The 63,235-nt window shown below is 45.6% G+C and overlaps 2 protein-coding genes across 2 annotated transcripts; one reads left to right on the top strand and one right to left on the bottom strand.

Annotated features, from left to right (window-relative positions):
• The first annotated feature begins 10,273 nt into the window (after nt 1-10,273).
• Nucleotides 10,274-33,319, top strand: LOC128406436 (diacylglycerol O-acyltransferase 2-like). Its single transcript, XM_053373843.1, has 8 exons — nt 10,274-10,350; nt 21,508-21,636; nt 23,017-23,124; nt 25,389-25,459; nt 26,204-26,408; nt 27,750-27,924; nt 29,823-30,025; nt 31,406-33,319. Exons 1-8 carry the CDS (start codon nt 10,311-10,313, stop codon nt 31,558-31,560), a joined length of 1,086 nt encoding a protein of 361 aa, XP_053229818.1. The 5' UTR covers nt 10,274-10,310; the 3' UTR covers nt 31,561-33,319.
• Nucleotides 33,320-37,880: 4,561 nt separating this feature from the next.
• On the bottom strand, nt 37,881-41,582 carry P2RY4 (pyrimidinergic receptor P2Y4). The gene is made up of 2 exons (XM_053373616.1): nt 41,527-41,582; nt 37,881-39,558 (listed from the first exon to the last, which is right to left on the bottom strand). Exon 2 carries the CDS (start codon nt 39,553-39,555, stop codon nt 38,500-38,502), a length of 1,056 nt encoding a protein of 351 aa, XP_053229591.1. The 5' UTR covers nt 39,556-39,558; nt 41,527-41,582; the 3' UTR covers nt 37,881-38,499.
• Nucleotides 41,583-63,235: the final 21,653 nt, after the last annotated feature.

Genomic DNA, 63,235 nt, shown 5'->3' with positions numbered 1-63,235 from the left:
AAAGTGAAATACCTGGGGATTAATTTGACATCTAAGAATGTGAACTTATTTAAAGACAATTATGAGAAATGTCGGACAGAAGTTAAGAAAGATTTAGAAATATGGTCAAATTTGAGACTTTCCTTGTTAGGCCGAATTGCTGTTATTAAGATGAATGTTTTGCCGAGAATGTTGTTTTTGTTTCAAACATTGTAGATTGTGGATAAAATGGACTGTTTCAAGAGGTGGCAGAAAGACATATCTAGATTTGTCTGGCAGGGCAAAAAGCCCAGAATAAAATTTAAGATATTAACTGATGCAAAAGAAAGAGGGGGGTTTGCCCTGCCAGACTTAAAACTGTATTACGAATCAGCGGCTTTTTGCTGGCTGAAAAATTGGCTACTTCTTGAGAACACAGACATTTTAGATCTGGAAGGGTTTAACAACAGGTTTGGTTGGCATGCATATATATGGTATGACAAGGTAAAAACTCACAAAGGTTTCAAAAACCATATTGTTAGGAAAGCACTATACAATGTTTGGATTCGGTATAAAGACCTGTTGGAAAATAAAACCCCTAGGTGGTTGTCACCAATGGAAGCTAAGGAAGTGAAAAAACTTAATATGGAATCTAAATGGCCAAAATACTGGGAAATTATAGAACAAGAGGGTGGAAAAGTGAAATTACAGAGCTATGAGAGATTGAAGTCTAAAGTAAGAGATTGGCTTCATTATCATCAGATAAATGAGGTGTTCAAACAAGACAGGAAAATTGGCTTTCAGGTGGAGAGATCAAAATTAGAAACAGAATTGTTAGAACCCAATACTAAGAACTTGTCAAGAATGTACAACTTGCTGTTGAAGTGGAATACACAAGATGAAACGGTTAAATCAGCTATGATTAAATGGGCACAAGACATTGGTCATGACATTATGTTTGCTGACTGGGAACAGTTATGGACCACCGGTATAAAGTTTACGGCATGTAATGCCTTAAGAGAGAATATTATGAAAATGATTTATAGGTGGTACATGACCCCAGTCAAGCTTGCAAAAATCTATCATTTGCCCAATAATAAATGCTGGAAATGTAATGAAACTGAAGGTACTTTCTACCACCTTTGGTGGACGTGCCCAAGGATTAAGGTCTTCTGGGAAATGATCTATAATGAAATTAAGAAGGTTCTTAAGTGCACCTTTCATAAGAAACCAGAAGCTTTTCTCCTGGGCATGGTAGGCCAATTGGTGTCAAGGAAAGATAGGATGTTCTTTATGTATGCTACAACAGCAGCAAGAGTTCTTTTAGCAAAGTATTGGAAGACACAAGAACTACCCACGCTGGAAGAATGGCAGACGAAGGTGATAGACTACATGGGACTGGATGAGATGACTGGCAGAATCCGTGACCAAGGAAAAGAGAAGGTGGAAGAAGATTGGAAGAAATACAAAGTTTACCTTAAGAACTGTTATAGAATTAATGAGTGCTAAAATGTCAAGGGTAATGAAAAAAAAAAACAGAATTACAGCTGTAAATGACTGGGTAAGAGAAGAAGGATTAAAGAAAGTGAGTTATAAGTTAATTGAAGTGAGGGGTTGCTGAAGAAAATTTTAAAATAGGGATGCAGAAAAGGGAGGCATGGGGAAGTCGGTGAAATAAGGTTTATGAAAAAGAGGTTATGAAATTATACGTGTTTATATGTTTGTTTGTTTATGTATTGTGAATTGTAATGTGTTTAATTTATGTTGGAAAACCAATAAAAATTTATATAAAAAAACAAAAACAAAAGGGGACCTTCAGGGACAGCCTCTCTAGCCTCCGTGGGGCAGTGCACTCCGCTGCCCTGCAGAGCTTTGCGCAGCCATCCCCAAGCTAGAAGAGGGAGACGGAGCGCTCCGTCTCCCTCTTCTGCCTTCAGGGACAGCCGATCTAGCCTCCGTCGAGCAGCGGCTTGCGGATATCTGCCTGAAGCAGCGCGCCCCGGGCTTCGGGCAGCAGGCTGCTATCCCCAAGCCTAGGGAACTCCCACGGGCTCCCCAGGCTTGCGGATAGCTTCCTGAAGCCTGGAGAGAGAGAGGGGTCGGTGCGCACCGACTCCTCTTGCTCTCCAGGCTTCAGCGAAAGCCTGCATTCACCCCATAGCACACACATTTCCCCTTCATTTTTGGAGGGGGGAAAGTGCGTCCTATAGGGTGAAAAATACGGTATGCAACATTAAAAAAATTCCTTTCCTGTTTTTAAACCAATAGTCAGGCTAGTCTATTGGTTTAAAACCAATATTGGTTTTTAAACCAATAGTCAGGGGGCACTGTTATACAGTGGTTCCGCTCCTTCCTCCTGAGCCGTGATCAGGAAGTGGTGGTGGGGGATGTGTGTTCAGACCCCCGGGCTCTCACTTGTGGGGTGTTATGTACTGAAGTTCTCACCCTGGGCCAGCAGGGGGATACTGTAGATAGTTTTCACTCAGGTCCACGTCAGTTATTTTAGGCGGGAAACCCTGGGTTGTTGTTGCTACAATGTTGACAGCTGGCTGCCTATAAAAGCAGGCCGGCTGAGCTGTTTGCTGTTCAGTTTCTGTTCCATCTTACAAAATAAAGAGCTGCTTTGGAGAAATCGCTGTGTCGTCTGCTATGTCTACCCACTATTCAACACTGGCGACGAGGATGGGATCGGTGGACATCAGAGCACAGCCAGATGCGGCCATCCTCTGAACTGAGCTGAATCACAGAGCGAAATCACTGAGCGAAATCACTGGACAGAACCAATTCAGAGCTGACCGTTCTGGCGAGAGCACTGTGTTCCATCCATCGCCCTTCTCTCCGGCATCGGAATCATGGCTTCACTTGTGCCTCTACCGCCGTTTGCGCCAGCCTCTGAATCATGGGACTCCTACCTCGCTCGGTTTGACTGCTACCTCCAAGCCAACGAGCTGACAGCAGTATCAAAGGATCGGAAGCGGGGCCTATTCCTCAGCCTCTGTGGGCCTGAGGTGTTTGAGACGGCCTGAGCATTGGTTGTGCCTGAAGCAGTCCAGGCAACACCATGGGACACGATCCAAGAGAAGCTCCGCAACCACTACGCACCAAAGCCGTCCAAGAATGCTGCCCGCCATGCGTTTTACCACCGGAACCAGGCAGAGGGGGAGTCAATCAGCAACTACACCACTGCCCTCAGACAGGCTGCAATGCACTGCGAGTTCCGAGACTTAGACGATGCCCTGATGGATCGAATCGTCTGTGGGGTCCGGGACATCCATCTGCAACGGCGTCTCCTTGCCAAGCCAGACCTCACGCTACAGAAAGCCATTGAGGAGGCTATGGCCTCAGAAGCTGCTGAACGCTCCGCCCAGGAGATCCGCAAGTCCAGCAACCCGTGTCTTGCTAGGAAGCCAGTTCCAGTGCATCATGAAGAGGCCAGCAGTGATGAGGCATCCTCCAGTGAAGACGATGACGTGCACCAGACAAAGCGGGAGCGCAGGAAGTTCCAACAGAAGTCCAAGGGCCAACCGGAATGTGCCGGCTGCGGAGGCAACCATTCCCGTGCCAAGTGTCGATTCAGAGACGCCATCTGTAGGAAGTGTTCCAGAAGGGGCCACATCGCTAAGGTCTGCCGATCGGCTCCGTCTGACACCCCCCCTTCACCAACTCGCAAGTCCAAGTCTTCACTCCAGTCTGCCAAGGAAAGCTGTTTTGCTCTCACCAACTGCCACTGCCCGTCTGGAACCACGATTGGCCAAACCGACTCACCTACGCGACGCAAGCTGAATGTCACGGTGCTCATTGAAGGAGCTCCATGTGACATGGAGATTGACACCGGGTCTACCCTGTCCATCGTGTCTTGGAGCACCATCAAAAGACTGGTACCCAGAGTGTCCAAAAGGCAACTCGACTCTCACCGCGTACACCTGAGACTGCCAGGGAAACGACATTCCCATGGTAGGCGTTGGCCGGTTCCAGATTGCCTTCAAGGATTTTTCGGGCCTGCTCCGACTGGTGGTGGTCGAAGGTCAGCGGCCAAGCCTCCTAGGGCTAGACTGGTTTGATGCCCTCGGCCTGGAAGTCACTGGCATCAACTGCATCTCTAACGCAGAGACTGAGGGTCTGGTCAAAGACTTTGCCGAGGTTTTTGATGGTACTTTGGGGCAATATACAGGTACGCCCATCTCCTTTAGCCTTGATCCACAAGTCGCCCCCATCAAGCTAAAGCCACGCCGGGTTCCCTTTGCTCTCAAGGCTAAGGTGGATGAACAACTGGACAAGCTGATCGCCCAAGAAGTTTTGGAGCCGGTTGACCACGCCAAGTGGGAAACCCCTATCGTCACGCCTGTCAAGCCAGACGGGTCAGTGAGAATCTGCGCCGACTACAAGTGCACGATCAACAAGGCACTTCAGCAGCACGCTTACCCGGTTCCTGTTGTTCAACACCTGCTGCATTCCCTGGGTGAGGGTAAGGTCTTCGCTAAGCTGGACCTTGCCCAAGCCTATCAACAACTGCCCGTCGATGATGCCACTGCTGAAGCCCAGATGATCGTCACCCACCGAGGGGCATTCCGTTGCCACCGGTTGCAGTTTGGGGTGAGTGTGGCTCCTGGCATCTTCCAAAGCCTTATGGAGCATCTCCTGCAAGGGCTTCCGGGCGTGGTACCATATTTTGATGATGTCTTGGTGTCCGCAGACTCACACCAGCAGCTGTTCGAGCGCCTCCGTGCCATGCTGACCAGGTTCCAGGAGGCCGGGCTCAAGGTAAAGAGGGAGAAGTGCCAGATCGCCGTTCCACAGGTAGAGTTCCTGGGCTACCTTATTGACGCCTCCGGCCTTCACCCAACCACATCCAAGATCCGCGCTATCCAGCAGGCCCCCATCCCAAAGAACAAGACGGAGTTGCAGGCGTTCCTGGGGCTGCTGAACTTTTATAACATGTTCCTGCCCCACAGAGCCACGGTGGCTGAGCCTCTTCACCGACTCCTCAGCACAAAGACGCCTTGGTCCTGGGGTCATCGGGAGACGGCGGCCTTCAACACGGTCAAGGCTCTCCTTTCATTGGTACAGTACAGTGAAGCCAGGCCGCTGGTCCTTGCCTGTGACGCCTCACCTTTTGGCATCGGCGCTGTCCTTAGTCACCGTTTTCCAGACGGAAGAGAAGCACCGCTCGCCTACTTTTCCAGGACGCTATCTCCAACGGAATGGAATTACAGCCAGCTTGACAAGGAGGCACTGGCACTTGTGGCTGGAGTGAAGAGGTTCCATGAATACCTCTATGGCAGGACTTTTGACCTCATCACTGACCACAAGCCGCTCCTGGGCCTCCTCGCCGGTGATCGTCCAACTCCACCGGTCCTCTCACCACGCATGCTGCGATGGACTGTTTTCCTGGCTGCCTACCACTACCGGCTCGTCCATCGCCCGGGGAAATCAATGGGCCATGCCGACGCCCTCAGCCGTTGCCCTCTTCCAGCGTTTGTGGAAGACCCAGCTCCAGCTTCATCACTCCTCCTGATTGAGGATCTTCTGGCAGCGCCTGTATCGGCTGCCACTGTGGCCTCCACATCTGCCCAGGATCGCACCATCAGCCATGTGCTCAACTGGGTGTGGAGGGGGTGGCCACAAGGGCCTTTTGCATTGGAGTTCCAGCCCTTTGCAACCAGACAACATGAACTCTCAGCTCATCGTGGCTGTCTGCTGTGGGGAGACCGCGTCGTGATTCCCCAAAGACTCCGTCAACGCGTCCTGGAGGCTCTGCACGTTGGCCACCCGGGAATTGTCAAAATGAAGGCGTTGGCTCGGTGTTACGTCTGGTGGCCTAACATGGACGATGCCATCACTGCCTGGGTGTCCGCCTGTCAAGCGTGCCAAGAATCGAGGCCTGCACCACCGGCAGCTAAGGGACACACCTGGGAGACGCCAAAGACACCCTGGTCGAGGGTGCACATCGATCTGGCTGGCCCCTTTCACGGCCGGACCTTTATGGTAGTGGTGGATGCCTATTCCAAATGGCTGGAGGTGGCCCTGATGCCCTCCACCACTACCGAGGCCGTCATCTGGGTGCTGCGAGGCCTGTTTGCGACGCATGGGTGTCCTGATGTCCTTGTCTCCGACAACGGACCGCAGTTCACGTCAGGCACTTTTGAGCGGTATCTTTTGGGACTGGGCATCCGCCATGCCCTAACGGCACCCTTTCATCCATCCAGCAACGGGCAAGCAGAGAGAATGGTGCGCTTGGCAAAAGAGGCACTGGCGCGCCTGGACCGGGGAGACTGGTACAAGCGGGTCGCCGAATACTTGTTCGTGCAACACATCACCCCTCATGCAGCCACAGGTCGGAGTCCTGCTGAACTGCTTATGGGCCGCCACCTCAGGTCACCGCTTGAGCGGCTGCACCCGGACTTTGCCGTGGCCGAACCCCCAGGCTGTGCCAACGCGCCACGGTCATTTGTTCCAGGAAACCAGATCTTTGCCCGGAACTATGTGGGGGACATTCCTTGGGTGCCAGCCACAGTAGTGGGAGTCACTGGACCTTGCTCGTACCAGGTGGTACTCGAAGATGTACGCTTGTGGCGCCGGCACATAGACCAGCTTAGGCGCAGGGTTGGGGACTTGGACACTACCGTGGTGCCCCCAACTGCGCTTGTGGCTCCAGAAGAGACACTTACAGATGGCGAGGCTCCACCTACACCTCCCTCGCAAACTGCCAGCATGGAGCCGAACCAAGCCGCTTCAGAGGGTCTGCCAGACTTACCACAGACTCAGACCACTCCACTTGCGGGGGCTCCACCCACAGCAGCGGATCCAGAGGATTTGGTTTCAACGCCACCTAGGGTCGCACCACAGCCTCTGCAAGAATTGTGTGGCCCCCCGGACTTGGCTACCAGTCCCCGGCGGTCTGGCAGAGTTTCCAAGTGCCCAACTTATTTAAAAGACTGTGTTGTTGGACATGTATCACTGTTGGTCTAAGTATGGGAAATGTAACCGATATGCTTTTGTGCCTAATTGAACCATTACGTGTAGTGCTGTATATAAAGAAACCATTATGATTGTAACTAACGCCTTATCTCAGTGGGGAGGGGTGTTATGTACTGAAGTTCTCACCCTGGGCCAGCAGGGCGATACTGTAGATAGTTTTCACTCAGGTCTACGTCAGTTATTTTAGGCGGGAAACCCTGGGTTGTTGTTGCTACAATGTTGACAGCTGGCTGCCTATAAAAGCAGGCCGGCTGAGCTGTTTGCTGTTCAGTTTCTGTTCCATCTTACAAAATAAAGAGCTGCTTTGGAGAAATCGCTGTGTCGTCTGCTATGTCTACCCACTATTTAACATAGGGTGTCTCAGGGTTCTGTCCTCTCCCCCGTGCTTTTCAACATCTATATGAGGCCGCTGGGAGAGATCATCAGGGGGTTTGGGCTGGGTGTTCATCAGTATGCAGATGATACCCAGCTCTACATCTCTTTCAGCTCAAAACCAGTGAAGGTGGTGAAGGTCCTGTGTGTCTGGAGGTGGTTGGGGGATGGATGGCGGCTAACAGATTGAGGTTGAATCCTGACAAGACAGAAGTACTGTTTTTGGGGAACAGGGGGCAGGCAGGTGTGGAGGACTCCCTGGTCCTGAATTGGGTAACTGTGCCCCTGAAGGACCAGGTGCGCAGCCTGGAGTCATTTTGGACTCAGCTAGCGATGGAGGTGCAGGTCAATTCTGTGTCCAGGGCAGCTGTTTATCAGACCCTACCTGCCCGCAGACTGTCTCGCCAGAGTGGTGCATGCTCTAGTTATCTCTCGCTTGGACTACTACAATGCGCTCTATGTGGGGCTACCTTTGAAAGTGACCCGGAAACTACAACTAATCCAGAATGCGGCAGCTAGACTGGTGACTGGGAGCAGCCACCGAGACCACATAACATTGGTCTTGAAAGACCTACATTGGCTCCCAGTACGTTTCCGAGCACAATTCAAAGTGTTGGTGCAGACCTTTAAAGCCCTAAACGTCCTCGGTCCAGTATATCTGAAGGAATGTCTCCACTCCCATCTTTCTACCCGGACACTGAGGTCCAGCGCCGAGGGCCTTCTGGCGGTTCCCTCGCTGCGAGAAGCCAAGTTACAGGGAACCAGGCAGAGGGCCTTTTCGGTAGTGGCACCTGCCCAGTGGAACGCCCTCCCACCAGATGTCAAAGAGAAAAACAACTACCAGACTTTTAGAAGACATCTGAAGGCAGGCCTGTTTAGGGAAGCTTTTAATGTTTAATAGACTATTGTATTTTAATATTTTGTTGGAAGCCACCCAGAGTGGCTGGAGAAACCCAGCCAGATGGGCAGGGTATAAAAAATAAATTATTATTATTATTATTATTATTATTATTATTATTATTATTATTATTATTAGGGGCTTTGGCCTTGACCCACCGAAAGCCCCCAGAGCCTCCTTTTGTGCATATTTTTATGAATTTGTGGGGTGCCCGGAGTCTCCTAAGTTCTGATTGCCAGACACTGTGTTTAGCATGGGTAAAATACAGGCAAAACAAACCTTCCTGTGTCCAGGCCAGCCTGAGTCATTAAGCAAATAAAGACAGTGTGATGACTATCAACAAGGCAAAAACTCTCTGCTGGAGGCAGAAGGGTAGAGCCTGGATTGAGAGATAGTAAGAGACAAAAAAGGCAGAGTTTTAGGAGGAAGGGGTGGAATTGGAGTGGGCGGTGATGTAAGCTGAAGGAAAGTTAGTTAACATTTGGAAAGCAGTTTGTCAGCTAGAGAGAAAGCAGGGTCAGAGCACAATTGTGGGCTGGCAGTTTTGGACCCAACATTGCAGCCGACGAGAGAGTGAGAACCTGTTTTCAGTGTAATGCTTTGAACCCCTCCATAGTATGCTCAGGTTGCATATACAGTGGTACCTCTGGTTACATACGCTTCAGGTTACATACACTTCAGGTTACAGACTCTGCTAACCCAGAAATAGTACCTCAGGTAAAGAACTTTGCTTCAGGATGAGAATAGAAATCGTGCTCTGGCGGCGCGGCGGCAGCAGGATGCCCCATTAGCTAAAGTGGTGCTTCAGGTTAAGAACAGTTTCAGGTTAAGAACGGACTTCCGGAATGAATTAAGTACATAACCACAGGTACCACTGCATATGTAAGTAAACTATAAACATGCAATCTCCTGTTTTGTGTGCTTTCACAGTACGTGAACATGCATGCATAGACCAGTTTTGGTTCCAGAAGAGAGCACAGTGGAGCAGGGTGGGCTTATGTGCGCTCTGCCAACATACATGATGACCCAGAAAGTAGTCCCCAAGCAAAATGGGGGGTGCTTACATCATAAAGACACCACTGTCTCTGCTGTGCCTCATTTCACAGGACATGTGAGCCTGGGATAAATGCCTGTAACCCCTGGAATCTTGCACAGCTGTGGAGATTGTGGTGGTGTGTAACAATATGATGGGAATGATCTGTCAAACCTCTCTTATATTGTAAGAAGAGAGATATGTTTAATACTGCTAAGCAGAAAGCTTCCATTCCAGTTAACAGGCATAGATTGTTTCCCACACATTTGTCTAATCCTTGTTAAAGCCCATCAATCCTAGTCATTTATCTCCACTAATGCAAAGCCATAGAATAGTAGAGGTGGAAGAGACCCCAAGGATCATCTAGTCCCTCCAGTCCAGGAATCATAGCTCAACAATCTTACAGATGCCCATCTAACCTCTGCTTAAAAAGCCACAAGCAATTAATTAATTGGGGGTTGAATGGCTTTCTGCCCTAAGATTTGTCAGGAGAGATGGGTGTTTGTTTTTTCCTTTCCTCTCTCTTGCATTTCAGCCAAAACATGGAATTTGGTTTGAGGAGAAGAATTCAACAATGGGATGATCTTAGCTGCCTTTAAAAAATTTAGCTATGATTACTGCATTGCAGGGGGTTGGACTAGATGACCCTTGGGGTCAATCCCAACTCTACATTTCTATTATTTTAAACCTCCTCCACGGAGATCCCAGGGACTACATTTTACACCCGAATCTTCTGCTAAATTCTTTATGTAACTCTTAAGGAATTAAAACACTTTCACTGGGTCCTTTACAAAAAGAGTCATCTTTGAATCACCTGTTTTACATCCAGTGTTCTCTGAACCTCTGTGTTTCCCTGTCCTACCTCACCTATTTATTTATTTTTTCAAAGAGGAAGCAGGATCAGGATTTGTTCACTGCCTCACCCCTCCTCCTAGTTTAGCTGTCCTGGAGCCTGAATGTGGTCAAAAGCTCAACTCCAGAGTTCATTGCTTTGCAAACCCCGCCAGACCGAAGTCTGAGAAAGGTTGCTGAGAAAGGTTGCAAAAGGGTGTCCGGGTGTCTGAGATCACCATGAAGACTCTCATTGCTGCATATTTTCAAAACCAGAGTGGTAAGGAAAAAGCCAGCATAAGATTTAAAGCTATAGCAAATATATCTACCAAAAAGGTCCCTTTAAAAAAATCATTGGGTGATGTGTGTTTTCATGGTAATTGTGCAACAGCTGGCTGTTTCCTGAGCAACACATTTTGATTTGGGGGCACAAAATGAGTCTCAAGGGTTTTAGGAATGTCTGTGGATGGAATCTGGTGATCTGGGATTGATCCCAGGGAAGATTGAAGTGTATTTCTAACCAGTTTAACAAAAATACAATTGCATTAAAAAAAAGAAATCAGATGGCAACCTTTACAGATTGTAGAGATGCTGTGGATGTTATTTATCTTGATTTCAGGAAACCACGTATTCTGTCTTGCAAGCAGATGGCTTCTTGATGAGCATATGTCCATTCAGTGCCACAGCACCTTGCAGATGAATGAAAGGGACTAGTGTAAGGGTCTGCACTTAGGCAGGAATAATCAGATGCACAGCCATAGGATGGGGGACACCAGACTTGAAAGTGCAAAAATGATTTTGTAGACCACAAGCTGAACAAAAATAAGCTGGTGCTATTCTAGGCTGTATCAACAAAAGTCTAGTGTCCAGATCAAGGGAAGTCATCATACTTCTTTTTTCTGCCTTGGTCAGACCCCACCTGGAGCACTGTGTCCAGTTCTGGGTGCCACCATTTAAGAGAAATATTGACAAGGTGGAACATGTGTAGAGGAGGGTGTCCAAAATGATAAAAAGTCTGGAAACCCAACCTTGTGAGGAATGAGTGAAGCAGTTGGGCATGTTTAGCTTGGAAAAGAGGAGACTAAGAAGTGATATGTGAGTCAACCTCAGATATTGAAAGGGTTGCCCCACAGAAGACGGAGCAAGCTTGTTTTCTGCTGCCCTGGGGGGGTTGGACCTGAAATGATGGATTCAAATGACAAGAAAGGAGATTCCAACTAAACATCGAGAAGAACTTTCTGACGGTAAGAGCTGTTTGATCATGGAATGAACTTCGTCGGGAGGTGGTGGACTCTCCTTCCTAGGAGGTTTTAAAACAGATGTTGGTTTTATGTATGGATGCTTTACTTGAGATTCCTGCATTGCAGGGGATTGGACTAGAATACCCTCGGGATCTCTTCTAACTCTACAATTCCAGGATTCTATAATCCCTCCCTGTTTAGCTCCTGAGTTTTTAAGTTAAGTACTTTTCTCTAAGAGGGGATTGGTTGGCAACCTCCTTCATTATTTTAGTCCATATTGGGCTGTGACATCTGTGGCAGTGGTTAATGTTTCACCATATTTTAGCCATGAGGAAATAAAATGCCGATGTGGGAGTCTCGAGGCCAAGAGGCGGGAAAGACCTTGACCAAAGACTTTCCTTATCAGTCACAGTAGGACAGGATGGGCTCTGAGAGACCAGATGGGCTAAAATTCTGCAAACTTCCCTCTCCTGCAGGTAGGATGTGGGGAAGTGGGGATGGGACCTTCAGCCAGTCACAACTTGGCTATGCTTGTGAGATGGAATAATAATTTTTTTTTTTTAGAGTTGGAAGGGACCATCAAGAGTTATCTAGTCCACCCCCCTGCAATGCAGGAATCTTGGCTAAAGCATCCGTGACAGATGGCCATCCAATCTCTGCTGAAAAATCTCCAATAAAGGAGAGTCCACCACTTTCCAAGGGAGTCCAACAGATCTTACTGTCAGAAAGTTATTCTTGATGTTTAGTTGGAATTTCCTTTCTTGTAACTTGAATCCATTGGTTCGGGTCCTGCCTTTCAGAGTAGGAGAAAACAAGTTTGCTCCATCCTCCATGTGACAGCCCTTTAGATATTTGAAGATGGCTATCATATCTCCTCTCTGTCTCCTCTTCTTCAGGCTAAACATGCCAACTCCATTAACTGTTCTTCATAAGGCTTGGTTTCCAGACCCTTGATCATATTGGCTGTCTACCTATGCACATGTTTCAGCTTGTCAATATCCTTCTTAAATTGTGGTGTCCAGAATCGGACACAGTATTCCAGATGTGGTCTGACCAAGGCAGAATAGAGCAAGACTATTACCATATTGCCCCAAATATAAGCCACACCCAAATATAAGCAGGACCTTAAAAATTGGAGGAGAAAAAAGAAAAATCCACAAATATAAGCAGCTCCCTTTCTTGCTCCTTCTGGAGAGGATGGAGTACTACGCATGGGCCAGGCACTGCTACGCCACGCTCCTGGCACTGTTTGCCCTGCGCTCCTGGCTGCATACCGTAAGGTTGCGAATATAAGCCGCACTTTAACTTTTCACGGTTGGAATTTGGGGGGAAAGTGAGGCTTATATTCAGGCCAATGCAGTATTTCCCTTGATCTGGACTCTGTTGTTGTTGTTGTTGTTTAGTCGTTTAGTCGTGTCCGACTCTTCGTGACTCCATGGACCGGAGCACGCCAGGCACTTCTGTCTTCCACTGCCTCCCGCAGTTTGGTCAGACTCATGTTTGTAGCTTCAAAGACACTATCCAGCCATCTCGTCCTCTGTCGTCCCCTTCTCCTTGTGCCCTCCATCTTTCCCAACATCAGGGTCTTTTCCAGGGAGTCTTCTCTTCTCATGAGGTGGTCAAAGTATTGGAGCCTCAGCTTCACAATCTGTCCTTCCAGTGAGCACTCAGGGCTGATTTCATTAAGAATGGATCGGTTTGTTCTTCTTGCAGTCCATGGGACTCTCAAGAGTCTCCTCCAGCACCATAATTCAAAAGCATCAATTCTTTGGCGATCAGCCTTCTTTATGGTCCAGCTCTCACTTCCATACATCACCGGACTCTAGTCTTCCATTAATGCCGGCTAGTATGGCATTAGCTTTCTTCGCTGCTGGATGATCACACTGTTGCCTCATGTTAAGCTTTCGAGCGAGTCCATTCCACTGTCAAATGGCTTTTACTGTCAGAGCTGGACTCTTCTTCTTTGCAGCTGGAATCCATCAGTTCGGGTCCTATCCTTTGGAGCAGCAGAAAACAAGCACGCTCCATTCAACCTTCCAGTAACCCACTTCATAGTGTTACCAGAAATCAAAGCTTAAATAACCAGAGCTTTTAACACCTTTTGAAAACAGGCATTAAAATCCCTTACTGATAAGGGAGACCCCATTTGAAAATTTCCAGATCTTATAGCAAGAAATCTCAGGGGTGCATTGGACTCCCGGGGGTCTTAACAGTTGAAAAACACCCAGCAATATCTGGGACTCAGAACCATACCAGTCAGTGATGTTCAGATCCTCTTGGCAAGCTTGATGATGCCACATGAGGCCTCCCAGTCTCTGGGCTCCCAGACTCCTTGGCGCTGCCTCTCACCTTCTGACTGGACCTCCCCTTGCCAGGGCTCAAGAACTTCTGCTAGTTGGGGGCAGAACTGGGCTTCTGCCTCGTCACCTGAGCCAGCTGCCTAGGTTCAAGTTTCTTGGAACCTCCCTTGCTCATTCTGGGCACCCCCTTTCTGTCCTCACCCTGGCTCAAGCCTAGTAGAAGCTCCAGTGCTTTGATGCTTTGCTCCTGCTACATAACCTCTTAGATGGGATCAGATCCTGGACCCAGCCTTAATCTGGGGCCAGCTTAGTTCACCTGCATCTCTGAGTCAGAGTACTTGGCTCAGTGGAGTCAAGGTAGGGATGCCCAAATGATATTTGGTTTCTGCAGCCATATGGCCTTTGCATCGGTCCTGGGCTATGCAGGGAGTGCATATTTATTGAGCAGGCCAGGGAGAGTTTGGACATCCTGGATCCGCTTCCCATATGCTGTGTGAAATTTTGGAACATTCTTTGGGGAGGGTGTGAAGGTCCTCTTCTCTCCAAAGCTGGAGGCTTGTGGTCTGCTGAGCATTCCAGAGCCTGGGAGCTGCTCCCAAGTCCTTGTCTCCTGTGGACTTTTCATTAGCTCTCTTTTTTTCAAGGAATCAACCCCCTGGCTGCCTCCAATGCACCAGCCATTGAGGGGCATCCTTGAACCAAATTTCAATCTCCAAAACCCCAGGAGAGTAAGAGCTGTTCAACAGCAGAACTGACTCTCTCAGATGGTGGTGGACTCTCTTCCACTGGGGCTTTTAAAACAGAGGTTGGCTTGCCATCTGTCAGTGACTCTGTGATGTCTGCGTTGCAGGGGGTGGACTAGATGACAATTTTGAGCACTTCCAACCCTATAATTCTGTGATATGAGGCTATCAAAATATCCATGTGAATATCTCTCTTTATATATATATAATTTTTATTAGTTTTTTTAACAAATCATTTTCAACAGTAATTAAACATACTTTTACATCTTATTCAAATTTTTGACTTCCATCAATCCTGTCTGAAAATTTTTCCAATCTAATCTCTCAGTATGCATTTCTTATCTTCCCTATTACATTTCAAACTCATAACCAATATCTCTATCTTTTTCTACTTTGTAACACTTTGTATATTTCTCCTTACAAAACTTCTTGTAGTCCTACTAGCGTAATTTGTTGATTACAGTTGCTCTTCAAATAATTCATATACTACTTCCAATTTTCTGTAAATCTCTGGTCCCGCAGGTTTCGAATCCTTCCTGTCATTTTGTCCAGTTCTGCGTAGTCCATTAATTTCGTCTGCCATTCTTCTTTCATCGGAATTTCTTCTTGTTTCCATTTCTGGGCTAACAATACTCTTGCTGCAGTTGTTGCATATAAAAACAATTTAACATCTTGCCTATTAATGTCCTGACCTATAATACCAAGTAAAAATGCTTCTGGTTTTTAAAAAAATGTATATTTCAACATCTTTTTCATCTCATTATATATCATTTCCCAGAAGTTCTTTACTTTTTTACATTCCCACCACATATGATAAAATGTTCCTTCTTTTACTTTACATTTCCAACATTTATTATTTGTCTTATACATTTTAGCTAATGTCACTTGTGTAATATACCATCTAAACATCATTTTCATCATGTTCTCTTTCAAAGCTGTAAATTTTATCCTTTCATTCCACAACCTTTCCCATTCTTCAAGCTGTATATTATATCCAAAGTCTTTTGCCCAATGCATCATTACCGATTTCACTTCCTCAGCTTTCAAATGCCATTCCAACAGTATTTTATACATTTTAGACATTGCTTTACATTCATTGTTTAATATTTCTATTTCAAATTTTGATTTTTTATCATCAAATCGTTTTTCCTTTAAATCCTCTTTATATATTTCATTGACTTGGCGATAGTGCAACCAATCATTTACATATTCTTTAACCTCTTCATATGGTTTCATTTTGTATTTATTTCCTTTCCCCCCCAACAATTTCTCATAGGTAATCCAATTTTTACTCATATTTATCTTTTTCACACTCATAGCTTCTAATGGAGATAACCACCACAGTGTTTTATGTTCTAATAAGTTTTTATACCGGTCCCATACTTCATATAAAGATCTTCGAAATATGTGATTACCAAATCCTTTATGGATTTTTGTTTTATTATACCATAGATATGCGTGCCAACTAAATCTATTGTCATAACCTTCTAAATCCAACAAATCTGTATTTCTTAACAGCATCCATTCCTTTAACCAACAGAGGCATACCGCTTCATAGTACAACTTCAAGTTTGGCAGGGCGAAGCCCCCTCTTTCTTTAACATCTGTTAACAACTTATATTGTATTCTTGGTTTCTTCCCCTGCCAGACATATCTTGAAATTGCTTTTTGCCATTCTTTAAAAATTGATGTCCCCTTGATTATAGGAATTGATTGAAACAAAAAGAACACCTTTGGTAGCACATTCATTTTTATAGTTGAAATCCTTCCCCCAAATGATAATTTTATTCTTCCCCCTGTTTCCATGTCTCTCTTAATTCCATTCCACACCGGTGTATAGTTATTTTGAAATAAATCTATGTTCATTGTGGTTAACCAAATTCCTAAATACTTAACTTTTTAAACTACTTCTATACCAATTTCCTGCTGCAACCTATCAACCAAGTCTTGTTTCCTATTTTTAACTAATATTTTAGTCTTGCTTTTGTTTAATTTAAAACCTGCTACTTGTCCAAATTGTTCTATTTCTTTATTAACTTCTTTGGCAATATTTAATGGTTCTTCTGTAGTTAGTACCAAGTCATCTGCAAAGGCTTTGACTTTATGTTCTTTCCGGCCAACTGAAATTCCTTTTATTTATCCATGTGAATATCTCAAAGGGGAGTTCATCACTGTCATGAGTGTTTGAGGGTGTCCTTTTTACTCCTGGCATTTTGTACGGATCTGAGGTATTGTTTTCTGTGCCTTGGTTGATCTGAGCCCTTAGGTCATCAACAGGGAGAAGATATTGAATTGTGCAACTTTTACCAGTATAACTGCTCAAAAACTATGGCACCATTTAGTTTCCCTCTGCTTAGGACAGAAGCTTAGTCAGTGCCATTCTCCTTCTGTTTTGTGTGTGTGCGCGCGTGCACGCGTCAAATTAGCACCTGGTATGGGACGCGGGTGGCGCTGTGGGTAAAAGCCTCAGTGCCTAGGGCTTGCCGATCGAAAGGTCGGTGGTTCGAATCCCTGCGGCGGGGTGCGCTCCCGTTGTTCGGTCCCAGCGCCTGCCAACCTAGCAGTTCGAAAGCACTCCCGGGTGCAAGTAGATAAATAGGGACCGCTTACTAGCGGGAAGGTAAACGGCGTTCCTGTGTGCAGCTCTGGCTCGCCAGAGCAGCGATGTCACGCTGGCCACGTGACCTGGAAGTGTCTCCGGACAGCGCTGGCCCCCGGCCTCTTGAGTGAGATGGGCGCACAACCCTAGAGTCTGTCAAGACTGGCCCGTACGGGCAGGGGTACCTTTACCTTTACCTTTACCATTTTCTAATGGAGGTATGGTTAATTGGATATGCATAGGAACATTCATTTTTGTTTTTTTTAAAAAGATATTTATTAAGATTTTCAATTTTTTATACAAACAAAAAGCAAACAAAAAGATTAAAAAAGACATATAGTTCATAATACAATCTTTTCAGTAACATATTTCTCTGACCTCCTCATACCTCCCCTTCTTGTATTCCCTTTCAAATTATTTGTTCAGCAAATCCTTAACTTAAAGCATTACAGCTTATAATATCACCTTATTTTCTATCCAAACCCTTTTTTTCATCCATGTTCCTTTATATCATTACAGCTAGAAACCACTCAATTTCAATCCAACATCATTCAACATTCCTTAATTTTACAATATTTCTGTAAATAGTCCTTAATTTTTTTCCAATCTTCTTCTGCCGACTCTTCTCCCTGGTCACGGATTCTGCTCGTCATTTCTGCCAATCCCATACAGTCAATCAGTTTCATCTGCCATTCTTCCAGAGTGGGTAGATCTTGCGTCTTCCAATACTTTGCGATAAGTATTCTTGCTGCTGTTGTAGCATACATAAAAAAAGTTCTGTCCTTCTTTGGCGCCACTTGGCCGGCCATGCCCAAGAGAAAGGCCTCTGGTTTCTTCAAGAAGGTATATTTAAATACCTTTTTCAATTCATTATATATCATTTCCCAGAAAGCCTTAATCCTAGGGCACGTCCACCAAAGGTGAAAGAATGTACCTTCATTTTCCTTACATTTCCAACATTTGTTATCGGGCAAATGATAGATTTTTGCAAGCTTGACTGGGGTCATGTACCACCTATATATCATTTTCATAATATTCTCTCTTAAGGCATTACATGCCGTAAATTTAATCCCGGTGGCCCACAACTGTTCCCAGTCAGCAAACATAATATTGTGTCCAACGTCTTGTGCCCACTTAATCATTACAGATTTAACCGTCTCATCCTGGGTATTCCATTTCAGCAGCAAGTTATACATTTTTGACAAAGTCTTAGTTTTGGATTCTAACAATTCTGTTTCCAATTTAGATTTTTCCACCTGGAAACCAACTTTCTTGTCCGAATTGTAAACCTCCATTATCTGGTAATAATGAAGCTAATCTCGCACTTTATCTTTCAATTTCTCAAAACTCTGCAATTTCAGTCTGTCCCCTTCTTGTTCCAAAATTTCCCAGTATTTTGGCCATTTGGCCTCCATGTTAAGTTTTTTCTGAGCCTTAGCCTCCATTGGTGACAACCACCTTGGAGTTTTATTTTCCAATAGATCCTTATATCTAATCCAAACATTAAACAGTGCTCTCCTGACAATATGGTTTTTGAAAGCTTTGTGTGCTTTAACCTTGTCGTACCACAAATATGCATGCCACCCAAATACATTGTTAAAACCTTCAAGATCCAAAATGTCTGTATTCTCAAGAAGCAGCCAGTCTTTCAACCAGCAGAATGCTGCTGACTCATAATAAAGTTTAAAGTCTGGCAGGGCAAATCCACCCCTTTCCTTTACATCAGTTAATATCTTAAATTTTATTCTAGGCTTCTTAGGAACATTCATTTTTGGAGGCAGGAGGTGTCGTTTCCTTTCTTTTCTTGTTGGTATACCTTTTCTCATGCTTTGCAGTCTAGAAGTTTCCACTTTCCACTTTTCTCACCTCGCAGATAACCAGCCTAAACAGTTATGGCTTCCCCCCAGACACCCTCTCACCAGAGGATCCTGGGAGCTGTAGTTTGTCCAGAGTTCTGAGTGTTGCTATAGGAGGTCTTTATCCCCGTCCCAAAGCTATAATTCCCTGGAATGAGGAATTGTCTGTTAAATCACTCTGGGAATGGCGTGCCTCAGCCCTTCTCTGCAGTTGCCATTTTCTTATATAAATCAAGATGGATATGTGCAATTCTGCGGCACTGGTTTGTTTTTTTAAAGGCATTTGCAAAATATCTTGGTGTGAAGACTCACATCTGAAGCATTTACAGTTCACCCAATTCATTCCAATGTTTGTACAGAAAAGATCTGCACCTTTGTTTTACTGGTCGGATTATTCACTGGGATTCTGCAAACAATGATACCCCCTCCCCCAAATCACCAAAGGACAAAGATAAATCCTCTACTTGTTTTAATTGGCTCCCCTAATTGTTGTATTGGTTGAGATAGATGAAAACTATACTTGGCCTTAGAACCAGAAATGCAATCTTATGGTAATGTTAGTATATTATAATACATGATCAATGTTGTTCATTTTTAGGAAGCATTAGAGCTTCAATATCATAATCCTTCCATGGGATGATACATATAATATCTTCAACCCACGATCCCCAGAGTCTTTCAACTTTATCCCCTTGCATTTCTCCTTAGGCTTAAAACTGTAGGATAAAGCACAATATCAGAACTGGGTCCCTGATGCCATGCAAGCTTAACAGCAGTTCCCTGCTTAATCTACAATTCTACAATTGTATGGTTCATTCAATTCATAGATGGCACCTGGCTTTTAGTAGGAAATTCAAGTACCTATAGCCCCCTGTGCTGGAGTGGTCCCTTTCAGCTCTACAACTCTAATTTTTTTAAAGCAATTTCTGCATTTAAGGGGGTTAAACTAGGTGACCCCCTGAGAGTCCCTTCCAACTCTAGTTTTGTAATTCTATGACCCTTTATGCAAAGCAATGCCTGTTTGCATCTCTATCATCTGCCCTGACCTTCCTTACTCTCACCTTTATCCTTCTGCCAACTGTCTGAACAAATATCAGTTCATATCATGCCACTGGTTCTGGCTGCCAGAGTTGGACACCACCCTCCCACCCACCATCCCAAGAGCAGGTGGCGGGCCAGGGTGAACTTATTCTTGGGTCGCCAACCCTTTTCTTCATCATTGTTTTCACACTGCTGGGATGTGGCAATACAAGAATCTAGGGAAAGAGTCAACACTTAGGCAGGAATAAGCAGATGTACAATTATGGGATGCGGGAACACCTGGCTTGAAAAGAATTTGAGAGTCTAGGTAGACTTCAGGCTTAACACGAAGCAACAGTGTGACATAGCAGCAAATCCCCCATGTGAATCTAGGTGGCATCAACAGAAGATGTGTGTCTAAATTAAAGGAACTCTATTCTGCAGCCCTCACTGACAGTCCTGTGTCCAGTTCTAGGCACCACAATTTAAGAAGGATATTGACAAGCTAGAAAGTATGCAAAGGAGGGCAACCAAGAAAATAAAGGGTCTGGAAACCAAGCATTAGGATGAACGGTTGAGGGAGTTTAGGTTATTTAGCCTAGAAAAGAGGAGACTGAGAGGATATATGAGAGCCAGGGCTTTTTTTCAGCCATTCCAGGTGGGCACCAAATGTTGCCATTCTAAGAGTACAAGAGAGGTGTTCATGGTGAATTCCGGCACCTCTTTTTCTAGTAAAATAGCACTGATGATAGCCATCTTCAAATACCTTAAGTGATACACAGAGGAAGATGGAGCAAACTTGTTTTCTGGTGCTTCAGAAGGTAGGACCCAAACCAATGAAGGAGACCCGAACAACAAGAAAGATTCCATTAGGTATGATTTTCTGATGGTAAGATCCATTTGACAGAGGAACAGATGACCGTGGAAGGTGTTGGACTCCATTAGATTTTTTAAAACCAGAGTCTGAATGCTCGTTTATCAGAGATTCCTTAGCTGTGATTCCTGCATTGCAGGCATTGGACTAGATAACCCTTGGGGACACCTTCCAACTCTACAGTTATATGATTCTTCGGGGCAGACCCTATTAGAGTGTATGCTTAGTTCTGTAGACGGGCAATCATTGTACGACTATTCCTTCCCTTGAGCTGGGCACAAGAACTCCATCATTGTAGCTGAGATTTGCATGAGCTATTTTTGCTGCTGCATCACACCGTTGACTCACCTTAAGCTTGTGGTCTACTAAGACCCCTGAGATCCTTTTCACATTGAATGCTGATGCACACAGAAATGCCACGTGTCTCTGTTTGCTGAAATGCCATGCTTAAGCAGCATACGTGTCGCTGGCTGGCTGGCTGGCTGGCTGCTGATGCACACAGAAATGCCAGGTGTCTCTGTTTGCTGAAATGCCATGCTTAAGTGTTACTGGCTGGCTGGCTGGCTGCCTTCCTAGGTAAAGAGGGGTGATTCTGCCCATGACCTTTCCTGCCCTTTGTCCTGCATGCTCCTGTTGTCTGTATGTCACTGGATGGTGCAACCTGCTTTTTTCAAGGGTGGAATCCACCAGATGTTTCTGGGGATTGGTTCAGTCACTGAGGGCGTCTCCCAATGGTGGGAGGGTGGAGAAAAGCTGAGCAAACAGGTCAGTGCAACCTGGTCTGGGTGTCCTTTTCCTTTCCAGGGATCCATGCCAGCATCCAGGCTGCTCTCCGCGTGCTGCTGGCTGTGCCATGGCCTTCAAAACGAGATTTCTTGGCTGGCCTCCAGCTCCTGTCAGTCCTCCAGTGGATTTTCAGCTTCTTGATGCTGGGTGAGTAGAATGTGACTCTTTTTCTGACTGATGGCCAACTTGAGAAAAGGGACAGTGTCATGTGGTGGTTAGAGTTTTGGTCTAGGACCTGGGAGACCAAGGTTTGAATCCCTACTTGGCTACAAAATGCACCGGGTGTGATCATGGGGACCAGTCACTGCCGTCACCTTAACGTACCTTACAAGGCAGTTGTGGGGATTAAATAAGACTAGGACCTGGGAGATCAGACTTCAAATCCCCCCTCAGCCATGAAGTCAATTGGGGAAGTTTGGGGGCCAGCCACTGCTTTTTGGCCTAACCCACCTCACAGGTGGCCCTGTCAAGGATGCTTTAGTTGAGATTTAGTTGGACTTCACTAAACAACCCTCAGGTTCCCTTCCAACTGTGCAATTCTGTTAATCAAGACCTGAGAGCCTTAAAGGAGTTAAGCAGGAGTGGGGAATACTGAGGAGACAGTGAAGAAACCGGTTTGCTTTGCATTGGTGACATAGCGATTGTTGGGCACTTTCCTTTCCAATCCTTCCTGGAAAGATATATAAAACAAAAGTTTTCTCTACCTGTGAGTTCCATCATAATTCAGAACAGAGGTTTAAAATACACATTTGCTAGGATAACACAATGGGAAAAGACCTCCAAAGGGATGGCTGATTTGACACATGTTCTTTGGTCAAGCCATCTCTCTGGCCAAACAGTTGCCCTGAGACCACAGAGCCAAAGATCAGCTCATATTATCCTCACAGCAACCCTGTAAATTAGGCTGTGCTGAGAGATGGTGACTTACCCAAGGTCACATTCAGAGAGCTTTGTGGCTGAGCAGGGGACTAGAACCCGGCTCTCTGGGTCTTAGCCCAGCTCTCTAACCATTATACCAGTTTGGCTCTCAAAGGAGCCCTGAGCCATTCAGAGTTCGAAGTAAGTAAGTATACAAATGAATGAATGATTGAATGGAAAAAATGAATGAATGAATGAATGAATGAATGAATATTTAAATGTGTAAATGTGTAAATGTATGCATGTATGTATTGCTACAAGCCTCTCTGAGCAAAGCAAAATTCCAGGTGTTCCAAGCACTTACCTAGGGTTCAGTTTCCTTGGAATGAGGGACAGCAGAGACTGTGGTGTCATTTGGCTATATGGTTTATTTACACATATATACAACCTGACCACAAGCATTAACACCTCAGAAAGTCTTGCCTCTTCCTTACTCACAGCCCTGGATTCTAGCAGAAATCAAATATGTCTCTGTGTCTCAGCTGCTGCTTGCAGCCTTCTTTTAGCTAAAGGTCTCACATAACACATGGGATATAAATGCAATAAATAAATTAATAAAGTGGCTTTAACTGAGCTAAATAAGCTATTTTTTTTCTTCCTCTCCCTCAGGGATGGTTTCCCTGATTCTCCTTATCTATCTGGCTTTCACCAGTTTCTGGCCCATTTCTGCTCTCTACCTGGCTTGGCTTATCTATGATTGGAATACACCTGAGAATGGTGAGTGAAGAAGCATCCTGGCTGTTTAGAGGGATTTTGTTTGAAGGCACAGCTCTTTTTTGTGTGTGTGCATTTGTCTTTAGGCATTTTGTTCTCCTTGAACATTAACTGAGGGTGGTTGCCACAGTAGTACCCTTTGGACCCTGCTTTCACAGGTCCATGAAATCATATAATTATGTAGAGTTGGAAGGGACCTCCAGGATCATGTAGTGACCAGCTGCCTGCAATGTAGGAATCACAGCTGAAGAATCCCTGGCAGATGGCCGTCTGACCAGCTGCTTAAAGGACTTCAAGGAAGGAGAGTTCATGGGAGCCTGTTCCACTGTTGAATGATTCTTACCCTCAGAAAATTATTCCTAATGCTTCCATGATGGAGAATTGCCTCAGCTAATGTTTTTTGTACACTGTGGATGAAAAATGGGATTCTACAATTCTGTGATGAACGGCTCGAGAATCACCTTTGTATCTGAGATGTTGGAATGACCATTCCCACTGATAGGAAAAAGGGAAACCAGGTTAGCAGGAGGTTTGTTTCAGCCACATGACTGCAAACACTCTCTGTGCTCCTTGACAGTACTCCCAGCCTAGCCCATAATGTTTGCCCAGCTTTGTCACTAACCCAAAGTCCATCCAACGTCACTTCTCAGAGGTCTAAGTATCACACCTGACAACAAAGAGAGGAATCCCACAAGAGCAGCTCTCTCTTGTGTGGCAGGCTGCAGAACGTGACATTTCTGCAAGAGAAGGGGCAAAGCAAACTTTTGTAGTGGTTCCTGCATCATAGGTGTTTGGACTAGATGACCCTTTCAGATCTCTTCCATCTCTGTGTGATTCTGTGACCCTGTGGACAGGTCCAGGGGCAGGCAGGACTTTCTGTGTTTGGTTTCCTTTGGATGACACTCTTAAGAACACAAGAAGAGCTTGCTGCATCATGGCAATGACCCTTGCATTCCAGCATTCTTTTCCCACAGTGGCCAACCAGATGCCCCCAAAATGAAGATCTGTTTTCACAGAATCATGGAGAGTTGCAAAGGGCCTCCAGAGGGTCATCTAGTCCAGCCCCCTGCAATGCATCACTGGGCTACTTGGAAAGGCAGGCACATAGCTATGGTGGACTTTACCTTCATTGACACAACAGTGATTATATATTTACAAATTGGTGGTGGGAGGTATGAAGTATGACCTGGTTTAGAAAGGTTTAGAAACTCAGGACCAGTTTACCTGAGAGATCGTTTTACCCCTAAACGGCCTCGGTCCAGTATACCTGAAGGAGCGTCTCCACCCCCATCATTCTGCCCGGACGCTGAGGTCCAGCGCCGAGGGCCTTCTGGCGGTTCCCTCATTGCGAGAAGCAAAGCTACAGGGAACCAGGCAGAGGGCCTTCTCGGTAGTGGCGCCCGCCCTGTGGAACGCCCTTCCAGCTGATGTCAAAGAGATAAACAACTACCTGACATTCAGAAGACATCTTAAGGCAGCCCTGTTCAGGGAAGTTTTTAACGTGTGATATTTTACTGTATTTTTGGTTTTTATGGAAGCCGCCCAGAGTGGCTGGGGAGGCCCAGCCAGATGGGCGGGGTATAAATAATAAATTATTATTATTATTATTATTATATGAGCCCTCTTGACTGCTTTGATGCACAGAACTGACACCATTACAGGTGCCACATAATCCCAGTCCCACATTTTAAAGAAATCAGTCTATTAGTGTGGTAGCTCCTACACTTTGTAACTCCCTGCCTATTGACAGCAGGCAGGTGCCTTCCCTGTACCTTTTTCAGTGCCTGCTAAAAACATTTTTGTTTAGGTAAGCCTACCCAGACATGTAGAACATTAATGTATGTTTTAATCTGGTTTTAGCTTATTTCTGATTTTTTTATTGTTAGAATGTTTTAAATACTTGCTTTCAGCTGTTTTAACCAATGGTTTTATTATTTGGTTCTCTCTGTAAACCACTTTGAGGATGGCTTGTTTTGTTTTAACAATCAAACGGTGCAAATTTTAATGAAATAAATAAAAGCCATAAACCATTTGCTTTTTAGGAAGTCTGTCCCAGACCAAATTTGAAACACCTGCAGCAGACCCAGATGGAAGGGTCAGTGGCAGCAATTGCTGGACAGCAGACTTGTGTTTCCATGTACACTGGTTCCTGTCCCCCCCGCCATTTTAATTTTTCCTTCTTTTCCTAGAGTCATTCTCATGTTCCATAACTCTTGGCTGCAAGGGCACTCAGAGGCTAGAATAAATCTGTCTTCCCATTTCTGCAGGTGGGAGAAGTTCTATTTGGGTCCGGAACTGGTCCATCTGGAATTACTTCCGAGATTATTTTCCGATTCAGGTAAGCACCAGTGTGTGGTACAAGGGTGCTTCTGGATCCTCCCAGCCGTGGCGAGGCTGCAAGCCATAGAATCATAGAACCGTAGACTTGGAAGGGCCCCATGACTCGTATAGTCCAACTGCCTACAACACAGGCATCACAGGTCAAGAATCCCTGACAGGTGGCCTTCCAACCTCTGCTTAAAAACTTCCAGTGAAGAAGAGCCCATCACCTTCTGAGTGAGTCTGTTCCATTGCAAATGGCTCTTACCTTCAGAAAATTATTTAGTCTGAATTATTGTTTATTGCTCTTTGAATCCATCAGGATCTTCCCCTTCAGAGCAGCAGCACACAAGCTGCCTTTGTCTTCCATACAACAGTCCTTCAGATATTTGAAGATGGCTCTCATGTTCCCTCTAATTCTCATTTCCTTTAGGCTAAATATACCCAATTCCCTCAACCATTCCTCATAAGGCTTGGTTTCTAGGCCATCTTGGTTGCCCTCCTCTGGACACCTCCCATCTTCATATTCTCCTTAAACTGAGATGCTCAGAACTGGACACATGACTCCAGGTGTGGTCTGACCAAGGCAGAATAAAGTGGTTGCATGACTTCCCTTGATCTGGACACTAGACTTCTGTTGAAGTAGCCTAGAACTGCATTAGCAATTTTTGCTGCTGCATCACACTGTTGACACATGTTAAGCTTTTGGTGTACTAAGAACACTCGGTCGAGTTTGTCAATATCATTCTTTAATATCATTCAGCTGGTGAAGACTCATGACCTGCTCCCCACCCACAACTACATCATCGGGATCCACCCGCATGGGATCCTCTGTGTTGGAGCTTTCGGCAACCTTGTCACTCGAGCCACCGGCTTCCATGAAAAGTTTCCTGGGATCAAACCCTTCCTGGCCACACTGGCTGGCAACTTCCGATTGCCTGTCTTCAGGGAATACCTAATGAGTGGGGGTGAGTGTCTTCTTCTGTGCTGTCCCCATTGAGATCCTGGAAAAAGGTGATAAGTCGGGTGCTGCAGGGTTCTGTTCTGGGCCCTCTTGTTCAACATATTTGTAAAAATAACTTGGATTAAGGAATTGAGGGGATAATCATCCAATTTGCAGATGTCACCAAACTGGGAGGGGTAGCAAATATTGCAGAAGACAGGATCGGAATTCAGGATGACCTTAACAGATCTGAGGACTGTGCCCAAACTAACAAATTGAATTTCAATAGGGACAAAAGTAAGGATCTAAACCAGAACTTTCCAAAATTTTCATGTTGGTGACACACTTTTTAGACATGCATCATTTCTCAACACAGTTATTCAGTTTTACTAGCAAATTAGAGATTAAACTAACCCCTTTCCAGCCCCGGGAGGAGTATAGGAAGTGTTTGCGTGACACACCTACACACTGCAGCTGACACACTAATGTGTCATGACACACAGTTTGGAAAGCTCTGGTCTACACTTAGGCAGAAAGAAGCAGCTGCACAAATAAAATATGGGGGACATCTGGCTTGCCAGTAGTACATGAGAAAAGGGTCTAGGGATCTTCGTAGACCACAAACTGAAAATGAGTCAATAGTGTGATGCAGTAGCAAAAAAGCTAATGCTATTCTAGGCTGCATCAACAGAAATCTAGTGTCAAGGTCAAGGGAAGGAATAATACCACTGTATTCTTCCTTGGGCAGACCACAACTGGAATACTGTGTCCAGTTCAGGGCAGAATGATATTGACAAGCTGGAATGCATACAGAGAGAGGTAACCAAGATGATAAAAGGTCTGGAAACCAAGCCTTGTCAGGAACAGGTGAGGGAGTTGGGGATGCTTAGCTTGGAGAAGAGGAGACCTAGAGGTGACATGAGAGTCATCTTCAAATATCTAAAGGGTTGCCCAATTGAAGATGGAGCAAGCTTGTTTTCTGCTGCTTCAGAGTGTGGAATGAACCTATGGATTCAGGTTACATGAAAGGAGATATCAGGAATAATTTTCTGACAGTAAGAGCTGTTCAACAGTGGAACGGACTCCCCTGAAAAGTGATGGACTCTCCTTCCTTGGAGGTTTTTATCAGAGGTTGGAGAGACATCTGTCATGGATGCTTTAGTTGTGATTCTTGCATTGTAGGGGATTGGACTACATGACTCTTGATGGTCCCTTCCAACCCTGCAATTCTATGATTTGATTCCCTGTGCAGATGTATCTTTATTATATCATCAGCCCTTTAGGTCTAAAAAGCTTTGCAACAGCCCTGCAAGTTGGTGGGGATGACGACGACTTCTAACTCTCTTCTGATTCTCTGGCCCTTTAGGTCTCTTCCCTGTGACCCGTAAGGCAATAGAATACCTCATATCCCGGAATGGGACTGGGAATGCTGTAGCGATTGTAGTTGGTGGTGCAGCAGAGGCCCTCTCCTGTCGGCCAGGAGTGACAACGCTGATCCTGAATGAGCGCAAGGGGTTTGTTCGGATGGCGCTCCGACATGGGTGCGTACCACCAGTTGAACATTACATTCCTTTCCTAGCTGACAGGTGGCAGAGAGAGCCCAGGATGGCCAGAGACTTAAGATGCCAATGGCATTTGAAGAGCCCTTCAGATGAATCAGAAGAAAGGTACCACACTGGCCAACCAGTGGCCCCTGGTTTGGACTAGGCAACCTGTTACGTTCCTTCCAACTCTACAATTCTATGTTTCTATGAAACTCTGGCAGCAATATTCAGCAGCATGTGTATTTTGATTCTGGAGGGTCAAGGAAGCTATCATGGTTGTTGTAGTTGTGGGTAGCTCCTGCACAGAATCATAGGAGGGTCTCCTAAGGGACATTTAGCCCAACTCCTTGAAATGCAAGAGTTACAGTTGCAAGAATTCCTGGCAGACAGCCAGGGCCGAATTTAGGTTTGATGAGGCCCTAAGCTACTGAAAGTAATGGGGCCCTTTATATGTCCAGCTGTCCTTTGTCAACAACAAATTGTCCCTGTTGTTTTTTGTTGTTGAATATATTCTATATGGTAATTTATGAACCTAATAGGTCCATACACAACACAAACACTATTGCTGTATGTATCACACTGTATGTAGGTTTTATTTTATTTGTTTTTAAACTTATATTTTGAAAATATACATCCAGGTTTTTTTTCCCTTTTAAGTTTTTTGGGGGCCCTCGAGAGTGGGGCCCTAAGCTAAAGCTTGTTTAGCTTATACATAAATCTGGCACTGCAGACAGCAATCCAACCTCTGTATAAAAGGTTCTAAGGAAGGAGAGTCCACCACCTTCCAAGGGAGTCCATTCCACTGTTGAACGACTCTCACCACCAGAAGGTTCTTCCCAATGTTGAGTCAGAATCTTCTTTCTTGTCATTTGAACCCATTGGTTCAGGTCCTCCCCTCTAGAGCCACCGAAAACAAGCTTGCTCCATCTTCGATATTTGAAGATGGCTATCATGGCACCTCTTTATCATCTCCAGGCTAAACATTCCCAACTCCCTCCATCATTCCTCACAAGGCTTGGTTTCCAGACCCTTGCTGCAAATAACAGGTACCTGGTTGGTCACTGTGAGAAGAGGATGCTGTACTTAGATGGACCACTGGCCTGATCCAGCAGAGCTCTTCCGGAACCTTCAGGCCCAGAGGCAGTCTATTTTGATTCCTTATGGCATTTGGCTACTGTGGCCATTCTGTTCTCAAAGTGGCATTTGGTCACTGTGAAAACAGGATGCTGGACTTAGATGGGCCCCATTTGGCCTGATCTAGCAGCCACACTCTTTTCATCTTCTTGTGTTTTAATTTTCTGAGGGGAGCTCTTTATTCCTGGGGCAGGGGGCTCTTGATCATAGAATCATAGAACTGTAGAGTTGGAAGGGAGCTTAAGAGTCAACTAGTTTACCCCCTTGCTGTTTAAGAATCACAATCTCGTGTTTTCTCATGATTTATTTTTGTTGTTTTTTTAATGTATTTTTAAAAAAGATTTTCTTAGTTTACAAAAGTATGTGCAATGTCTCTCTCTCTCTTTCCCCCCCTCCAAGTAACATTTTTACAGATCAGTTTCATTTGTTGAGACATTTAGAAAAAGAAGGGGAAAGGGGGTGAGGGTTGGGTCAGGTGGCGATGTTTCTATTATACTTAATATATGTGGGGTTTTGTGTCAGCGTCGCTTGTGCAGGTTCTGTGCTGTTCACTTGTGTTCCCTTGGTGGTGAGAGAGGTTGGGGTGGGCCTAGGGTGTGGTTGTTCATTTGTGGTTGGCTGTGGTGATCTTCGTTTTCATGTGTGAGTGGGTGGGTGTTTTGGATCAGGTTAGCCATATTGACCAATATTGTTGGGCTGTGTATGTGATTGTTTTCAGGTGGTTTCTGTCTTAACATCCCTCCATGCTTTCTTTCCTCCAGGGCCCATCTGGTTCCTGCTTTCTCCTTTGGGGAGAATGACCTTTTCCAGCAGGTTCTCTTCAAGGAAGGGAGCTGGATGCGGAGAATCCAGGACAGATTCAGAAAGATCCTGGGCTTCTCCCCCTGCTTTTTTTATGGAAGGGGATTGTCCTCTGTCCGTTCCTGGGGACTCCTTCCTTTCCCCAGACCAGTCACCACTGTCAGTGAGTATTTCCTGACCCCAGAGGCATAGCGTGGGGGGATGGGACCATGGGCGCCCTGGCCCCAGGGGCAATTTTGAGAGGGGGCGCAAACAGGAGCCTTCACAGCAGGCTTCTTCATAATAGCCTGGCTCCACACCAGAAGGAACACCGCCTTGGCTGCAGCAATTGTGCCTGGTGCAGTTCTGCCTCCTCCCGCCCCCCAGTCAGGCTTGATCTGGGGGAGGAAAGCAGACAAGTGGATGGCAGAGCTGCAAAACCTCCTCACCCTCCTCGGCCATGGCACACCTCGCGCCCAACAGCAGCAGCTCTGCCGCTGGGTCACTTCTGACCTGGCAGTGGAGAGCATCCCACCTTAGCCATGGCACATCCGTCGCCGGGTCAGGCCCGACCCAGTGGCAGAGAGCAGGGGGAGAGTTGGCAGTCGCTTCCCCACCCCTCTCCTAACCCTCAACTGTGGCTCATGGAGGGGGTCCATCACGCTCCGCTCAGGGGGTTTGCCCCACCTGACTGCCCCGCGCAGCATGGGCATATGCTCCACCGCTGCCTGACCCTCCCATACCCACATATGGAATAGCTGTAGCTCACTGCATTATGGCTCACTGTAGTCTGTAGTCTCTCACTGCATCATGGGTTTTGTAATCTGAAATCTCTCATTGCACCATGGGGTTCATAGTTTGTATATCATTGGGGAAAGGCTGTAACTCAGTGGTAGAGCATCTGCTCTGCATGCAGAAGGTCCCGGGTTCAATCTCTGCCAGCATGTCTGGATAAGACTGGGAAACAGTCCCCTTGCCTGAAACCATGCAGAGCCTCTGCCAGTCAGTGTAGGCAATACTGAGCTTAATGGACCAAGGGCCTGATTTGGTCTAAGGTGGTTTCCTATGTAGTATTATTATTAACCATTTTATTTCTATACGGTTTTATATTTATAAAGAGAAAAATTCTAAAAGCGGTTCACAACACATTAAAACATAAAATAAAACAATGCAGAATAAAACATTACTTAAGGAAGTCATATATTAAATTATACATTCAAACCAATGTAATTAATAGGAAATGAAAATATAATCTTAAACATTATAAAGATGTCAGCTATGGAATGCACATTTAACTCAGCACAGTTAAGAGAAAAAATTCAAAAGAAAACATTACTAAAGGAAGTCAAATATAAAATGCACATTTAAAATAGCATAATTAAAGAAAGAGTAACATATGTACCCTGAGGGGTCCACATCACCTCACCTTGGTCTTGCCCGTGAGTTGAACTAGATTACCTTGGGTGGATCTCCCCAGCCCTACACTTCTACTATTCTATGAGGTCCTCCTCCTTTTTTGTCCTTCTGCACATGTTCAGCCTCTCCTTTCTTCTTCCCTCCTTAGTTGGAGAGCCCCTGATAGTGCCCAGGATGGAGAACCCAACCTGTGAGATGGTAGATCGCTACCACGCCATGTACATCGATTCTCTCCGCAAGCTCTTTGATGACCACAAAGCCACGTACGGGTTGTCAGAGACGGCCGAGCTTCGGATCGTATGACTGAGATTGGCAACAAGGGGGTGGAGGGAGGAGACAAAGGTGCAGACAGGTTCCTGCCCCTCAGCAAGGGCTCCCTCACCTCTTATACCAGGCCCATGCTTGCCATGCAGAAGTTCCAAGTCCCCGAGCAACATAGCCTTAAAAAAGATTGATTATTTTGCCCATGGACTCCCTGATTTTCCTATTTGGCCACAGTAAAGAAACTGTGCTAGCAGAGGGCAGGAAATTAAGGCAACACCTCTTAACTGCTGCCAGAAATAATTATTTGTCAAAAATTGGGGGTGGGGGTGGGGAATTGAACACCATCCATGAGAGAATCATATAACCATAACATTGTAGAGTTGGAAAGTACCCTGTTGGGTCATCTAGTCTAACCCTCTGCAATGCAGGAATCACAACTAAATAATCCCTGACAGGTAGATAATGGATAACTAAAATATGGGACATAGTATGCATGATTAAACTTACACAATTGATGAGAACTAGAGAGGGAAGGCAACAAGATAGTGTCTAAAAATGGAGTATTTTTATAATGTTCTGGAGTAATAAGATAAACCCACATGTGTTAGTTGTCACCTTGTGATATTAATTTATTACATTTGATTTTGGAAATCTGCTCCTATGTGCTTAGCTCTGGCTATCCCCTATGTATTTGGCATCTGCCATTATACTTTGTTCCGTTTTATTATAAATAAATGTATGTTTTGTTAAAAAAAGGATTGACCAGTCGACGACAAGGAAAAAAACTACTGCCAGCCTGAGTAGATAATACTGAGCCACATAGATCAATGGATTTCTTTATGCAGCGTGTAGATATACTTATTACTCTAACCTAGACATCTTCAAAAGAAGGTTTGACAGATTCATGAAGGAGGAAAGGCTGTACTCTGCCTATATCATCGAAGGCGGTGAAGCTTTTGAATACCAGTTGCTGGAAACCACAGGAGGGGAGAGTGCTCTTGCACTCATATCCTCCTCATAGGTATCCCATGGTGGCCACTGTGAAAACAGGACACAGGACTAGACAGCTGTTGCAGGTCTGAGCTTAGTTTCTTATGATTCCTAAGTGGAACCTCCATGAATGGAGCCAATCTAACATAGAATGGGGGGGGGCAGTCTTCCAGTTTGGAGGTAGTGCTGTGAAACATGTCTCTCATTTCTCTCCTGAGAATTTCAAACTACCGAATTATCAGGCTGCTTGGACAAAGACTCTGGTTATCAGTAAAAAAACCCTCCTATCATATATTATTTCCTTCTGACAAGGTATAGCCATGAAGAGCTAGAGCTAGTGAGGGGTAGCTTCTTCAAGTTCAACTGTTTCACTATTGGTTGAGTCGAGGGAAATGGTGGAGGAGGACTCGAATACTGATTTAGTGAAAGCGATCCTGTCTCAAATATAAGTTCTGAAGCCAATCCAAAAAGTCTTGGTAGAGCTTAAGAATGATCCAAAGCAGATGCAAGATAGATGGTTCACTATGAAGATCGTTTGAATATCCATGAGACCATTACTCAAGCTAGTCATAATATTCTGGATAAACAAATTACCTGTTTGGAATCACAGTTACACTGGAAAAATCAGTGTATAATTGGCATTGAAAATCCTCCAACTCAAGCAAAGTATATGGTGCAGAGCATACATACCCTGCAACATTTCTCTGATGAAAACAGGGACGTCCCATTCCATAATAATTTTACTATTTATACCCTACCCATCTTACTCAGTTGCCCCAGCCACTCTGGGTGGCTTCCAACATATATATTTAAACATAATAAAACATTAAACATTTTAAAAAACTTCCCTATACAGGATTGCCTTCAGACAGTTTATCCATACCCTCCAACTCCATACCCTCCAACATTTCTCCAGTGAAAATAGGGTCACCCTAAGGAAAAATGGGACAATCCGGGATCAAATCAGGGATGTTCCTGGAAAATAGGGACACTCGGAGGGCCTGGACGATATGGTGGATTTTTTTCAAAAAGCTTCTCTCTCTGGGAGTGTACTTCCCAATTGAGATAGAACATGTTATCTTAATTCCTGTAACAAGCCAGGGGACTGCAACTCTTTCCAATATTATGATTGTACAATTTCTGCATGTCACTGCAAGAGTCAAGATTCTACATACATTTTGCCAACAATCAGTAAAATCTCTGCTGAAATGGAATCAAAATTAGATAGCAGTTTATCCTGACTTTAGTAAAGAAATGTCTGAAAAGCACAGACTTTCCACAAAAGCATCAACTCTTGCAAGGTTAGAACAACTCCAATATTTCATGTGCTTTCCAGCTACATTCTGCATTAACCATGAAGATCAAATTCACAAATTTGTCAGTCCCTCGAATGCAGAGGCGTTTATCTTAATCAAATTTGCAGATGATCAGACATGATGATTTAAGGAAGAAATGTAAATCTCTGAAGATGTCCTGGAGAGGTTTCATTTTGAATGACTCTGTGTTTTCACTTTCTTTTTTCTTTCTCCTCTCATTTGTTTTCTCATACTGACCCATTCTGATAAAAAGCCTGGGCATACTGTCAATAAAAGAAATCAGCATTTGCCAACTTGTATATCAATTTATTCTGAGCCTATTTCTTTTCATATAACCACATTTTCTATTTTAAAAAATGGTGTATCAATATTGTCCAGAAAATATATGCAATAGAATTGAATTTAAATGCTAAGCTAAGTGCCTATGGGTGTTCTGCACCTATGAGTGATATTAGAAAATCTGATATATGCTCAAATATGGAAAAAAGATATTACTAAATGTTTGTTAAATGGTCCAAGTCATAAAATAAAGTGGTATTTGGAAAACCTTGATAAAGGGGGGGGGGCAAAATAAAATTATTGGATGAAGTTAGTTCATTTTAATGTAAAAGGGTTGTGAGTATCTAAGAAGCAAAATGTAAGTTTAGCATATTTAAAATTGTTAAGGGCAGATATTGCTTATTTACAGGAGATAAATCTAACGGAATGGGATAAATTATTATTAATGAAAGATTGGGTGGGATAAGTTTATCTTACAAGTACTTTGGCAAATCCTAAATGTGGCCATTTTGGTCCGAAAAGGATTTTCAGTCAGGTTATTACTGATGCAAATTGGTGTTATTAAATTTTATGCGCAAAAAAGTCTAATAAGGCTACAAGAAAAGATGGTAATAGCTATGGTTAATATTTATGGACCTAATTTGGATTCTCCTGAAATGTTTTGGACACTTGAATGAATGTACTTACGATAAATTGAAAATAGAAGATTTTAATTAAATATTAGAGGTACTACTCCTCCCCTAACACCTCAGTTCTTCAGTTGTTGATAGATGAAAAGGTGAATGATCTGAAAATGAATATTATCCCCAGATTAATCTATATTTTGAGAGGAATTCCACTTCATATATTTGGAAAATATTTTCAGAAAACAAATCCTTTCTTTAGAAAATGTCTATGGGGTTCTTCACCTCTGAGAATATCTTTACAGAAAATGCAGCTACAAATTAATGAAGGAAGATTTGGTATTCCAAATATGGAGCTGTGCTACATTGCTTCCTTAATGGCAAGTATTAAATACTGGAAACCCACCAACTGGTGTTAAATTTCCAAACTGGACAATTTTAGAATATATTGTACATTTATAGCACCTTTGCTTGGAAGGACAGTATTAGGAATAAAATATTTTAGGACTCGGGAATCTCTGGAAACAATTATGTCAGTTAGAAAGATATGGAATATGATGTTTGAGATAAAAAATAGGTTTGACTCATGTTCTCATGCTAATTTGACTCTGTGGGAAAACCCAACTTTAAAAATTGGGGGGGGGGGGGAAAGATGGCGATTGGAAAATTTGGATGGAAGCAAGCCTATTGACTTTGGATCAACTGACTTTTTAACATACACTGTTTCATGAGATAAATACCATCTATTGGATATAAACCCACAGGCACTACTTGCAGCTCTTAATAGTGATATACCTTTTCTTTTGTTTCTTTTTTCCACTTTCATTTTAAGTTGTTCAGTTAAACTGTTCTTTTAAAAAAAATGCAGGAGAGCAGGAGTGGGAGAAGGCTACTGTTTTCAAATCCAGCTTGCAGGCTCCCCATTGGGGCATATGGGTGGCCACTGTGAGAACTGGAGGCTGGACTAGTTCGGCTATTGGCTATTCTCCTCCCTCCTTACTGAATCTCCCCAACAACCCTGTAAGGTGGACTAGGCTGAGAGGCAGCAACTGGCCTAGAGATCACCCAAGTGAGCTTCATAGCCAAGTAGGGATTTGAATCCTGGTCTCTGCCAAGTCCTAGTCCACATCTAATCCCCACAACAACCCTGTGAGGTAGGCTAAGCTGAGAAGCAGAGACAGGCCCCCAAGGTCACCCAGCAATTTTCACAGTTTCTGCCACTTTTCCTGTGGAGCGCAATGATTTGAAGGGGCCAGCAATAAGGAGGAGAGTTTAAAGGAGCAAGCCCTCTAAGTGTCCCTATTTTTCAGGGACGTCCCTGATTTAGAGAAACCACCCCGGTTTCTGATTTCATCCCAGAATGTTTCACTTTTCCTTAGGAGAATGCAGGAACCACAGCTTCCTTTTCATCAGAGAAACGTTGGGGGTATGTAGTTACCTGACCCCCGAATCATCTGAAGACAATTCTGTATAGCGAAGGGTTTTTTAATGTTTAATGTTTTATTACATTTTTACATATGTTGGAAGCTGCCCATAGTGGCTGGGGCAAATCAGTAAGATGTGGGAGGTATAAATAGTAAAATCATCATTATGGAATGGGATGTCCCTATTTTCATCGGAGAAATGTTGGAAGGTATGGGATTCAATAGGGCCTTAACAGACTGGAGGACTGGGCCAAAAGAATGTCAGCAGGAACAACTTAGGTAGGAATAACCAGGTGCACAAATATAGGGTTGAGGGATACCTATTTTGATAGCAGTCCACGTGAAAAGGATCCAGAGGTTTCAGTAGGCTACAAGCTCAACCTGAGCTAATGCTATTCTAGGCTGCATCAACAGAAGTCCAGTGTACAGATGAAGGGAAATAATAGTAAAAGGTAAAGGTACCCCTGCCCGTACGGGCCAGTCGTGACCGACTCTGGGGTTGCGTGCTCATCTCGCTTAAGAGGCCAGGGGCCAGCGCTGTCCGGAGACACTTCCGGGTCACGTGGCCAGCGTGACGAAGCTGTTTTGGCGAGCCAGCATCAGCGCAGCGCACGGAAATGCCGTTACCTTCCCGCTATAAAGTGGTACCTATTTATCTACTTGCACTTAGGGGTGCTTTCGAACTGCTAGGTGGGCAGGAGCTGGGACCGAACGATGGGAGCTCACCCCGCCATGGGGATTCGAACCGCCAACCATACGATCGGCAATTCCTAGGCACTGCACTGAGGTTTTACCCACAGCGCCACCTGCGTCCCTAAGCTCAAGCTCAACCTGAGCTAATGCTATTCTAGGCTGCATCAACAGAAGCCCAGTGTACAGATGAAGGGAAACAATAGTAAAAGGTAAAGGTACCCCTGCCCGTACGGGCCAGTCGTGACCGACTCTGGGGTTGCGTGCTCATCTCGCTTAAGAGGCTGGGAGCCAGCGCTGTCCGGAGACACTTCCCGGTCACGTGGCCAGCGTGACGAAGCTGTTTTGGCGAGCCAGCATCAGCGCAGCGCACGGAAATGCCGTTACCTTCCCGCTATAAAGCGGTACCTATTTATCTACTTGCACTTAGGGGTGCTTTCGAACTGCTAGGTGGGCAGGAGCTGGGACCGAACGATGGGAGCTCACCCCGCCATGGGGATTCGAACCGCCAACCATACGATCGGCAATTCCTAGGCACTGCACTGAGGTTTTACCCACAGCGCCACCTGCGTCCCTAAGCTCAAGCTCAACCTGAGCTAATGCTATTCTAGGCTGCATCAACAGAAGCCCAGTGTACAGATGAAGGGAAACAATAGTAAAAGGTAAAGGTACCCCTGCCCGTACGGGCCAGTCGTGACCGACTCTGGGGTTGCGTGCTCATCTCGCTTAAGAGGCTGGGAGCCAGCGCTGTCCGGAGACACTTCCCGGTCACGTGGCCAGCGTGACGAAGCTGTTTTGGCGAGCCAGCATCAGCGCAGCGCACGGAAATGCCGTTACCTTCCCGCTATAAAGCGGTACCTATTTATCTACTTGCACTTAGGGGTGCTTTCGAACTGCTAGGTGGGCAGGAGCTGGGACCGAACGATGGGAGCTCACCCCGCCATGGGGATTCGAACCGCCAACCATACGATCGGCAATTCCTAGGCACTGCACTGAGGTTTTACCCACAGCGCCACCTGCGTCCCTAAGCTCAAGCTCAACCTGAGCTAATGCTATTCTAGGCTGCATCAACAGAAGCCCAGTGTACAGATGAAGGGAAATAATAGCCCTGCTCTATTCTGCCTTGGTCAGGCCACATCTGGAGTCCTGTGCCTGGTTCTGGGTACCAATATTGACAAAACTGGAAACTAGGCAGAGGAGGGTTACTAGGATGATAAAGGGCCTTGCAGCCAAGCCCTGTGAGGAACAGTTGATGGAGTCTTTATATCAATAGAAATGGTCTCCCTGAAAGTTGCATAAAGTTGGAAGGACAGGAGAGGGCAAGCTTCCATCAAAGCCAAATGTTGTATAGTGCTGGAATACTGCATGGAACACAATCAGAAGCCCTTCAAAACTGACTTCCAGAAAGATCTGGAAACAGCTAACTATTAAATTAACAGACATGGTTAAAGAAGGAGAGAGGTTTAGATAAATCAGTATAACTCTGTGTTGGAAGACTTATAAAAGCATAGATTTGTAGAGTTGGAAGGCACCCCAAAGGGTTTTCCAGTCCAACCCCTTGCAATGCAGGAATCACAGCTCAGGATTCCCTTACAGGCAGCCATTCAAACTCTGTTTAAAAATCTTCAGAACGATGAAATGGAGCACATCCCACAGTCAGATTTCACCCACAAGCTGGGAAATGGGGGTCAGAGTCAGTGCATGCCTGGTTCTGGGCCTTTTGAACAAGCTCTGGTGCAGCTTTCCCCTATAGAGGTTCCCAGCCAGGAAGTAGAGGATAGGATCAATGCAGCTATTGGCACTGGCCAAGGGCCTGGTGATTTTGTAGGCCACATTCACAGCGTTGAGCGTGCGACAGTCGGCCTTGAGCAGCCGAGAGGTGTAGTAGGCGGTCCGCGTGATGTGGAAAGGGAGGAAGCAGATGACGAAGACCACCACAACCACCACAATCATTTTGACAGAGCGTGCCTTGTAGGCGGGGACCTCCTGGCCAGAGTGAGGCCTCCACAGCTTCTGGGCCATCTGGCAGTAGCAGATGAGGACAACCAGGAATGGAAGGCCAAAGAGGAGGGCCATCACTGAGGAGCTGTAGCGTACGTAGTGGCCAAATTCGGCTGGCTTTGTGGTGTCGTGGCAGAGGGTATCGTTTCCCCGGGCACTGATGGTGACGAAGACCAGGTTGGGGATGAGGCAGGTGGCAACCACTGCCCACACTCCCCCACAAATCAGGTGGGCGTGCCTCGTTTTGACCCACCTGAGGGCCTGGATGGGATGGCAGACTGCCACGTAGCGGTGGATGCTGATGCAGGTGAGGAAGAGGATGCTGCTGTAGAGGTTGGCATAGAAGAGGAAGCGCACCACCTTGCACATCCCCTCCCCGAAGGGCCAGTTGTTGCGGTTGGCATAGTAGTAGACTAGCGTGGGGAGAGAGAGGACGTAGAGGGTGTCCGACAGGGCCAGGTGGAACATGTACGTGGTGGTGGCATTCCAGGGCCGCATCCTGGAGATGAGTGCCCACAGGGAGTAGGAGTTGAGGATGAGGCCCACCACACAGACAGTGGCATAGGAGACAGGCAGGAGGATGAATTTGAACTCCTCATTGAAGATGCAGTTCTCCTTCTCCTCTTTAGTGCTATTACCACCAGTGGCATTCCCAGCCCTGGGTGTGGTGGTGAAAGCCGCCATAGGAAGTGGCACCATCAGGCTGCCCATCTCCTGAAAATCAGGGAGAAAAAAATGCTTCACAAAGGCTGGTGGCCATAAGCTTCTCGGGCAGAGAGGCAGAATGAGCACCTGGCGAGAAATTATTTAGCTGTGATTCTTGCATTGACCCTTGAGGGTCCCTTCCAACTATATAATTCTATAATTCTATGATGATGATGATGATGATGATATTAGAACATAAGAAGATCCTGCTAGATCAGACCAATGGCCCGTCTAGTCCAGCCTCCTGGACTAGATGCCCTTTATGGGAAACCTGCAAGCAGGATTCAAGCACAAGAGCCCTCTCTCCTCCTGTGGTCTCTAGCAGCTGGCATTCAAGATCGTTGTTTCCTCCAATTGTGGTGGAAGAGCATGACCATCCTGGCTAGTAGCTGTCACTAGCCCTGTCATCCTCCAAGACTGTGTCTAATCCACTTTTAAGCCATCCAGGTTAGTGGCCATCACTGCCTCCTGGGGGAGGGAGTTCCATAGTTTAACAATGTGATGCGTGAAGAAGGACTTCCTATTACCTGTCCTGAATCTTCAAACATTCAGCTTCATTGGATACTCACAAGTCCCAGTGTTATGAAAGAGGGAGGAAAGCTTTTCTCTGCCTGCTTTCCCCAGGTCATACATAATTCTGTAAACTATCATGTGATCTAGTACTCTCATCATCACCATCACCATCATTTCCTCAAAGGAGCTCTAGGTGGTTTACATGCTGTTCCCTCTCCGTATTATCTTCACAACAACTCTGCAAGGTAGGTCAGGCTGAGAGGCAGCAGCTTACTCCAAAGGTCATCCAGTGAGCTTCAGGGCCAAATGGGAATTCTAACCCTCATCTCTCAGGTCCCCGTCTGTCCCTCTAACCACTGGCATCACATGGGGCTGGCCTGCCCCACCCTTCCATTCCGGTGTGAGGATTATTAGAAAAATGATTAAGATCCTGGATGCCAGGCCCATGAAGCTAAAGAAACCCCTGTTTTCGCTGCTGTCAGTGAGGACATTGTGGTATAATGGTCAGAGTGTCAGACTAGGAACTGGGGGGTTGAAATCCCTTATCAACCAACCACATGCAGTGGCGGAGGAAGCTGCTCGGGCATTTGGGGCAGCATGCCCATGGACGGGGCGAGCCGCTCATAGGGATAGGGCGCACCATGGGGCCTCCAGAGTCTGCCTGCCTCCTCCCACTCAGCTGCCCTACAGCTGGGGGGGGGAGGCGGCAGGTGACCAGTTTGGGCAGCGCGGAGCCTGCGTGCACTCAAGCCACTGTGTCTCTCCCAGGAGAGACGCGTGGCTTGGGCGCTCTGCAGGCCCTGTGGTGAGTGCCACCCGGCATTTAGTCACCCTCCTCAGTGGTGACACCCGGGGTGGACCGTACCAACCACACACCCCTTCCTCCTCCCCTGAACACATGAAGCTCACTGAGTGATCTTGGGCCAGCAACTGTCTCTTTAAAGCAAGCTAGGTTTTCTTTTTGCGCTCAGAAAGCGGCTGTGAGAGAAGTTCCTTCAAAACAACCACCCCATCACGTGCCCAGAGTGTGGAGGGAGATGGAAAGCTCCTCTTTGGAGATGTGTATCTGTCCTACACATACTAACCTGGATGTAAGTCCCAATGAGCTCAATAGGATTTGCTTCTGAGTAGACATTCATAGGATTGCACTGAGCTGTGATTCCTGCACTGTGGGGAAGTGGGCTAGGTGAGGTCCCTTCCAACTCTACTGGAAGGAGGTAGAACTCTCCTTAATTGCAAGTTTTTAAGCAGAGGTTGGGTGGTCATATGTCAGGGATTCTTTAGCTGTGATTCCTGCCTGGGTGGGTGGGTGGGTGGGATGGTGGTCAGACTAGAGGACTCTTGGGCACCCTTTCCAGCTCTACAATTCTATGATTCTATAATTCTAGACATGCATAGGATTGCCCTAAAGGTGGAGGAGGCTACAGTTAAGGGAATGTGGGATTCTCTTATCCCCCTACTCACCTTCCGTCTTGAGGATTCGAGCAGAGTGAGAAAACAGGAACAACTTCCTGGGGAAACCTGCCCTGAATGTCCCCCCCCCCTAATTCAAGCTGCTCAAATAATCCCACAGAGCTAACAAAAGAGCCTTTGTGAGAATGGCTGGCCCCTCTAGAAAAAGGATTCTTAATTGGTGACGCCCAAATGCAGGGTCACCCAGGGAAAAATAATGTCTCAAAGGGATCTTTGTGCTGCCGCAAAATCTTGTGGAACTGCCAAAGGTAACTGTAGAATGCTGGTCTTTCCCATCTGGTCCATGAGAGTGCACCCGCTTTGCCTCTTCCCCTATTGATTGAGAGGCAATGTTTTGTAGTGGTTAGAGTGTCGGGCTAGGACCTGGGAGATGCCAGGGTTTAAAACCCCCACTTCGCCATGAAGCTCAATGTGTGTGACTGTGGAGGCCACTAATTGCACCTTTCAGCCTGACCTACCTCACAAGGTTGTTGTGGGGATGAATTGAGCGGTGGGGGAACCATGTAAGACATCTAGTGATCCTGGGAGAGAAAAGATATATATGGGGAACCAATGTAGTATTCACCCATGGTTGTGGACTACAAATCCCATCTTTCCCCTGACCATTGGTCATGCTGCCTAGGGCTGATGGGAGTTGTATCCCACAACCACTGAAAGACACCATACCAGCTAACTGTACTATGCAGGATGACCAGCCTTGGTTTGCGAGAAGACCACTGACCATCCACACAGGACAGTAACCTAATAGCAGCCTGGTTTTACAACCCTCAAGCCAGCCTCGTCTGTGCAGGAAGCACCTCCCCCTTCCCCTTGTATAACTAATTGCATTTGATGAAGCTAACTACGCTGATGATGCCTGGTTCCCTGCTCCCCTGAATGTGAACACGCTGACCTGTCTGAACTCTTAATTTACAGGCTGATTCAGTTTATCAAGGCAGCCCCAGCTAATCTTGGGTAGATAATAACCAGAGCCCTTGTCGGCTAAATCAATTAAGCATATCTCATTTGCAAGATAAGCTCCAATTGCCCTCACAGCAATTAAGATGCAGCTTGGTCTCGTTGTACCCTAGCAAAAGAGCCCGCTGGGGCTGGCCGCTCAGGGTGAGGAGAATTCAATGGGCTTCGTTTTGTTCCGGAGAAACCAGAGACACGGCTGTGACTTTCAATCTGGCATGTTCAGCTCATTGAATATGTTTTGGGCTCTCATTGAACGCTCCCTCCTGCTATGGGAAATTGCCTTATTATGGCCAATTTTTGATGCCTGAAATAAAATGTGTTGTATTCTCTGTTTTTTTGTGTGTGGTGTAGATTCCCCCACTCCCCTGATTTTATTTATGTTTGTTACATTGAGTACACTGTTTAGCCCTGATAGTTAATGGAGTAAAAATACATTAGGGGTTGGACTAAATGACCCTTGGCATCCCTTCCGACTACAATTCTATGATTCTGTGATTCATTGGGGGTTTTAAAGCAGAGGTTGTTTCTCCATCTGTCAGGGGTATTTTTTAGTTGAGATTCCTGAATCAAAGCGGGTTGGACTAGATGACCCTTGGAGTCCTTTCCAACTCTACAATTCTAATTCTATGATTCATTGGAGGATTTAGGAGTTGGGGATTTAGATGAAGTGAGTTAGCGGAGGAATTAGCAGCCAGCAGCAGTTCTAATGAGCTGATTCTAATGAGCTCCTCTGGGAGCTCGTGACCTGGACTTGCAAATGGGCATTTGTGAGGGCGTTTTGAAGTGGAGGCCCAGAGAACCAAAAGACACAGAGGGCGAGGGAGCTGCTGCAGTGACCTGCAACACCTCTGCCATGTTTGTCTTCCTGCCTGAGCATGTGCAAAGCTACACCTGCAACAAGTGCAAGCTGGTTGCCTTGCTGGAACAGAAGGTCCAGCAATCTGAGGCCCACCAGACAGCACTTGGAGCTACTGGGCAAGATGAGGAATTTCTCAGTGGAGCAGAGAGTGGACTGTCCTGGAACAGTGATGTGTGTGCGAGGTGGAGGAAGATAACCCATTGCAAGAGATGGTCTCCTGGAGGCATGTGATGCACAGAAGCAAGTCTGTCAGGAGTCGTGCAGTGTCTCTCGAGCTGCAAAATTGATTCCATGCCTCACCTCAAATTCCAGAGGAGCAAGGACATTAGTTACAGACCTCAGACCACACAGAGGTGGCTGTGGAAGGTGCAGTGCACAGAATGATTTCTGCCACTCCCCAGAGGAGGAAGACACATGAGGTGGTGGTATGCGACTCCCCACTGAGGGGCACAGAGGCAGCAGTGTGTGGAGGGAACAGGACGTCCCAGGAGGTGTGCTGTCTTCCAGGTGGAAAGATTAATGATGTGACAGAGAAGTTGGCAAGTCTTATAAAGCCCACTGACTACAGCCCCTTCCTTCTGATCCATGCGGTTGCAAATGACACAGCCTTTGACATATAGTAAGAGACTATGACTTGAGTCTGGGCAGGATGGGACTCTGGGGGTAATCTAGTTCAACCCCTCTGAAGAAGGAGAAAACAACCTTGCTCTGTCTTTCACACAGGAGTCTTCCAGGTATTTGAAGATGGCTTTTAGAAGACATCTGAAGGCAGCCCTGTTTAGGGAAGCTTTTAATGTTTAAAAGACTATTGTATTTTAATATTCTGTTGAAAGCCGCCCAGAGCGGCTGGGAAACCCAGCCAGATGGGTGGGGTATAAATAATAAATTATTATTATTATTATTATTATTATTATTATTATTATTATTCACCAACAGAATTTGGACTAGTCTGAGATTATCCTCCTAACCATTTCCAGAGCAGGTACAGGGGATTATTGATCATGTGGATCACATCTCCTCTTTCAGCTGGTAACATTAACTTTATCCCTGCATTGCAGGTGTTAGGCTACATGGTCCTTGTGAACCTTCTAACTCTACAGTTCTATGATTCTAATGAATACATCACGTCAAAGGCATTAGTTTACAGGATCCTTAGTGGTGAAGTAAGACACCTGCCAAGGGTTTTAAACAGCAACTGTGCAGTGACTTTGTTTCCATTCTTTGTACTGAACTATTGTCCTTGGACTGTCTCGATATTTTGGCTAATGCTGATTCTTCTCAGGAATTGAAATAAAATTTAAGATTCTGTTTCCAGTTTTCTTAGGGGAAGCTCATTGAAATTTCTATGCACAGATGCTATCATGCTCCTTTGCAAATATAAAAACTGTTCCATATCACCTAATTATTGAAAGGCTTGCAATAAACTTGGCATGCATTATCATTTAGGGTGGGAAAGGAAGTTGGTGCAAGATTTTTGGAATTTAATTTTGACGGAAATGACCAATGTTATGAAAGAAACTCTTGTTTGTTGTCCAAAATTAATGTGATTGACATACCAATGGACATACCAATGTAGATGTATTATCCAAAGAATTGGTCTTGTATATGATCTTGGCAGCTTAAATAGTCATTGCAACTCAGTGGAACTCAGCCCTAAATCTTACACTGGACGCTCAGTATCACTCACTCCAGAATCGAGCTAGCATTGAGAAAATTATGCCTAGTTCCACAAGGACTAGAACCTCCAGACACTTTTTAAATGATTTGGCATTCCTTTATTAAATATGCAGTGGAACAATCATGTTCAATACAAGCCTTCTTACAAGCCTGGCAAATCTGGAATGAGACTTGATCCTCAGATTACACTGATATTCTTTACTTGGACTTTGTAATTTTACCCCAGGTGCAGCTTTGCACAGTCCATATGCCTATTTTATACTTTTGTTTTTCATCTTTTAATTTTCAGCTGCTGCTATGACTGTTCTCTCCGTTTTACATACATTATAAAATGATTTTTAAAAAACAAAAAAACCCCAATACTCTATCCAAAGGAAATGAACAGATAGCCCAATTTGAACAACAGATGGCAGTAGAGGACTGTGTTAAATGGTAGCTATAATAATTCTTGAAAGCCTAGTCAAGGGTTTTTCCTGTGTTTTTTTTGTGTGTTTTTTTTACAGTATCTACAGAAATAAACATCTCTTGCAATTCAGCAGAAGAGGCTTGTGCATGTGAGGGAAGGAGAAACAGCCAGAGACCTGGCCCTGTTTCCCTCTCCCCTTCCTCCTCAGGGGCATTTTGGGGATCGTGAGAGAAAAACAACCTCATTTCCAGAACAAATTGGGAAAATGAGTTTAAAGAAACAAAAGATGAGGTTCAAAAAGAGCCAGGTTGGCATCTAGTTGGGTCCAAGGTCAACGTCCTCTGGACTGTTTTAACACCAACAACATGGAGTGTCCATGCAGGCTGCTCGCCAGTTTGAGCCACACAAAACAATCACAGCTGGATGGGTGGCCCTACCCACGCCCTGGAACTTTTGAGGGCTGGTACTATACGTGGTTCAGAAGCTCTTCAGTGCTCCAGTGCCATTCCTCTCTGGGGTGAATTCCCTGTGTCCTCTCAGCCACATCAAGGGTCTTGCACCACCAGGGACAAGACATGGTCCAAGTGAAATGTCACTCAAAACTGATATTGGGGCTGGAAGTATGCAACAGCCCTGTGCAGGCACTGGATTGCCAAAATGTCTGTGTTATCAGCTAGAGGTCCCTCCCAATTCCACAGCTCTATGAATCTGATTCTATTTTTCTTGAGCTGTGATTCCTGCATTGCAGGGGGGTTGGACTAGATGACCCTTGGGGTCCCTTCCAACCCCAGTTCTACAATTCTGCTATTCAATTTATTCTCCTATTCTCCCCACCCCCACATCACGAAAGATACAGTCCCAGGCTCAGGAAGCAAGCAAACACCTTCATAATCCTGCCAAGTTATTTGCTTTAATATTTAAGTTCTTTCTCTTATCCTTAAAGGGCTGCCAGCCATGATAGCTATGCTCTACAGCCAGAGGCAGTAATGATTCCAAATACCAGTTTCTGGAAGCAACAGGAGTTGCTTGGGTCCTGCTTATGGGTTTTCCACAATGGGCATCTGGTTGGCAACTGTGAGAATGGGATGCTTGACTACATGAACCACTGGGCTGATGATCCAGCAGGGCTCTTCCTAGGCTCTTAAGTTTTGCTAGCATGCCTAATAATTTCTGGCCTCTTCAAGTGATTTTGCTCTCCAGTCCTGTTAGGAAATCAATCCAAACTGCCTCTAGATGTCTTTGTAGGTACAGATGTGATTCCCCTAGGGTGGGGTCATTGGCTTTGACGAAGCCAGCAGCACTCAAAGGTGTTCATTAATAGACGAGAGAGCCAGTATGGTGTAGTGGTTAGAGTGTCGGGCTAGGACCTGGGAGAGACCAGGGTTCAAAACCCCACTTGGTCACAAAGCTCACTAGGTGGGTTTGGGTCAGTTCCTGGCTCTCGGCCTAACCTGCCTCACAGGGTTGTTCTGGGGATTGAATGAGGGGGGAAGAAAAATTATATAGGCTGCCCCAGCTAGATGGCCTCTCCTGGCATCTCTTTCTCTGCTCTTCTCATCAGCTTCATCCCAGGCACACAAAGATGTGAAATCTATATTTATGCCTTTCATAATAATTATTCTTTCACCAATGCTTTCTTCAACGGACAAAGCCTTCTGGAGACCAAGGGGGGGAAGCAGCCAAAACTGAAAAGTAACAGTTCCCCCAGGACAAATAAAAAGAAAAAGAAAACCAACTTCAAACCAGCAGATGCTGCTTGAAAGCCCCCATGCAGGAAATATCTGCAGAATGAATTGGGGGGCTTATGAAACTTGGTTTTTCGCAAGTTTTTACAAGAGATTTCCTCAAGGAGCAAAGGGGAGGGAGGGAGGGAGGGAGGTGAGAGATGGATCGGATTCTAAAGGGTCTCCCAGGCAGTGCTTTACATTTTCATAAATGAGGTGGGGGAGGACCATGCAGGCCACCATGAGCTTTTAGGAGGGAAAGGTGGGCTATAAAGGCAATAAACAAACAAATAACTACTCAGGTGTGCCTGCTTATAGGATGTGCACCTGTCACTGAGTGGGTTCATTTGTGCATAGAAATATACATATACATAGATTGCTATAGATAGCCAGATAGATGATAGATAGATAGATGATAGATGATAGATAGATAGATAGATGATAGATAGATAGATAGATAGATGATAGATAGATGGTAGATAGGTAGAGCTAGAAATATTCATACATTTGTTGTGAAAGCAAGAAAGTAAGAACCTCCATTAAGAATTATCCCAACACTTGGACTTTGCACAATTCCAAGGCTTCTGGAATTTGTCCAGCGGTAAACCTGTGGAATTTCAACCCAAGGAATAAATGCATTTTTTCCACAATAAGATCTCAGCTCTTCTCTGCTTCCTTTCCAAGTACTAAGAAGCTTGCGGGGAACCAGGCAGCCTTGCCCTTGCAGCAAGCCCACGGAGTTGGCTGGATTGCATTCTCCAGATTATTTATGGTCTGGCATCTGCTCTGATAAGAAATGCAGACAGTTCCTCAAATGCCAGGTCACTTCCAGAGGGCCAGAGCAAATGCCACAGCCTCTGTGAAACCCTGGAAAAAAATGCTCACCAGCTCAGTCGCATGTGGGACGCTCCAGGGAGTCGGGTATGTTTAGCCTGGAAAAGAGGAGATGGAGAGGAGATATGATAGCTGTCTTCAAATAGCTGAAGGCAGAGCTGGCCCATTGATGAGGTGGGAAGCACAAGAGTGGATGTCCTGTCTTACCCACTTCTGGCCAAAAGGAGGCGTTCTGGAATATGATGGTGCCACTTGTCTTCTGTGTCCCTGGAGTGGACAAGATGAGCAGCATTGCCTTAAGGAGTGCCCTGGTTCTCGCAGAGTTTGGTGGCGGTGATTGTGTTATTCTGGCAATTGTGCAGGGGGCAGGGAGTGGCACATTTTGCCTCAGGTGATGAAATGGGACGGGCCATCCTTGTCACATGCAAGAGGGAGCAAGCCTGTTTTCTGTTGTTCCAGAGGGTCGGAGCTGAACAAAGTGTTTCAAATGACAAGAAAGGAGATTCTGACTAAACCTTAGGAAGAACTTTCTGATGGTGAGAGCTCTTTCCAAGAGGAATGGATGAACTCAGAAGGTGGTGAACTCCTTCCTTCTAGGTTTTTAAGCAGAGGTTGGATGGCCACTTGTTGGGGATTCTTGAGCTGCGATTCCTGCATTGCAGGGGGTTGGACTAGATGACTCTCAGGTCCCTTCCAACTCTTCAGTTCTATGAGTTTTCTAGCAGTGTGTCAGTGGATATGATAACTTCCCCCCTTGCTCCCTCATTCCCTTCCTTTCTCCCTCCTTTTTGTAAACAGCATACATGTTCTGGTATCTCGACCACACGCGGATTGAAAAGCTACCAAATCAAGTCACCCTCCCCACTCCCTTCCCTTGGCCAGCTGAGGATTTACAAAACCGCATGACCCAACAGAGAGTCACAGGCATGTGAGAACAGTTTGGAACAAAGATACTCCAACATGTGGTGCTGAGGTTTGGCCTGCGCCTTTAGAGTTCTTGGTGTGGTTTCATTTTATTTTTTTAATAGTGTGCTATAAAATAATGTTCTATATTTTTATGGCAGGCGAGAGAGCAACAGAGGGAGGCTTGCATGGGAAGGGGAGCCAGAATGAAGGAGGGTTTTGGAGTGACTTCAAGGTCATTTGAGACAGCTCTGGAAGATGTGGGATAATAACATAATAACAGCCTGCTGGATCAAGCCCATCCAGTCAAGCATCTTCCTCTCACAGTGACCAAATGCCCTTAAGAACCTAGGAATCTAGATAGACTGCCTATAGGTCTGGAGGCTCCACAAAAGCATCAGAAGAGTCCTCCTGAATCAGCCCAGTGGCCCATCTAGTCTAGCATCCTGTTCTCACAGTGGCAAAACAGGAAACCTATCAGCAGGACACAAGCACAAAGGCTTCCTAGATGTAAATGAAAAACAGGCGTTTTGCTTCTTTTTGTTCTCCGAGAAAGTGACCAGTTCAGGTGAACCATCCTCTTTTTATGTGGACATCCCATCAAAGAATCATAGACTTGTAGAAATGGGAGGGACCCCAAGGGCAATCTAATCCAACCCCCTACTGTAGCTGAATGTTGGAAGATGCAGGACAGAGAAAACAAAGTCCTAAATATGCAGTGCACTGTGGAACTCACTCCCACAGGAGGCAGTGATGGCCACTAACTTGGATGGTTTTAAAAGAGGATGAGTCAAATTCATGGAGGAGGAGAGGGCTATTGATGGCTACCAGCCAGCATGGCTGTGCTTTGTCCTCCGCAGAAATGCTTCTGAATACCAGTTGTTGGAAGCCACAGGAAGGGAGAGTGGCCTTGTGCTCTGGTCTTGCTTTCAGGTTTCCCTTTGGGGCATCTGTTTGGCCACTGTGAGAAAAGGATGATGGACTAGATTCCAGTGGCCTGATCCATCAGGATCTTATGTTCCTATGAATTCAAGAGGGGAAAAAGCATTGAATATGGGAAGGGCTCCTCTGTTGTGTCAGCTCCTTCATTTGTGTGTGGCTCCCCATGCCTGGATCAAGAAAGAATCACTGCATGTTGAGCCCTGTAGTCCCTGTGGAGGTAATTAAAAGATGGAGGTGACCAGTTCCAAGAAATGTGTCCAAGGCATGCTCTTGCAGGTACTCTTTGCTCTGGCAGCATTCCTGTTTTAATTGCCTCTGTGCCCCCTGCAGCACCTCTGCTTCTTCAATCCTGGAGGTGTGTCAGCCGCATCCCATAGGTTGATATAAATAGATGCCAGGATCAAAAGGTTGGTAGGAGCGGAGGGTGAAGAGGTTCCAGGGCTGTCTGAAGGAAATGCAATGTGCCTTTACAAAGAGATGCTCTGCTGCCAACGGAGCCACCTCTTTGGTTGGAGGAGGCAGGAGCACCCCACAGAACAAAGCATGAAGGATGGTTGTTAGAAGCAGAGGGGAGAACAAGGGTGTTGAGTTCAGGAGGTTGCAACTACAGCTTGTTCATTGCAGCCTTTTCTAGAGAGGGACCAACATTTGGAACCCTGCAGCTGACAAACTTCTAATAAAAACGAGTCAGGACACCTCAGAGCAAAGGTGATCCCGCCAACACCACTCCCTCTTAGGAAGTTGCCTTATATGGAATCAGCCTATTGGTCCAGCTATCTCAGTATTGTCTACACTGACCAGCATTGGCTCTCCAGAATTTGAAGCAGAGGTCTCCCTCCCAGCCCTACCTGGGGATGTCATCAGGGACTGAACTTGGGATGTATTATTTAGCTATGGTTCTTGCATTGCAGGGGGGTTGGACTAGATCAGGGGTCAGCAAACTTTTTCAGCAGGGGGCCAGTCCACTGTCCCTCGGACCTTGTGGGGGGCCGGACTATTTCTTTTGGGGGGGGGATAAACGAATTCCTATGCCCCACAAATAATCCAGAGATGCATTTTAAATAAAAGGACACATTCTACTCATGTAAAAACATGCTGATTACCAGACTGCGGGCTGGATTTAGAAGACGATTGGGCTGGATCTGGCCCCCGGGCCTTAGTTTGCCTACCCATGGACTAGATCACCCTTGAGGAATCTTCCAACTCTATTGTGATTCTAGGGCCTTACCCACACTCAACCTCTCTCTCTCTTTCTATTCTTTTCTTCCTTTTATATTTTCCCTTCTCTCTCTTTTATTTTATTTTTTTGTTGTTTTCCTGGGTGTCCTCTACTCTGGGCCATAATTGGGGCTGTACGACACGAAGGTTATGGATGGTTGGTAAAGGACCTTGAGTGAGAGGCAGGGAAAGGAAGGCCTCCCAAGGTGAGAGACCGGGATGAGACAGGGAAGCTCTCAGGTGAGAGCTGGGAGGGTCCACCACTTTCTATGTGAGACAAGGATTAAGAGCTTCCTTTGAGAGAGGACTTTGCCTTTTCTCTTTCCCTGTTTTTGTTTTTATTTAGATTGGTTTCTTTAATTGTATGGGGGGGGGAACCCTTAATAAAATATCATGAAAAAAGACCCATTTATTTTTCAATGTTAGGGTGTGCACCCTATCCAAAATCACAGCCACGCAGTGTCTGTGCCTGCTCCAAGAGGGCCTCCATCTAGTCTTTCCAGGTCTAGGAGTGCAGGATTAAGAATGTAAGAAGACAGCAGGAGAGGGCTATTGATGGCTACTGGCCACAGTGACCTTGCTTTGCCTCCCACAGTCAGAGGCAGCAATATTCCTGAATACCAGTTGCTGGAGACCATGGGAGGGGAGAGGTTGACCTTGGGCTCAAATCCTGCTTGCTGCTTTCCCACAGGAACAGTGGGAATAGGAACATGGACTAGATGGGTCCCTGGCCTGATCCAGCAGGCTCCTCTTACTCAGTGGCGTAGCGTGGGTTGTCAGCACCCAGGGCAAGGCAAGTAATTTGCACCCCCTAACCCGTGGATTTGCGCCCCCTAACCCTAACCCCCAGATGTTGCGCCCGGTGCGCCCCCCCTGCACCCCCCACGCTACGCCACTGCTCTTACTTTCTTCTGCGTATCAGATGCTTAAACTACAATGTAACCAGTGTATCTCCGGCTCTCCTGCAGATCAGCTCTGAAGAGGAATTGCAAGTGCAAAGGCTCCCAATTTGCCGGCAGACAGCAAGGTCCGAAGGCTGTGGTTGCCCCTCATTTGCCAGCCTCTTTAAATCTTCAAAAAGATGGACCAAGCAAAATGCATTCTGGTCCTTTTAAACATGCTACGTCTCTTCCTCTAGCGCAATATATAGGCAATGGATAATGCTTAATAGTCCTCTGGCACGGTGCCCAACCCGCAAAGGGCATTGAGTCCTGGTGCTTAATAACTTATTTATCTTCCCTGATTGCAGGAATGATGACAGTTTTCATTATGAAGCTGCGGGGATAATTTGCTAGCCTTTGGTAGGAGCTGAATAAACACCAGCCAGCTCTGGGAGGACAATTTGATTCAATTACCTGGGCCTGGCAGACGTGGGACGAAGGAAGTTTTCAGCCCTTGGTTGCCCTGCAACATTCAAAACCCATAGTGATGAATGGGTCTTTCTTGTGTTTTCCGAGAATGGGCAAGAGCAGGAAACCCATTAGAGGCCGGAGGCTTTGAGATGGATGTCCTAGCAGCGGAAAGGACGTGTGTGTGTGTGTGTGTGTGTGTGTGTGTGTGTGTAAGAAGCCTGGGGAAATTTCAAGCCTCCGTTCATCAATAACCCAGTGGGCAATTCTTTACTTGTGCTTTCTGACAACTGTACCATTGTCTGCTTTGTTTTTGGAAGGGCAAACTTCTCCCCTCTAAGTTGCCAGAAGTTTCCCCTTGCCCCATAAGATCTGAGCATAAGGACATAGTAAGAACATGAGAAGAGCATGCTGAATCAGGCCAATGACCTATCAAGGCCACCACCCTCTTCTCACAGTGGCCAGCCAGGTGCCCCAATGGGGAACCCACAAATTGCACAATAATCTCCTCCCCTCCTGTGGTTTCCAGAAACTGGTATTCAAAATCATTGCTGCCTCCAACTGTAGTGGCAGAAAAATAGCTGTGATTCCTGCATTGAAGTGGGTTGGTCTAGATTATCCTTAGGTATACCATTCTTCTATGATTCTATGGACCCCTGCCATGGCTGTCAGAAATGCTTTGTTATGGCCCCACTCCCTCCAAATCCTATTTCACTACCACCCACCCAGCCTCCTTGCGGCGACTTTGTAAGTCTTGTCATTCTTGAATCAAAGGCCTCCAAGCTCTTGGGTGGTATCTCGTCTGCTGCCCCTCATCAAGTTCTTAGAAGAAAGTTGCTAGAAAAAGAGGAATAAAAATAAAAACTGGTTTCTATTTACGACTCGCTTCCCTTTGTTTCGAGCAAATTTATGCCACGCTCAAATTATCCACCAATTCTTCTACTTCTTCTTTTTAATGGATGCATGACTTCATTAAAATTATTCTAAAAGGTTGGGTGTGTGGGGGGGAGAGAATAAGTGTCTATTTCCACCTTTCCCCATCTGATTAGAAACCATCTGCATTTCAAAACAAACCATCATTATTCAGACCAAATGTTGGCTGGGCATTTGTTTCAAGTCAGGATAACTGAACATTTGGCTAGGCGGGAGAACAGCTCCTAGCTTTTGCTAGGATGCGTCAAGATTAGGTTTTTCTCTTGGGCTGAACTGCTGACAAGGGGGATCCAAAACCTGGCCTATATAGCATCTCAAGAGTTCCCCTCCTAGGGGTGCAGCAATAAAACTGCTAGCACATTTGCAACGCTAAACAGGGTCAGGTGTGATTTCAAATTGGATGGGGGATGGTATTTAGAGATTGCTGCATGGCAAGGGGTTGGACTAGATGGCCTTTGGGGTCCCAGCTCTACAATGCCATGATTCTGAGAGGCAGTGTAGTGTAGCGGTTAGGGTGTTGGACTAGGACCTAGGGGAGACTAGGGTTTGAATCTCCACTCAGCCATGAAGCTCCTTGGGTATGACCGGGGGGGGGGGGCAATCACTGCCTCTTTGTCTAATCTACCTCACAGGATTGTTGTGTGGATTAGAATGTCAGGCTACTGCCCTACTGAGCTTTGACCATAACATCCAGTCTCAATTAAAAACTTTGTGGCCACTTTTTTGTTTGTTTGTTTGTTTGTTTGTGAAGTTTTAATACATAATAACATTTAAAAGCAAAAAGCATTTTAAAGCAGTTTTTTAAATAAATGCAAGCGGCAATTTATGTTTGGATATACTGAAATTTCTTCATTGGAGGATTTTAAACAGAAGTCAGGTGGCCACCTGCAAGGGATTATTTAGCTGTGATTCGTGCATTGTAGGCAGCTGAGGTAGATAGAAAACCCTTGTGCCCCCTCTGTCCCTACAATTCCATGATAGAAAGAATCCTTTAATGAATCATCCCATTGTAATACACTACAGTGGTATCTCGGGTTAAGAACTTAATTCGTTCCGGAGGTACGTTCTTAACCTGAAACTGTTCTTAACCTGAGGTACCACTTTAGCTAATGGGGCCTCCCGCTGCTGCTGCGCCGCCGCCACACAATTTCTGTTCTCATCCTGAAGCAAAGTTCTTAACCTGAGGTACTATTTCTTGGTTAGCAGAGTTTGTAACCTGAAGTGTCTGTAACCTGAAGCATCTGTAACCTGAGGTATCTTCCAGTCAGGTTTTTCTTTTAAAGTTTTTGGACTCCTCTTCCCATCTCAAAAGGGGACTCTGATCTTTTCCTCAGGAGATGGGTTTTACAGTGGGGTGAAAATAAATGCCTCTTTCACTTGCCTTCCCTGCTGCAGGCCACTGTCTGGAATGAACCCCCTTTTGCTAACCAATTAAAATCTGCTTTGCTCTGACACCCCACTCACAGAGCATGGAAATGTTTGGAACTGGAGCAAAAAGCAAGCAATTAATTAATTAATGGTAAATGTACACCTAATGTACTCTGCCTCCCTATTCTAAACAACTCATCAAAATGATTTCATACAAATTTCCCTTATGTGGGTGACTGATTGCAGATGGTCCATCCCAATACATTTTTCCTTTCCCTGCTGGGGCCCAAAAGCTGATGTTTTATTCTTTCTGTTTGGTGGTTATGCGAGAGCAGAGAGGAAGGCAAGTCAGGGGGAAATACAGGCAACTTCCCTCTTGCTTAAACAATAATTATAGAGTTGGAAGGGACCCCAAGGGTCATCTTGTCTAACCCCCATGCAAAGCAGCACTCACATCTAAAAGACCCCTATCCAATGGATCAAAGAATTATGCAGTTGGAAGGGTCCACCAAGGATCCTCTAGTCCAACCACCCACAGTGCAGGAATCACTGAAAGGAGTGGTCCTATTCCTTGCCTTGATCTGACACTTGGCTTCTGTTGATGCAGCCTAGAATTGCATTAGCTATTCCTCGCCCCTCCCCCTGCAATTGGAGGCTTTTAAACAGAGGTTGAATGGCCATCAGTCAGGGAATCCTGAGCTGTGATTCCTGCATGGCAGGTGAGATGACTTTTGGGGGCCTCTTCCAACTGTACAGTTCTAGGGTTCTGGAATTCTGCTGCTCTCTCTGGCATGCAGTCCTAGTGCTGCTAATGTAAGCAAGGTGGGGGGGGGGCGGGCGGGCGGAGATTACGCCTACAATGGTAGCAAATATTCGAGGCATATTGTATTTTTTTCTAGAGTATAAAGAAGTCTCTAGATTTTTGCAGCATGAAGTGAAATGGACCTGGACCCAGAATTCAGTGGTTCCCATCCTGGAGCAGATCAGCTGAGGCAAGAGTGAAAAATGAAGACTTGCCCAAAAATTGCTGATTAAGTCTCTGAAAGGGTTCCCAGGTACTTATTTACTACATCCAACACATAGGATTAATAAAAGTACACGCGCACGCACGCACGCACGCGCGCGCACACACACACACACACATGTCGAGGAAGTGGACCTGTTGGTTACTTTCAAAGAAATGTGGGTGCTGCCATGTCCTCCATTAGGCAGGTGTGATCAGAGCTTGGGGCATATGTAGATCTTGTGTGCAACAGCTGTGAAAAAGGCAGATTCCATGCTAGGGATCATTGAAAAGCAACCAAAAATAAAACCGCCAATGTCATAAGGCCCTTATACAAATCTAAGATGTGACCACATTTGGAGTACTGCGTACAGCTCTTTTCACCTCACCTGGAAAAGCAGATTGTAGAGATGGAAAAGGTTCAGAAAAGGGCAACCCAACCCAAATGATCAAGGGGATGGAGCAACTCTCCTATGAAAAAGGGTTGCAGTGCAGGGGCGAAACCAAGCTTTATTTCACCAAGGTCAAAGACCTGGTGTGGCACACACACACACAAACCCCGTGCACATTTGCACGGACACAGACACAGGCTGGGAGCCTCACTGGCGCCCCTCTGGAAGCTTCATCCAGGGCCAAAAATACCCGGCTAGCCCCCCCCCCCCCCAGCTATGGCTCTGTGAGCACTGGGGACTTTTTATTTCTGATGGAAAGGCAAATAAGAGGCAACATGGTGGAAGTTTATAAAACTCTGCATGGCTTGTAGAAAGCATCCATGACTGATGGTCATCCAACTTCTGCTTAAGAACCTCCAATGACAGTCCAACACCTTCTGAAGAAGTCCGTTCCACTGGGGATCTCACCGGTACTCCAAGAATTCTCAAAGATTATGGAAAGAGGCTCTGAGATCACATCTACAGGCTCCTTTAGTACCCTTGGGTGCAGCTCATCAGACTTTGGAGATTTGAGTTGTCAGGGGTTCATTCAGATGAGCCTTGGGTGTCCCTTCCAACTCTACAATTCTTTGACCCTAGACTGTTTCTCCACAGCCTGGCTATGACTCAGCAGGACTTAGAGTGAAAATGTCCTTCATTGAGACCAGGGGCGCCAGCCCTATTGGGCCCCCCAGATATTTTTTGGGTAAGGGCCAGGTCCCCCCAGTGTCCAAAAAGTACAGAGGTGAAGCGTGGAGCCAAGCATTGCACAGCGTGGCTCCAATGGCTGGCTTCTTTTCCGCCTCTTCCTGCTGCGGACGGGAAGGAGGGTTGAAGCAGCCTCCTGCCGGTGGTGGCACCGGGAGGAAATGAAGGAGGAGCCACCATTTGGCTCCTCCCCATATCATGCATGATGTCACACACATGATGTTGCCCCCCCCCATTGCCCTCACATTGCTGGCACCTCTGGTTGAGACAATTCCTACCCCTACCGCCCGCACCTGCCAGCAACTCCAAGTTTGCAAAGTGAAATAAATATTAAGATGGAGTTAAGCAGTAATAATAAAAAGGGTCTCTGATGGGCAAACAGAATCCAGCTGTGAGGGGAGCTCCATCCTGATGCGTTGCAGCTTTCCCCATCCATCCATGAAGAAACCCAATGGATTTTATTGAAACCAGACCAGCTGCCTCATCGCATGAGGATTTCTTCAGACAATCCGTCATGTCTACAAGCCCTTGGGGGGTTGTCCGAGCATTAGGAGCGGAGAGAAGAAGTTGATGGAAAAGATACAGACTGGCTGACTTCTCCAATAAACCCTTGTTACATGGACACACACACACACGTATAACTGAATCTCAGAATTGTTAAAAAAAGATTCCAAGGGTCTTCTACTCCAACCCTCTGCATTGTATGGCTCAAGAATCCCCGTCAGATGGATTTCCAACTTCAGTTTGAAAACACCCCGAATGTCACCTAGTCCAACCTGTTGCATTATAGGAAGCAAAGATAAATAATCCCTGAGATATTGAAAACTATTTTTTTTTAAGTGGCAAGAGTCTAATTATCCTGCAGAGTGGTTCCCCAACCCCACTGATAATATTTCAGATTTTCTATTGCATTGAGCCCTCTGAATAAACTGCTTATTAAATAACATTTAGCTTCAACTCAGCTTTCACATTTGTTTCTACATTCCCCAACGCAGCAGTGCATATATGAAAAGGACAGTAGGGTCTTCGTAGACCACAAGCTGAACATGCAGAAGCAAAGCAAGCTCATGCAGTTCTAGGCTTCGTCAACAGAAGCATAGTTTCCAGATCAAGGAAAGTAATAATACCACTCTAATCTGTCACGGTCAGACCACACATGAAGTTCCTGTGTCCAGTTTGGGTGGTTTAAGAAGGATATTGACAAGCTGGAAGGTGTGCAGAGGAGGGTGACCAGGATAATCAAGGGTCTGGAAGCCAAGCCTGATGAGGAATGGTTGAGGGGGTTGGGTATGTTTAGCTTGGAGAAGAGGAGACTGAGAGGAGATATGATATCCATCTTCAAATATCGTTTTAAATGGCTGTCACATGGAAGGTGGAATAAGGTTGTTTTCTACTGCTCCAGAGTGTAGGACCAAAACCAATGGATTCTAATGACAAGAAAGGAAATTCCCATTGAACATTGGGAAGAACTTTGAGATGGTAAGAACCTTTCAACAGTAGAATTCAGTCCCTCAGAAGGAGGTGGACTCTCCTTCACTGTAGGTTTTAAACAGAAGTTGGCTGGACATCTATCATGGATTCATTTGTTGTGATTCCTGCATTGCAGGGGGTTGGACTAGGTGACCCTTGGGAGTCCATTCCAACCATGCAATTTGTGATTTTATTATTCCAGCTTGTGCAGACAGATATGTAAGGGTCATGGTGGCAAAAATACTTTGTTTTTTTTAAAAAAATGATATTTATTAAAGTTTCAGAAAGGGTTACAAAAATAAGAAAAAGAAAGGGGGAAAAAAGAGAAAATACAAAATACAGAAAAATAAAAACAATTAAAAACAAATCAAGGTTTCCAAGGAATGAGTGCATCTGCATTACCTTGGCTAGCAACTCTCTGTTGTGTCTTTGTCTCTGACTTAGACACAGCTCCAACCTGTCCTCGGTTGTTTACAACAGCAACACATGCAACAGCTAAGTTAGCAAACTCTTTTGAGTACCTCTTGGGTGGTTGACCCTTTGTAACTCTCTCAGACCTACGTATGAGGTGCTGATCCTCTCTGCTCACTGGTCCAGTCTCAGGACTCTTTGGAGAACTAGTTCCAATGGTAAACAGTGGTTCATCCTTCAGTTGTGAAGGCCTATCTATTGTGTGAGACTTCCTCTCAATGACTGTGACAACTGAGCTCTCCGAGCTATCAGTGTCATCACTTTCAGTACAGCTGTAATCGCTGTAATCAGTAAAATCATCATCATCTGAATCGTCCTCAGTGGGAAATGTGTGTACTATCACTCTCTCCTGTTCAGGAGCGCTCTCTAGAAATTTTGTGAGAATCACCTGACCAGATTCAGACAAAATTACTCTGTAGAGACCCTTTTCATACCCCACAAAAATGCCTCTGGCATTCTTTACTCCACCTGGAGCTTCTGTCCTCACATGAGACCCAAAAACCTTGAAATGGGCAACAGAAGGTTTTCTGTGGAACAGTTTCTCAAAAGGAGAACTTCCCAACTCTTTTGAAACCTTTCTCACTTTCGTATAACAGAACGACATTAGAGACTCGGCCCAGTACTCATGTGGCAGATGTGAACTAAGCAATTGCGCTTCCATCCCCTTTTGCAATTCTCTGTTCACCCGTACACAGACACCCCTGTTCCATGCTTCCGCTGAAACAGAAACCTTGTGTCTTATTCCCTTCTTCTGCAGGAACCTCTGGAAATCCTGCAAAAGAAAAATCTGCTTCTTGTCTGTGAATAGACAATCAATGTTAGCATCATGCATACTCTTAACTTTGTCACAAAACTCCTGAAACCTCTCTAAGGCTTCCTTTGGCTTTCTCAACACATAAACCCAGACATAGTTAGAGAAATGATCCACACACACAAGATAATATCTTGCATTGCCTCTAGATGGTTCTAGAGGACCAATCACATCAGCATACACCCGCTGAAATGCTCTGTTGACTCCGGTCTTCTTCTTGCTCACACCTGCAAGAGAAACTAGGTTAGGCACAGATGAATTACATTCCATGTAATCACTTTGTGCAAAAGTCAACAAATAAAGTCCATCCTTCTCCCTGGCTGAAAGAAATAACTCTCCATCTTTGTAGATCTTGCAGCTCTCAGCATCGTAGGACAGTTTCAGTCCTCTCTTTGCAATCTGTGAAACACTCAGCAGATTGAACTTCAATTCAGGAACCAAGTAAACATTGTTTATTGTCAAGTCCAGACTCTTAAGATAGACAGTCCCCACGCCGGCCGCTTCTAGCTCCTGACCATTGGCCTGTTTCACAGCGAAGCTTTGCTTCTTAAACGATGAAAAGAGTTCTTTGTGTGGAGACATATGAACTGTCGCGCCCGTGTCAATAACAAACGAGTTCCCAACGTCTGGCGTGGTTCCTGTCGCCATCAAAGCTTTTCCAGGTTTCACCGAAGTCTTGGTGTGACCTTTGCCTGATGCCTCAGGCTTTGCTGAGCGGCCCTTCGCTCCTTTAGGCTGACGTGGCTTCTTGCAGTTCCGCTGAAGATGCCCAGCCTGTCCACAATTGTAGCATCGGACAGCGTTCAAAGCTAGAGCTTTTTCTCCAGTAGCTTCATCTGCGGGGGAATTAGAACTCCGTTCCTCCCTCCCCCGGTCCTTTACTTCCAGTGCAGCAAGTCTGTCCTGTTCATTCAGAACTACGGCACACACCCTCTCCGCGGTCAAATCCTGAGCCGGGAGGGAACCAAGCTGACTGGCAACGGTTTTGTAAGTCCGATTTAAGCTGTTGATCATCATGAAGCAAAATACTTCCTCCTGCAGACGGAAATTGCGTTCCACCATCTGCTGGCGCAGATATTTCATCTCCGTCAGGTGCGCTTGAACATCTCCATCAGGCGCAAGCCTCAGATTGGTCAGCTTCTCAAAATACAGCAACGCTGAAGAACCAGCATCCCTCTGATGTGTTCTTCTCAGCATATCCCAAATTTCCCGTGCATATTCCAAACCCTGAATATGCACCAATTGGTCATCTGACACACACAGAATTATAGCCGTCCTGGCTTTCAGATTCTGTGACTCCCAACCTCGGGTTGGTGCTGCTGGGATGGGGTTCTCAATCACGTCAAAGACCCTCTGATTCTGCAGCAGGGCCTTCATCTTTATAGACCAAGATGAATAATTGTCATTAGTGAGGGGAGGGGGATAGGGCAAACCTCCCGCCTTCTTGGAATCCATGCTGAATCCAAGGGTCAGTTTTGCACACAATCTCAAGCCAGCTTTCACTTTTCAAGCCAGTAAAACTCCAAAAGTCTTTGTTTACTGCTTCACTGGCAGGCTTGCCTTTGGGCTGTTTTTTCAAAACCCTTGCACAGCTGCGCAGATACACTTTCGATTTCCCAGGCTCTTTTTAGGCCACTCAGTAACTGGCAGACGTTGCCTAGCAACCTGCTCAGGACGGAATTCCTTATCTAAACCACAGGAATTCCTGGTATGCAAGCTTGCTCTTTCAGAGCTGTTTTTCTCAAACGCAGCTTGTGAACCAGAAAATAAATCTTTCTGCGTTCATTCTCTCTTGCCCAAAATGCAGCATACCTTTTCCGTTGCCTTGAAACACACTCCTCTCGGTGTCCAGCTGTCTGTTTCAGCTTCTGGCTGCAGGCAGACGCTTTTCTTTATCTCTTTAGGTGCAGAGGATGGCAACGATTCATCGACCTCTCACCTCTCATGCAGATTCTCATAGATCAGATATCCATCGGTCTGCTACCAGATGTCGGGATTCAAGCCAAAATCCAGAGCCTCCAGCTCAGCTCTTAGTCCAGAGGAATTTGGCCACCCTCAAGGTGCCCGGCTTGAATCCTTGACCTCCCCTGCCAGCGTCTGCCGGCAAGATCAAAGGAGGTCTCTTTGGCGATTCTCCTCAACGTGAAGGAGAACACACCACCTCTCCTCCCACTCCTCTCCCAGGGAGGGGGAAAGAGACAGACAGAAATATATCTACATGTCTTTATTCCTGTCTTTCATCAGTACAGAGAAACATGTCTGCACACTCTGCTTCCCACTGCAGAGAGAGAATAAACTCCGCCCATGTACTTCCAGTACAGGGTCATGTGCTGCTCTGAGGTAACATCCGGCTCTCAGAGCACTTTACAGACAGTCCCAGTTTCCCACGGGACAATCCAATAACATTCATATCCTGTTTACCATTCCAGCCACCTGGTGCTTGCTTCTGCATTGCTCCTTTTTCGTAACATCTTTCCATGTCTTGTCTTTCATTTACTTGTTTCCCTGACCTCCTCACACCTCCCTTTTTTGTATTCCAGTTCAGTTAGTTAATTCAGCAAATCCTTTCCCTCTTTGTTTTTATCTTAATCCTTTATCTTAATATATTATAACTTTACATTCTCACCTGTTAAGAATCCATTTTTACATACTCCTTTGTAACATTGCTGCTAAAACCACTTAACTTCATTCCGACATCATTCTAACATTCATTAATTTTGCAGTATTTCTGTAAATAGTCTTTAAATTTCTTCCAATCTTCTTCCACCGACTCTTCTCCCTGGTCTCGGATTCTGCCAGTCATTTCCGCCAGTTCCATATAGTCCATCACCTTCATCTGCCATTCTTCCAGGGTGGGTAAATCTTGTGTCTTCCAATACTTTGCAATAAGTATTCTTGCTGCTGTTGTAGCATACATAAAGAAAGTTCTATCCTTCTTTGGCACCAATTGGCCAACCATGCCCAGGAGAAAGGCCTCTGGTTTCTTCAGAAAGGTATATTTAAATACCTTTTTCATTTCATTATAGATCATCTCCCAGAAAGCCTTAATTCTTGGGCACGTCCACCAAAGGTGAAAGAATGTACCTTCAGTTTCTTTACATTTCCAACATTTATTATCGGGCAAATGATAGATTTTTGCAAGCTTGACTGGTGTCATGTACCACCTGTATATCATTTTCATAATATTCTCTCTTAAGGCATTACATGCCGTGAACTTCATACCTGTGGTCCATAACTGTTCCCAGTCAGCCATCATAATGTTATGTCCAACATCTTGTGCCCATTTAATCATAGCAGATTTCACCCTGAGTATTCATCCTGAGTATTCCATTTCAACAGCAAGTTATACATCTTTGACAGGTTCTTAGTTTTGGGATCTAACAGTTCTGTTTCCAATTTTGATTTTTCCACCTGGAAGCCAATTTTCTTGTCCAAATTGTATGCCTCCATTATTTGATAATAATGAAGCCAATCTCGCACTTTGTTTTTTAGTTTTTCAAAGCTCTGCAATTTCAATTTATCTCCCTCTTGTTCCAGAATTTCCCAATATTTCGGCCATTTGGCCTCCATATTGAGCTTTTTCTGAGCCTTCGCTTCCATCGGTGACAACCACCTTGGGGTTTTATTTTCAAGTAG

Source organism: Podarcis raffonei, chromosome Z (assembly GCF_027172205.1).
Source record: "Podarcis raffonei isolate rPodRaf1 chromosome Z, rPodRaf1.pri, whole genome shotgun sequence".
Taxonomy (NCBI): Eukaryota; Metazoa; Chordata; class Lepidosauria; order Squamata; family Lacertidae; genus Podarcis; species Podarcis raffonei.
This window is presented reverse-complemented; position numbering and strand designations above follow the sequence as displayed.

Coding starts and splice junctions, on each gene's coding strand:
- P2RY4 (XM_053373616.1), bottom strand. CDS start 39,555: ATGGGCAGCCTGATGGTGCCACTTCCTATGGCGGCTTTCACCACCACA.
- LOC128406436 (XM_053373843.1), top strand. CDS start 10,311: ATGAAGACTCTCATTGCTGCATATTTTCAAAACCAGAGTG. Junction 26,409..27,749: donor GGAATACCTAATGAGTGGGG/GTGAGTGTCTTC, acceptor CTGGCCCTTTAG/GTCTCTTCCCTGTGACCCGT. Junction 30,026..31,405: donor CAGACCAGTCACCACTGTCA/GTGAGTATTTCC, acceptor TTCCCTCCTTAG/TTGGAGAGCCCCTGATAGTG.